Below are 72089 nucleotides of genomic sequence, written 5' to 3'. Positions count from 1 at the left end.
TATACTAAACACATGTTTCGGAGTTCCAAAAGCACTTATGTCAAATAAGGAAAAATAAATGATAGAAACACCCCAAATATTCATCAACAATAGGATGGATAAATTGAAATATATTTACTATACAAGCAATTGCTATGTGCAACAATGCAGATGGATTCATAAGTATATTTCTGAATGAATGACTGCAAATGAAGCTAGACTTAAAAAAGTATATCAAGCATAATTTAGTTTGCATAAAATTGGAAACCTCTAAAGAAAAGTCTGTGGAGATAAAAGTCATGGTATTAGCTTGGAAGGAGTTTACCAACTTGAGGGAAACATTAGAGAAAGCTGGTTCTATTTCTTATTTGGGTGCTGATTACATTAGTGATTTTACTTAAAAATGAACTGAGCTATGAACTTAACAGAGAAACTTCTCTGTGAATAGATTATACTTCATATAAAATTTTACTGAATAAAAAAAAAATTTTTTTTCAGTGATAAAATTTTACTGAAAATGCATGCACAGATGAACAGTTCATGTAATTTGTACATTCCTTAACTGTATGTTCCTTTGGGATTCTGTTAGGTTCATGCCTCTATGATATCAAAATAAAATTATATATTAATTTTCTATGTTTTTAAAACAAGACACAAATAAGAAAACGTTTAAAGAGCCAAGTTTTACATAAGAACTGTTGTAAATATTCACTCAGGAAAATGATTGCCTGTTAACAAGGAGACAGCTCAAGAAAAGCATAAACTAAAGTCACTTAAGGAACCAGTTTCAGAAATATAGTTCAAGAACATACAGGTTAGTGTAGTTTATTACATTGATTTTTGTTTGTTTGTTTTAATGACGTTACTCTTAAACTCCATAAAATAAAAAGTAAGAAATGACAGAATTGTCACCTTAGTGGCATTAGTATTATATTTAACTTCAAAATGGCTTCCATTGTCTCAGGCTGTGAATGTATTTTACCTATTTTAAGCTGTTCAATTGTTTATAATTTGAGGCATTCAACTTAATTTAGACTATTTTGTAAATAAAAACAAAGTCAACTTATTTCCACATATGGGGCATGGTAATGTATACATATTCATTCATTCATTAAACAACAACACAGAGTTATGGATAAGACAAACATGTGCCATATCCTTATGAAGCTCAATCAAATGGGGAATGTTATGGCTGAACTATGTATCCCTAACATTCATATATTGAAGTCCAAGTCCCAATAGCTAAGAAGGAAATCATATTTGGAGATAAATTATTTAAAGAGGTGGCCACATTAAAATGAATTCATCAGGGCAGGGCCTTAACCAAATATAGGTGAAGTACTTATAGGAAGCACAGAAACACCAGGGATGTGTGCGCTAAGGAAAAGCAGTGTAAGGACAAAGGCAGAAAGCAACTGGCTACTGGTCAAGGAGATAAGCCTCAGGTGAAATCAAACATGGCAACGACTTGATTTTGGCTGGACCCTATAACTGTGAGAAAATACGTTTCTGTGGTTTAAGGCACCCAATTTAAGGTATTTTGTTTTGGCAGTCCTCATACACTAATAAGGAAGTTGTATCTTTAGAAAATACTTTGGAAAATATAGATAAGTACAAAATTGCAACTTTCGTAAGTATTGCAAAAGTATTAAGTTCATAATATGGATTATCACTCCTTATCCAGTCAGAAAAAGACCAAAGAAAAAAAAAGGTTTCTATTTTAAACCAGAAGTGTGAATTGGATTTAACAATCCTCATTGAAGTGGGGATTATTCCAGGAACATCAAACAAATGTCTTGAGAAAGACATTGGCCAATTCTAGGATTAGTGGGCCAGGAGAGTAAGAAATAAAGAGCACAACTGTGCAATCTAAGTTTTGTTAGTCAGCTGGAGACAAATAAAATATAATTAACCCATCCTGTAACAATAATTTAATGTTTTAATTATGTATGTTACTGTATATATATCATTATTATCATTATGTAATATATATAATTGAAAAATATATATCAGTGACAATATGTATAAAATATACATATATATCTATTCTTTTTTCAACAAAGCCTTGGGATTTCTATTTTTTTTTAATTTTTTAATTTTTTAATTTTTTTTTCATTTATTTTTATTAGTTGGAGGCTAATTACTTTACAATATTGTAGTGGTTTTTGCCATATATTGACATGAATCAGCCATAGATTTACATGTGTTCCCCATCCCGATCCCCCCTCCTGCCTCCCTCCCCATCCCATCCCTTTGGGTCTTCCCAGTGCACCAGCCCTGAGCCTTTGTCTCATGCATCCAACCTGGGCTGGTGATCTGTTTCACCCTTGATAGTATACTTGTTTCAATGCTGTTCTCTCAGAACATCCCACCCTCGCCTTCTCCCACAGAGTCCAAAAGTCTATTCTTTACATCTGTGCCTCTTTTCCTGTTTTGCATATTGGGTTATCATTAACATCTTTTTAAATTTCATGTATATGTGTTAGTATACTGTATTGGTCTTTATCTTTCCAGCTTACTTCACTCTGTATAATGGGCTCCAGTTTCATCCATCTTATTAGAACTGATTCAAATGAATTCTTTTTAACGGCTGAGTAATATTCCATTGTGTATATGTACCAAGGCTTCCTTATCCATTCATCTGCTGATGGGCATCTAGGTTGCTTCCATGTCCTGGCTATTATAAACAGTGTTGCAATGAACATTGGGGTGCACATGTCTCTTTCAGATCTGGTTTGCTCGGTGTGTATGCCCAGGAGTGGGATTGCTGGGTCATATGGCAGTTCTATTTCCAATTTTTTAAGAAATCTCCACACTCTTCTCCATAGTGGCTGTACTAGTTTGCATTCCCACCAGCAGTGTAAGAGAGATCCCTTTTCTCCACACCTTCTCCAGCATTTATTGCTTGTAGGCTTTTGGATAGCAGCCATCCTGACTGGCGTGTAATGGTACTTCATTGTGGTTTTGATTTGTATTTCTCTGATCATGAGTGATGTTGAACATCTTTACATGTGTTTGTTAGCCATCTGTATGTCTTCTTTGGAGAAATGTCTGTTTAGTTCTTTGGCCCATTTTTTGATTGGGTCATTTATTTTTCTGAAATTGAGCTGCAGGAGCTGCTTGTATATATTTGAGATTAATCCTTTGTCTGTTGCTTCATTTGCTATTATTTTCTCCCATTCTGAAGGCTGTCTTTTCACCTTGCTTATAGTTTCCTTTGTTGTGCAATAAATACATAAATAAATAGCACAACCACACAATCTAAGTATTATTAGTCAGCTGGGGACAAATAAAATAAAATTAACCCATTCTGTAACAATACTTTAATGTTTTAATTATGTATGTTGCTGTATATATATCATTATTATAATTATGTAATATATAAAATTGAAAAATATATATCAGTGTCTTAATATGTATAAAATATCCCTATATATATATATATATATATATATATATATACACATATCTACCTATTCTTTTCTCAACAAAGCCTTGGGATTTCTAATTGCATGTAACTTTATAACCAATTTTTTAAATTCTGCCATAAATCTTGTATATATACACATAGATACATATTAAACATCTTTCACTGATAAGATATTTAGGTAAAAATTTAATCTTTATAATTCTGAGAATATCCACTTGTGGATATGGTATTACTCATCTTTTGTTTGCTATTTTATATTTAAATAATTTTAGATTTTATTGTTTTATTGTTCAATCGCTAAGCCATGTCTGACTCTTTTGTGAAACCATGGACTACAGTCAGGCAGGCTCCTCTGTTCATGTGATTTCCTAGGCAAGAATACTGCAGTGGGTTGCCATTTCCTTCTGTAAGTGATCTTCCTGACCTAGGGATAATATCTACGTCTCCTGTATTGGCAGGAGGATTCTATACTGCTGAACCACCAGGGAATGCCAATTTATACTTATCAAACTATTACAAAGATAGTGTGGAGCGTTCCCTTGTACTTTTCATCTATCTTTCTTTAATGTTATTATCAATGTAAGCATGGTATATTCATCAGAACCAAGCAACTAACATTGGTAAGCTATGCTAACTACAGAACTATTTATATTTCACCAGTATTTCAGTAACATTTTTATTCTATTTTAGGATTCAAGCCAAGCTATCACCTTGCTGTTCATCAGTCTGTTTCTTTAGTCTTCTCAATCCAATCTGTGATGTTTTTCCCTTACATCCCTGATACTTTTGAAGGTCAAGTATTTGTGTCATATATTTTGTAGAATGACTCTGAATTTTTGCTTTAATTTTCTTTTTCATGATTACTTGAAACCATAGAGTTTTGGAAAGAAATACTACAGAGGCAGCATGCATATACTATCGACCTGACCTATGACTGCTGATGTTAACTCGACCACTTGGTTAAGTGTCTGCCAGTTTTCTTCACTTCAACATTGCCACTTTTATCTTTAGATATACTATTATTTGGAAGTGGTTTACTCAGTCTAGTCTTCATTCAAAGGATAGTGAACTAAGGTTCATCTTAAAAATGGAAGTATGTATATATATTTTTAAAAAATGGTGATGATCCTAAGAATTCTCAACACAAAGCAAAAAGTTCTCCATTTATTCAATGAGATTATGGATGTTCATCAAATCTATTATGGTAATCATTTAATGATTAGTATAAGTCAAATCATTATGCTATACATCTTAAACTCATACAGTGCTATATGTCTAGTATATCTCAAAAAGTTAAAAGAAATAATGGTAAGAATATGTACCAACCACTAGTGTAATCAGCAAATAAGAACAGAAATATTTAAGGATTGGGCAAAACTCGGTCCCCACACAAATTAAACAAAATAAATAAATAAAAACAAAAAGGAAGCAATACTGTACTGGAATAAAGTTATTATCAAGTTTTTTGTTGGTGATAAAGGTTAAGTAACACAAATATTTTGCTTAGAGAAGAGTAGTCACAAGAATGAAATAAAATTAAACAATTAAAGAAAGCATTTTCTATGGGCTAAAAGGATATGAAGAAATAAGACTAGAGAAGAGTAGAACTTCATTGAAGGACATAAATATAGGAAGATAGAAAAGATAAACTGGAGAATCTCATTAGCTGCCAGAAACACAGAGGTAAATTAGAAATCAAGATTATATGACAGAAACAACTATCATTAATTATACATCAACAGATTTTATAACCTAGAATAAATAAGACCCCAGAACTACTGTTGTTCAGTTGCTCAGCCATGTCTGACTCTTTGTTACTCTATGGCCTGCAGCATGCCAGACTTCCCTGTCCTTCATCATCACCTGGAGCTTACTCAAACTGATGTCCATTGAGCTAGTGATGCCATCCAACCATCTCATCCTCCATCCTCCCCTTCTCCTCCTGCCTTCAATCTTTTCTAGAATCAAGGTCTTTTCTAATGAGTTGGCTCTTCTTATCATGTGGCCAATGCATTGGAGCATCAGTTTCACCATCAGTCATTCCAATGAATATTCAGGACTGACACCATCAGTCATTCCAGTGAATATTCAGGACTGATTTCCTCTAGGATTGACTGTTTTGATCTCCTTGCAGCCCAAGGGACTCTAAAGAGTCTTCTCCAACATCACAGTTCAAAAGCATCAATTCTTCAGTGCTCAGCTTTCTTTATGGTCCAACTCTCACAATCATACATGACTATTGGCAAAAATATATATTTTACTATACAGATCTTTGTTAGCAAAGTAATATTTCTGCCTTTTAATATGGGTCTACGTTTGTTGTAGTTTTTCTTCCAAGGAGTAAGCATCTTTTAATTTCATGGCTGCAGTCACCATCTGCAGTTATTTTAGAGCCCAGGAAAATAAATTATCTCATTCAATTCTGGGTGGGGAAGATTCCCTGGAGGGGGAAATGGCAATCCACTCCAGTTTTTTTGCCTGGGAAATCTCATGGACAGAGGAGCCTGGTGGATTACAGTCCATAGTGTCACAAGAGTCAGACAACACAGCCACTAAACAACAGTGTAAGAACAAGGCTAAGAAAATTCAGAATTTCTATTCACTGAGAACATTTTTAATATTAATTAATCCCTGTAATTTATTTTTACAGATTTAAAATTAATTTTCAGTTTCATGCTGAAATGTATAGAGTAAAATAAATAGTAATGCAATACCTTTGGAAAGAAATATATGAATCAGAAAACATATTTTACCTGTTGAAACAGAGCAGGTATTTATTTACATGGATTTAATTTGATTTCTTGCCAAGTGTGTAATGGGGCTTCTCAGGTGGAAGTAGTGGTAAAGAATTCACCTGCCAATGTGAGAGACACAAGAGACTCAGGTTTGATCCCTGGGGCAGGAAGATCACCTGGAGAAGGAGATGCAGTATTCTTGCCTGGAAAATTCCATGGATGGAGGAGCCTGGTGGGCACAGTCTATGGGGTTGCAAATCAGACATGACCGAGCACATACACAATGATATGACAAAACATGCTATGGCCCAATTAGGGATAATCTTTTTGCAATACCTTTAAGTACACCTTAACTTCAATTGTTTCCTATTTGAATGACAATATAGAAGCCCATAAGTTTATGAGGAACAAAATCTAATAAAGATTCCATTCACCTAGAAATACCTGTTGAGAACTTATTATACATACATTGAAATGAGTTAGACATCAGTGACTGTTACTGATTTGACTTGTTCATTTATAAGTAGTATCCAGATTTCAAATTTATTCTCCCTTCAGAAAGAAATTCTACCGAAACTTTATAATTTCTATCAAATAATTGTTCCTCCTCTAACTATTCTAAAGATCAACAAATTCAATTTTCATGTACTTATTTCTTCTTATAGGGGCTTCCTGGGGGTAAAGAACCTGCCTGCCAATGCTGGAAACTTAAGAGACACGGGTTCAATCCCTACTTGGGGGAGATCCCCTGGAGAAAAAAATGGCAACACATTCCTGTATTCTTGCCTGGAGAATCCCCCCAAAGGAGCCAGGTGGGCTATAGTCCATAGGGCCATAAGGAGTCAGATATGAATGAAGTGACTTAGCACAGCACAACTCCTTGTATAGTTCACACTATGCTGTACAACAGTGAAAACACTATTTAAATATAGTTAATACTTATATATTTAACATATTAGTTATATGGTTAATGAAGTAACTATAGTTATACAGTTAATATATTAGTTATATAGTTAATATGGTAACTATAGTTATATAGTTAATATATTAAATATTTTAAAAACTATTTAATAGTTAATAAAGAACCCATGTCTGTTTTCTGCCAGCTTCTTAGTAAGGAAGGAGCTCTGTAGTTAAAGTTTTACCACGATAATGAGTCATTCTCTTTTAAGAGGTGATAAATTAATCAACTTGACCAGGCAGAGGTTCTCGTCAGAGATTTTGATTTGCTGATTGAGAATTCAGTCAATCTCTAACAGTATTAAACTTGAGAGAAAATACAATCATGAATTTTATTGGAATAGACATTTCCTGATACGGTTATGGAGAAGAAAAATCCAGTTTGCTGACATAATGAGGTAGATGAGATAAGACACTTCACAGAGAGGTTCTGAGAAATTTGATTCTCTGTCTAAGTGGTTTTTTATCTGTAACATCTCAGGTAGTCCTATGGCATTTCCAATCCATTTGGTTTTAGTTTCTATAACGTAGCAAAGTATCTCCACTTCCCCTTCCACTTTGCCTGTGTGTGTGTGTGTGTGTGTGTGTGTTTATCTTGTCTGATTTCTACTTTGGGGGTAACTTAGATCAACTTTTATTTTCTAAATCTAAAATATTATTGACTAAAACAAAAAAGAATATTTTAACAAAACCAAAATCCAAGCCAAAATTTAAGAAATAAGTGAATCCTTCTAGTTTACACCTATGACATTTGCATTTTAATATCTTTTGTATTTATTTAAAATATTCATTTTTTGGCACAGTCTTAATATTGGAAGTTGATTTTAAGAAACATGTCTCATGAATATGAGATTGGATTTAAATTACAAATTTTAAGTGTGATTACAAAGAAATAAATTGCCTTCCCAGAACTTCTTGAGATTTCATGTAAAATCACAAAAATTTGCAAATATAAAATCTAGGTGCTTTAGAATGCTGCTTAATTACCACTTCAAATCTAAGAGTCTGTGGCACAGTTGATTAAAAAATTTAATTTAAAATCATTCAATCCTTTCAACATTATCATAATGTCTCTTGGTCCCATTCCACATACAGTGATATATCTGTGTAGATGCTTTTAGATTAAGAGTAATGTCACTTTGCTGTTTACTCAAATTGTAGAGTTGAATTTATATCTCAGAAACTCATCAACACCATTTAAATATATGGAGATATGTGTTTATTTATTCTTTCTGGTTGCCAAATTTCATTCACTAGAACATCTTATTTAAGAGCTACTAAAAATAACAACAATTTAGAGTCTAATTTACTGGAGACAAAATTAGTCAAGTCAGTGAAGACAATTAAATAAGACAGTATAATAAAAACTTCATAAATATTGTATTTAGCTCATTAGCAATTTCCCCTTCTTCTACTAAAATAATACCTCCTTTCTGTCTTAAGGTGCATTTAATTAACCTAACACAATGTACAATTTAATTAAAGAATTTCTCTAGTTATTTCTTCCACACTGTCATCTGAGAAGTAATACCATATGATTCAAATGATATCATATATGCAAATATAGGAGACTGAATATTTTGTTTCCTCTAGTTAGGCACTAGTGAAAGGCAAGATACGAGCCAAGATGGTGGAGGATTAGGACTGGAAGACCACTTTCTCCCCTTCAAATTCATAGAAAGAACATTTGAACGCTGAGAAAACTTCACAAAACAACTTCTGACCGCTAGCAGAAGACATCAGGCACCCAGAAAAGTAGACCATCGTCTTTGAAAGGAGGTAGGACAAAATATAAAAGATAAAAAGAGAGACAAAAGAGCTAGGGACGGAGACCCATCCCAGGAAGGGAGTCATAATAGAGGAAGTTTCCAAACACCAGGAAACCCTTTCACGGGTGGGTCTGGGGGAAGTTTTTGAATCTCGAAGGGCAATCTAACTGGGAGGAAAGATAAATAAAACCCACAGATTATGTGCCTAAAAGCAGCTCCCAGCAGAAAAGTACCCCAGATGTCTGCATCCGCCACCAGCAAGTGGGAGTGGAACAGAGAGGAGCAGGCGGCATTGCTTAGGGTAAGGACTGGGCCCGAATGCCCTGAGGGCAATCGTAGGGAGCTAACATGAGATAGCAACTTAAACTGTGGGACAGGAAGAGAGAGAGAGAGAAAATTAACCTGCCGGCCTTTCCAGAACAAAGAGAATGAGCAATTCCAGAGAAGAGCTAGCCGGGGTTGGACTGGCCCATCCCCGCCAGAGGCAGGAGGCAGGGGGGGTGGGGAAAGTGGCCAACTCGGCCCCAGAGACAGCACCCCCTACCAAACTGCAAAAGGCCTCCAGTTTTTAACCAAAGACTTCCTGAGGTTCTGGACGGTCAACATCCACTGGGAGGGTCGTGGCTAGAGGCCAGCTCCCGAGAATAGACACAAGCCGCAGGCACTTGACTGGTGTACATGGAAACTGAGGCTGGGACGGCAGAGGGGAGAAGGAGCACCACACCTGGGGAGAGTGTGCCCGTCAAGCTCCTGGCTGCCTGAGCTGCTCAGGCGGGGAAGGCACAAAACGCAGTCCCAACCGAATCTGCGCTTTTGTGTAGTACCCAAAACTGGAACCGCAGGCAACGCAGGGCCCGCTCCATATAGAGCAGCCAGGAGCCTGAGCAGTGTAAACGGGGAGAGCACACACCCGTGAGCGAGGGCAAACCCAGTGTGGCTGGAACACTGTGAATGCTCCCCACACACAGCGATATCTGTCTGCAGCGCCCCACCCTCCCCACAGCGCGACTGAACCAGCGAACCTAAACAAGAGACCACCTCCGCCCGCCTGTCTCAGGGCAGAAATTGGACACTGAAGAGACTGGCAAACAGAAGCCAAATAAACAAAGGGGACCGCTTCAGAAATGACAGATGCAACAGATTAAAATCCCTGTAGGTGGAAAGGGCCTATAGATATCGAGAAGTGTAAGCTGGAATGAGGAGCTATCTGAAACTGAACCAAACCCACACTGACCGCAACAGCTCCAGAGAAATTCTTAGATACATTTTAATTTTTTAAATTATTTTTTCTTTTCTTTTCTTCTTTTTTCTCTTTTATTTTCTTTTAAAATTCCATATTACTCCCCCACTACTCCTTAACTTTCATTTTCATTTTCATATATTTTTACTATTTTTTTAATTAGAAAAAAAAAATTTTTTCCTGTTATTTTTTCTCTTATTTTCTTTTAAAGTCCTCTATTACTACTCTATTACTCCTTAATTTTCACTTTCATTTCACTATAACCTTGCAAAAAAAAAAAAAAAAGAAACCCTATTTTTAAATTGAACTTCATATATATTTCTAAAATTTTTTGTGTTTTTGTTTTTGTTTTTAATATTGTATTTTTAAGAGTCTAACCTCTACTCTAGATTTTTAATCTTTGTTTTTCAGTATTTGATATCAATTTTGGACATTTAAGAATCCAATATTCAGTACTCATTTTTACTCAGGAGTGTGTTGATTATTCTCTCCCACTTTTGACTCTCCGTTTTCTACCTCAGAACACCTCTATTTCCTCCCTTCCCCTTCTCTTCCCAATCCAATTCTGTGAATCTCTGTGGGTGTCTGGGCTATGGAGAACACTCTGGGAAGAGATAATTGTGTAGATCTGTCTCTCTCCTCTTGAGTCCCGCTTTTTCTCCTCCTGCTCATCTCTATCTACCTCCTCCCTCTCCTCTTCTTCATGTAACCCTGTGAACCTCTCTGGGTGTCCCTCAGGTGGAGAATCTTTTCACAATTAACCTAGAAGTTTTATTATCAGTGCTGTATAGTTGGAGAAGTCTTGAGACTACTGGATGAATAAAACTGAAATCCAGAGGCAGGAGACTTAAGCCCAAAACCTGAGAACACCAGAAAACTCCTGGCCACATGGAACATTAAGTAAAAGAGACCATCCAAAAGCCTCCATACCTACACTGAAACCAACCACCACTCAAGAGCCAATAAGTTCCAGAGCAAGACATACCAAACAAATTCTCCAGCAACGCAGGAACATAGCCCTGAGCGTCAACATACAGGCTGCCCAAAGTCACACCTAACACGTAGACCCATCTCAAAACTCATTACTGGACACTTCACTGCACTCCAGAGAGAAGAAAACCAGTTCCACGCACCAGAACTCTGATGCAAGCTTCCCTAACCAAGAAACCTTGACAAACCAATTGTCAAACCCCACCCACTAGGTGAAACCTCCACATTAAAAAGGAACCACAGACCACCAGAATACAGAAAGCCTACTCCAGACACAGCAATCTAAACAAGATGAAAAGGCAGAGAAATACCCAACAGGTAAAGGAACATGAAAAATGCCCACCAAGTCAAACAAAAGAGGAGGAGATAGAGAATCTACCTGAAAAAAGAATTTAGAATAATGATAATAAAAATGATCCAAAATCTTGAAAACAAAATGGAGTTACAGATAAATAGCCTGGAGACAAAGATTGAGAAGATGCAAGAAATGTTTAATAAGGACCTAGAAGAAATAAAAAAGAGTCAATTGAAAATGAATAATGCAATAAATGAGATCAAAAACACTCTGGAGGGAACCATGAGTAGAATAACGGAGATAGAAGGTAGGATAAGTGAGGTAGAAGATAAAATGGTGGAAATAAATGAAGCAGAGAGGAAAAAAGAAAAAAGAATTAAAAGAAATGAGGACAACCTCAGGGACCTCTGGGACAATGTGAAACGCCCCAACATTCGAATCATAGGAGTCCCAGAAGAAGACAAAAAGAAAACCATGAGAATATACTCGAGGAGATAATAGCTGAAAACTTCCCTAAAATGGGGAAGGAAATAGCCACCCAAGTCCAAGGAACCCAGAGAGTTCCAAACAGGATAAACCTAAGGCGAAACACACCAAGACACATATTAATCAAATTAACAAAGATCAAACACAAAGAACAAATATTAAAAGCAGCAAGGGAGAAACAACAAATAACACACAAAGGAATTCCCATAAGGATAACAGCTGATCTATCAATAGAAACCCTTCAGGCCAGAAGGGAATGGCAGGACATACTTCAAGTAATGAAAGAGAATAACCTACAACCTAGATTACTGTACTCATTCAGCAAGGATCTCATTCAGATATGAAGGAGAATTCAAAAGCTTTACAGACAAGTAAAACCTGAGAGAATTCAGCACCACCAAACCAGCTCTTCAACAAATGCTAAAGGATCGTCTCTAGGCAGGAAGCACAGAAAGGTTGCATAAACGTGAACCTAAAACAACAAAGTAAATGGCAATGGGACTATATCAATAATTACCTTAAATGTAAATGGGTTGAATGCCCCAACCAAAAGACAAAGACTGGCTGAATGGATACAAAAACAAGACCCCTATATATGCTGTCTACAAGAGACCCACCTCAAAACAAGGGACACATATAGACTAAAAGTGAAGGGCTGGAAAAAAATATTTCACACAAACGGAGACCAAAAGAAAGCAGGAGTGGCAATACTCATACCAGATAAAATAGACTTTCAAATAAAGGCTGTGAAAAGAGACAAAGGACACTACATAATGATCAAAGGATCAATCCAAGAAGAAGATATAACAATTATAAATATATACACACCCAACATAGGAGCACTGCAATATGTAAGGCAAATGCTAATGAGTATGAAAGAGGAAATTAATACTAACACAATAATAGTGGGAGACTTTAATACCCCACTCACACCTATGGATAGATCAACTGAACAGAAAATTCACAAGGAAACACAAACTTTAAATGACACAATTGACCAGCTAGACCTAATTGATATCTATAGGACATTTCACCCCAAAACAATCAACTTCACCTTTTTCTCAAGTGTGCACGGAACCTTCTCCAGAATAGATCACATCCTGGGCCATAAATCTACCCTTGGTAAATTCAAAAAAATTGAAATCATTCCAGTCATCTTTTCTCACCACAGTGCAGTAAGATTAGATCTCACTTACAGGGAAAAAGATATTAAAAATTCAAACATATGGAGGCTAAATAACACTCTTCTGAATAACCAACCAATCATTGAAAAAATAAAAAAATGCATAGAAATGAATGAAAATGAAAACACAACAACACAAAACCTACGGGACACTGTAAAAGCAGTGCTAAGGGGAAGGTTCATAGCATTACAGGCTTACCTCAAGAAACAAGAAAAAAGTCAACTAAATAACCTAACTCTACACCTGAAGTAACTAGAGAAGGAAGAAATGAAGAACCCCAGGGCTAGTAGAAGGAAAGAAATCTTAAAAATTAGGGCAGAAATAAATGCAAAAGAAACAAAAGAGATCATAGCAAAAATCAACAAAACTAAAAGCTGGTTTTTTGAAAAAATAAACAAAATCGACAAACCATTAGCAAGACTCATTATGAAACAAAGGGAGAAGAACCAAATTAACAAAATTAAAACTGAAAATGGAGAGATCAGGACAGACAACACTGAAATACAAAGGATCATAAGAGACTACTACCAGCAGGTCTATGCCAATAAAATGGACAATTTGGAAGAAATGGAAAAATTCTTAGAAAAGTATAACTTTCCAAAACTGAACCAGGAAGAAATAGAAGATCTTAACAGACCCATCACAAGCACGGAAATCTAAACTGTAATCAGAAGTCTTCCAGCAAACAAAAGCCCAGGACATTGGCTTCACAGCTGAATTATACCAAAAATTTAGAGAAGAGCTAACACCTATCTTACTCAAACTCTTCCAGAAAAATTGCAGAAGAAGGTAAACTTCCAAACTCATTCTATGAGGCCACCATCACCCTAATTCCAAAATCAGACAAAAATGCCACAGAAAAAGAAAACTACAGGCCAATATCACTGATGAACATAGATGCAAAAATCCTTAACAAAATTCTAGCAAACTGAATCCAACAACATATTAAAAAAATAATACATCATGACCAAGTGGGTTTTATCCCAGGAGTTCAAGGATTCATTAATATCTGCAAATCAATCAGTGTGATACACCACATTAACAAATTGAAAGATAAAAACCATATGATTATCTCAATAGATGCAGAAAAAGCCTTTGACAAAATTCAACATCCATTTATGATTAAAACTCTCCAGAAAGCAGGAATAGAAGCAACATTCCTCAACATAATAAAAGCTATATATGAGAAACCCACAGGAAGCATTACCCTCAAAGGTGAAAAATTGAAAGCATTCCCCCTGAAATCAGGAACAAGACAAGAGTGCCCAATCTCACCACTACTATTCAACATAGTTTGGGAAGTTTTGGCCACAGCAATCAGAGCGGAAAAAGAAGTAAAAGGAATCCAGATAGGAAAAGAAGAAGTGAAACTCTCGCTGTTTGCAGATGACATGATCCTCTACATAGAAAACCCTAAAGACTCTATCAGAAAATTACTAGAGCTAATCAATGAATATAGTAAAGTTGCAGGATATAAAATTAACACACAGAAATCCCTTGCATTCCTATACACTAACAATGAGAAACCAGAAAGAGAAATTAAGGAAACAATACCATTCACCATTGCAACAAAAAGAATAAAATACTTAGGAGTATATCTACCCAAAGAAACAAATGACCTATACACAGAAAACTATGAAACACTGATTAAAGAAATCAGAGGACACAAACAGATGGAGAAATATACCGTGTTCATGGATTGGAAGAATCAATATTGTCAAAATGGCTATACTACCCAAAGCAATCTATAGACTCAATGCAATACTTATCAAGCTACCAATGGTATTTTTCACAGAACTAGAACAAATAATTTCACAATTTGTATGGAAATACAAAAAACCTCGAATAGCCAAAGTAATCTTGAGAAAGAAGAATGGAACTGGAGGAATCAACCTGCCTGACTTCAGACTATACTACAAAGCCACAGTCATCAAGACAGTTTGGTACTGGCACAAACACAGAAATATAGATCAATGGAACAGAATAGAAAGCCCAGAGATAAATCCACGAACCTATGGACACCTTATCTTCCATAAAGGAGGCAAGGATATACAATGGAAAAAAGACAACCTCTTTAACAAGTGGTGCTGGGAAAACTGGTCAACCACCTGTAAAAGAATGAAACTAGAACACTTTCTAACACCATACACAAAAATAAACTCAAAATGGATTAAAGATCTAAATGTAAGACCAGAAACTATCAAACTCCTAGAGGAGAACATAGGCAAAACACTCTCCGACATAAATCACAGCAGGATCCTCTATGACCCACATCCCAGAATATTGGGAATAAAAGCAAAAATAAACAAATGGGACCTAATGAAACTTAAAAGCTTTTGCACAACAAAGGAAACTATAAGCAAGGTGAAAAGACAGCCCTCAGATTGGGAGAAAATAATAGCAAATGAAGCAACAGACAAAGGATTAATCTCAAAAATATACAAGCAACTCCTGCAGCTCAACTCCAGAAAAATAAATGACCCAATCAAAAAATGGGCCAAAGAACTAAACAGACATTTCTCCAAAGATGACATACAGATGGCTAACAAACACATGAAAAGATGTTCAACATCACTCATGATCAGAGAAATATAAATCAAAACCACAATGAGGTACCATTACACGCCAGTCAGGATGGCTGCTATCCAAAAGTCCACAAGCAATAAATGCTGGAGAGGGTGTGGAGAAAAGGGAAACCCTCTTATACTGTTGGTGGGAATGCAAACTAGTACAGCCATTATGGAGAACAGTGTGGAGATTTCTTAAAAACCTGGAAATAGAACTGCCATATGACCCAGCAATCCCACTCCTGGGCATACACACCGAGCAAACCAGATCTGAAAGAGACACGTGCACCCCAATGTTCATCTCAGCACTGTTTATAATAGCCAGGACATGGAAGCAACCTAGATGCCCATCAGCAGATGAATGGATGAGGAAGCTGTGGTACATATACACCATGGAATATTACTCAGCCATTAAAAAGAATTCATTTAAATCAGTTCTAATGAGATGGATGAAACTGGAGCCCATTATACAGAGTGAAGTAAGCCAGAAAGATAAAGGCAATACAGTATACTAACGCATATACATGGAATTTAGGAAGATGGTAATGATAACCCAATATGCAAAACAGAAAAAAGAGACACAGATGTACAGAACAGACTTTTGGACTCTGTGAGAGAAGGGAGTGTGGGATGTTTTGAGAGAACAGCATTGAAACTTGTATATTATCTAGGGTGAAACAGATCACCAGCCCAGTATGGATGCATGAGACAAGTGCTTGGGGTTGGTGCACTGGGAAGACCCAGAGGGATCAAGTAGAGAGGGAGGTGGGAGGGCAGATCGGGATGGGGAATACATGTAAATCCATGGCTGATTCATGTATGTCAATGTATGGCAAAAACCACTACAATATTGTAAATTAATTAGCCTCCAATTAATAAAAATAAATGAAAAAAAAAAAAAGAAAGTAAAGATACAGGGCAGTTAAGACCATAGATGCCTGTACACTACTGATACTCTGTATAAATAGGTAACTAATGAGAACCAACTGCATGGCACAGGGAAATGTACTCAATGCTCTGTTGTGACTTAAATGGGAAGGAAACCAAGAAAGAGGGGATATATGTGTATCTATAGCTGATTCACTTTGCTGTACAACAACAACAAAAAAACTAACACAGCATTAAAGCAACTATAATCCAATAAAAATTAAAAGAAAAAGGAACATAGATGCTGGATACAGATGACCTAAATTTTAATTCCAAATATGCAATTTAAAAGCTGTATGCTGTGGCAGGCTGATTCACCCTTCTGTATTTCAATTTTCCCATCTGAAAAACAGAGATGATAGTAACTGCCTGACTGATAAGTAAAGCAAAGTGAATTGTTAGTCTCTCAGTCATTTCCAACTCTGCGAACCCATATACTATAGCCCACCAGGATTTTCAGTCCATGGGATTCTCCAGGCAAGAAAGCTGAACTGGAGTGGATTGCCATTCCCTTCTCCCGATGATCTTCCTGACCCAGGGATTAACCCCCAGGTCTCCTGCATTGCAGGCAAATTCTCTACTGTTTGAACTACAGGGAAACCTGACTGATACAGTTATTCTAAATATTAAGTGATATGATATTTTTAAAACACTTAGAAGTATGTTCAATTAACAGTGTTTATTATTGTTTGTATGTGCTTTATGTCTCTATGATTATATAGGTATGGAGTAAACCATGGGAAAGTATAAATTAAGTTGGAAGTACAGTTAATTAATGGTGGAAAAGTGACATGGATAGAAAGATTGAATAGAAACAAGAAATGAGGCAGTAAAGGTGACCCTAAAATACATATGATACTTTTTGAAATGTTTTAAGAATTAATAGAATTGTACCTCATTACTGAAACAGTTATAAACATTTTTACCTTTATTTTTATGCTTATCTTCAAAGGTCAAATATATAATTCTTTGTAATTATAGATGGCAAATAAATCGCAGCTATTATTTCATTTAAATCACAAACTGGTTGTTAGAAATTCTGAGATATAAGTAACTACATGTTTCTGTATCTTGCCCTATTTATTCAGAGGTACTTTATGTAATTTTCTCTAGTCACCTAGTAAAACCTAATTCATAGTTTAAAAATAGTTTCAATGTCTGATCATTTGTTTTTAGCTTTAAATATTTTCTGAAGACAAAATAATTGTTACTGCTTTTGATTCAAGCAGTTTTTCAGAGAAATTAAAAAAGAAAGACACAAAGAAGAAAATTTATACTATATTCAAATTTTCTCTTTTGTTTTTTGATGTAAGTTTCTGCATTGTATTATATTTCTCCTAACTAAAGATCTTCCTTTAATATTACTTTTAGAATGGGTCTGCTAGCAGAATCTTCCCTATTTTAGTTGTTCTGAAAACATTCTTTATTTCTCCTTCATTTTATGGAGTATTTACATGGGTATACTTTCCTGAAATTATATTTTATTGTTCTTCTTCTCGGAATTTGAAAAATTCTCTCCTTAATCTTCTTGATTGCAAAGTTTTCATGAGAAGTCTGCTCTAATTCTGACCCTTCTACTATAAGTAATATGCTTTGTTTAATCTGGCTGTCTTCAGGAGTGCATCTTGGTTTTGGTTTTCAGCATTTGAATATGACGTGTCCATGTATAATCTTCTTTGGTTTTACACTGTTCATGGCTTTCTGCACTCCTGTCAACTCTATTTTGGTGTCTATTACTGATTTTAGAAAAAAATATCAGACATAATCTCAAGTAATTCCCATTCTTTTATCACCTCCTTAGATTCCAATTATATGTGTCTTAAAGTGTCTGATACTGACAACCCTTGAACTCTTTTCTTTCTCTTTGTATTTCAATATGGTTAATTTATCTTCATCTTTCTTCAGGTTCACTAATTATTTCTTCACTTGTGTTGAGTCTAATAACAAGCCATTAAAGACATTCTTCACTTTGATCTCTTCCTTTGATTTTTAGTTTTTCTATTTGATTCTTAATAACATTTTTAACATTTCTGCTTATATTACTTATGTGATCTTCATGTTGTTTAACTTTTCCATTAGAGCCTTTAACATTTTAATTACACATATTAAAATTTCCCCTCTGATAATACCAATGTCTGTATCATATCTGAGCCTATTTCCATCTTCAGACTGTGTTTACCTTGAAGACACAAAATGTGTCTTGTGTGGCATATACTTTTTGTTTAAAACCAAATTTGATATTTTGGAGAATAGAAATAGGTTTATTTCTCTTTCTACAAGACCTGTACTATGTGTATTAATAGAGTCAGAAGTTGGATTGGATTTGAAACTTATTGGCAGTGTACCTTAGACATGAAATTCTTAAGAATTAAGATCTTATCTTTTAGAAATGCAGGTTAGTTTGTCAGAGAGTTTCTCAATTTCTATTCTAGTTTGTCTCTGATCCCTCCTACTATGCAGCTTCTCACCACATAGTATTTATCTCTTGTGGTTATCCCTGGTGTCTTTCATGGTTAGTTTGACCTGAGTTTCCTTATTGTGAGAGGGGGGCATTCTCTTATGTTCTGATTAAGTTCATCCTTAGATACTGTGAATCTGGGTCCTGTGGGTGTGACTGTCACCCTCTTGCCACTGTATGCTGTACTCCAAGCATATTCTGCTCTTCCACCTAAAGGTAGATTTTAAGTGCTATTTGAAGTGCTGCTATTATAATATTAGACATCTATTTATGCAAGAAAAATTACACTTGAAAAGAACTAAAATTACCCTGTACTAATATTGTCCAAACATTAGTAAATATGATTTTTCTCTATCAATATTCTTTTAGTTCCTTAGAAACAACTTTTAGATAACTCCTGTCTGATTTTGTAGAATAAGTGAATTTATAGATATTTAATTTATCCTAACTGCTTTCATAAGTTAAGATGAATGTCTATGTACTTTCTATAGAGTAAGAGGGAACATAACTCCTTTTCTGGAACAATGAATGACAGCCTAATACATATTGAAAAAAATTATAATTTTTCTTGAAATACTTTTATGAACTTCTCAGGAGGTATTTAAATAGTCAAGGAAAGTTATATATATTTCCTGGATGAAAAATATTGTGACACTATGCATAAAAATGATTGGCCATTTAAAAACTCATAACATAGATGAATGTCTTTAAAATATAAAATGAGAATATTCACTGAGACTCTGATGTTTTTTACTGCTCTGCTACTGGAGTGCTAAAGTCTGTTCCTTTCCAACATTTGCATTTTATTAACTAGGAAGGATATATTGAAGTTCTAAGACACATTGTTTTAAAAAACCTACAAAAACGGTATTGAAGACTGCATTTAAAGTTGGAAAATTATATACAAAATATCACATTTATAATTCTTCACTCTAGGCTAAATAAAACAAATTAATATACCTGAAAGTGACGTCACAATATTTTACTACTTTTCAAAATTATGTCTGTACTGCACAATTTTACTCATCTCACACACTAGCAAAGTAATGTTCAAAATTCTCTAAGCTAGTCTTCAACAGTACATGAACTGAGAATTCCAGATATTCAGCTGGATTTAGAAAAGGCAGAGGAACCAGAGATCAAATTACCAACAACCATTGGATCATAGAAAAAGCAAGAGAATTCCAGAAAAAACATCTACTTCTGCTTCATTGACTACACCAAAGCCTTTGAGTGTGTGAATCGCAGCAAACTGTGGAAAGTTCTTAAAAAGATGGGAATACCAGATTATCTGACCTGCTTCCTGAAAAGTCTGTATCCAGGTCAAGAAGCAAAAGTTAGAACCAGATATGGAACAATGCACTGGTTCCAAATTAGGAAAGGAGTACATCAAGGTGGTATATTGTCACCCTGCTTATTTAACTTGCATGCAGAGTACATCATGCAAAATGCCAGGCTGCATGAAGCACAACCTGGAATCAAGATTGCTGAGAGAAATATAAATAACCTCAGATATGCAGATGACACCACCCTTGTGACAGAAAGTGAAGAGGAATTAAAGAGCCTCGATGAAAGTGAAAGAGGAGAGTGAAAAAGCTAGCTTAAACCTCAACATTCAAAAAATGAAAATCATGGCAATCCATTCCCAATACTCCATGGCCAATAGATGGAGAAACAATGGAAACAGTGACAGCCAAATGGAAACTGGGCTGCAAAATCACTGCAGATGGTGACTACAGCCATGAAACTAAAAGACGCTCCTTGGAAGAAAAGCTATGACCAACCTAGAGAGCATATTAAAAAGTAGAGACATTACTTTGCTGACAAAGGTCTGTCTAGTCAAAGCTATGGTTTTTCGAGTAGTCATGTATGAATGTGAAGTTGGACCATAAAGAATGTTGAGTGCTGAAGAATTGATGCTTTTGAACTGTGATGTTGGAGAAGACTCTTGAGAGTCTCTTGGACAGCAAGGAGATCTAGCCAGTCAACCCTAAATGAAATCAGTCCTGAATATTCATTCGAAGGACTGAAGCTGAAGCTGAAACTCCAATACTTTGGCCACCTGATGTGTAGAACTGACTCATTTGAAAAGACCCTGATGCTGAAAAAAATTGAAGGCAGGAGGATAGGGGGACAAGAGGATTAGATGGCTTGATGTCATCACTGACTCAATGCACATGAGTTTGAGCAAACTCTGGGAGATGGTGATGGACAGGGAAGCCTGGTGTGCTGCAGTCCATGGGGTCGCAAAGAGTCACTGAGAGAAAGTCGCCTGACCACTTCAATCAAATTCTTACCATTTTGACCTTACATTTTTACACCTACAGAGTCCAAGATACGTATTTTATTATTATTTTATAAGACCTATAATAGTTTTTCTATCAACACTGGAAACACCGACACCATCCTTTTTATTAAGATATTCTTTATATATATATTCTTTATATTTTTATTCTAATGACAAAAATGCAAACTCTTCTCTGATACATGGTGTCTCACAAACATCTCCTGATGTTCTCAAATTTTGGCTAAGTCACATTGATCTGGCTGATGGACTATATGTGTCAATTCAGAACTCTGAGTTAGAATCTTAGATATTATCAATTTTAAGATGATTAAGCTTTATGACCCTCAAATTTCTCATTTTCAAGGTTCATCCCATAGTAGGTCAACCCTACAAGGTGATCTGTGGAAACATACTCCATAGTCGAAAAAGCTTTGGAATTTTTTTTTTTTTTTTTTTAGTTATGTCTTTGACAAGATTCTCAGTTCAGTTCAGTTCAGTTGCTCAGCTGTGTCCAATTCATTGCGACCCCATGAATCGCAGCACGCCAGGCCTCACTGCCCATCACAAACTCCTGGAGTTTACTCAAACTCATGTCCATCGAGTCGGTGATGCCATCCAGCCATCTCATCCTCTGTCATCCCCTTCTCCTCCTGCCCCCAATCCCTCCCAGCATCAGGGTCTTTTCCAATGAGTCAACCCTTCGCATGAGGTGGCCAAGTTCTGGAATTTCAGCTTCAGCCTCAGTCCTTCCAATGAACACACAGGACTGATCTCCTTTAGGATGGACTGGTTGGATCTCCTTGCAGTCCAAGGGACTCTCAAGAGTCTTCTCCAACACCACAGTTCAAAAGCATCAATTTTTCGGCATTCAGCTTTCTTCACAGCCCAACTCTCACATCCACAACTGACACCTTTGATAAGTCTTGCAATAAAGAAATTTGTATATAAAAAAAATCTTCCCTATTGTTTTTTGATCAATAAATCTCTCTTTTACCAGCAAAGCATGTTGATATTCTGTGGAAGTTGTATTCTTGAGAACAACTTTCAGTATATGATGCCGCATTCTAAATGAACCACCTAGTTCCTTGTGGTTGGAAAGTAGAAGCTCTAGAATCATCCCTATATTTTCACACACACACAGCCACACACTACAGATATCTTCTGTCCTACACACATACATTTATAAATAGAAAAATATATATTTTATTGGAATCTAGTTTTTCTCCTAAGTTCAATGTAAATTAAGGTGTTTATTTTTCCCCAAGGTGGTATAATGAAAAATAACAGAAAATATAACTAGTTATAGAAACAAAAAAACAAACAAACATGGCATAAAACAGAAAATGAAGTTGGTTTACATATATTTTCAGAGAAGTTCATATAAATATATAAATGTATTAGATAGAAAACCTTCAGAGTCAAGGAAAATAAAATTTGAGGGCTAAATTAGTGTGTCTCATGTGTTTACATAAAGCACATTAATTATTTTTGAAACACTCCTTTTTTTAATATTTATAACAAGATATTAGGACATATAATAGCAACACACAGGAGAGAAGTGCTGACATTCAGTTTCAAAATTTCTGCTTCTCAAGATATACTGACTTGTATCCCTGCACCCTGATAAAGTGAATGAAATGACACAGGGTTTAAAAACTTTTAATCTAAAACCCCTATACAATGGTAGTTAAAGTGAGATAGCTGAAAAGATGTGTTCAGTCATATAATAGAATGTTTAGTACCTAAATAATCAGCAGAAGATTATAGAATCTACAGGATGGAAAAAGCTGGGGCCTTTCTCCATGTATTTTCAGCTTCTCGTATTATATATGCTACATATGACCCAGGATTTCTTTCTAGAGCAAACATTTTAGGTGTTTCTGATTGTGAGGGATGAATTCCCTTTCATAGATGATTTTTTTATTATTTTTGTAATAACCAATGAGGCAAAATTTTAAGACACCAAGAGACTTAGAGACCAGACAAAAAAAGAGAAAATTGTTTTCTCACTTTTCTCTGTGCAAAATAATATTATACAATATTCAAACCTTGTGAAATCTGTGTCCCATTTTTCATATGACTTTTCAGATACGAATTCCTCTCTATCTTCATGGACGGGTATCTGGTTTGTTTTTCTTATAACAGACAATCTCCCTCAAAGCATGGAGGAGTTCTGTTTCTTTTAGTCAATTTCTTGGGCAGAATAAATTGGTAGTAGTAACAGCCAATCATAATTTCAGTATCTCATTAAAAGAGCCTTCAACATACAGACATTCCATTCCACATTCCATTAAATATAAAGCTCAGGAAAACATTTTGAAGAGAATTGTGAACACTTTTTATTACTTTTGCTGAAGTAAATGTTTATTACAATGTAAAATATATATACAGGGCTGGGTGAACCATATTTAAGACATGATACAAGTAGACTTCATTATTTTCTCATTCCTCTATAAACCAAGAAAAATTTCTGCTTCTGGTAAACATATGTAGAATTATGGAGTGGAGGGAAATTTATATGCTGACTTCAACTAACAAAACATCAAAATTAGAACATGAATTTTTCTTTATTATATTTTATTATTAACTGGACAAATTCAGTACAACTATGGTAATATATTGAAGTTGATCTAAAGATTCTGATATTTGATTGCTTTATAATTGAAGAAATTAGGTATATAATTGCTTTCCTATTAAAGATGAAATATATTTTAAGAAATATATTTTAAGAAAGTAGTGATAAGCAAAGATGCATTTTAGGTTACTCATTTTACATGATCTATCAGTTTAGAACCTGAGGTGATTCATCTGTCTACAAAGAGAACATAGCATGTCCATGATTATCATAAATAATCTATGTGTTATTGTGAATCTGAAAAATACTGCAAATATTGAGTCATTGTATTATCTTTGGGCTTCCCAGGTGGCTCAGTGGTAAAGAATCCACTTGCCAGTGCAAGAGCCACAGAAGACATGGATTTGATCACTGGATCAAGAAGATCTCCTGGAGAAGGAAATGGCAACTCGCTCTAATATTCTTGCCTGGAGAATTCCATGCACAGAGGACCTGGTGGCATGCTACAGCCCACGGGATCACAGAATCAGACCCAACTGAGAACAGTGCAGGCACACACAGAATTGTCTTTCAGCTTATTATGAATAACTGTCAAGATGTGATACTTTGAAAATCAATAGGATACATATTTATACTATCTCTAGCATGTGATTTCTTGACGAGGATACTGTTTATCAAACAAAAAACCTGTAATAGCACAAACATGTAAGTGCTAACTCTGAAGGGGAAAGATTTGAGAAAAGGTCTTTTAAATACATATGCTTGAAATCAGCCAGCTAATTAAATTTGGTTAATGGGCATTATGATAAGGAGGAAATAATTGAGTACTGGTCACCTCTGTAATTTATATGCTAAAAAAACATACACTATTAAAGAACAAATTAAAATGCATAATTTAAAAATGTTAAATTTAATGAGGAAATATTTACAAGTTATATTTTTCTCTTAATCTGTAAATTATGTATTATGAGACCATTTAAATTATCTTAGCATTATACATCAACATAACAATCAAATTTACTATTATTGTAAAGACCAGTTATTTTCCTAGAGGCAAATATTATTGTCCTTGACCTCCTCAAAAAGGAAGACTATTTTGAATCCTTTTTTCCTCAAATACATAATGAGAAATCAGGGCTTTAAAAAAAAAAAAAAAACAGTCCTAGGTATTCTTACTGAATTCTTTCCATAATCTAACATATTTCCATATTCTTTTATGCTTAATTTCCCTCTTTCAAAATAGAAATTATATTTTGAGTGCTACATAGAATGTTATTTCCTTTAATGCTTTCCTCTGAAGAATCATCCTTGATACTTTCAACCTTTATAGTTTATTTCTAATAGTTCACAAAATGATTTAAATTTTCTCTCTCATGTATAATATTTGCAGTATATTGAAATTACTGTTTATAAAGGAAAATTTTTATAATTGCTCTATATAATACAGATCTTGAATTTTATATCATTTATTAGTTATCTCTGTTTCCAATTTATTTCCTAGTCAGCATCATAAGCTGTTTGTGAACAGTGAAACATAATCCCAAGAAAGGCAATTTATTAAGTGGTTTCAACAAATTGGAAAATGAAATCAAGAACTAAGATTTTCATGGGAAAAAGGGGGATGTAGGTTTGGAAAAGACCAGTCAATACTAAAGGAAATGAACCCTGAATATTCATTGGAAGGAGTGATGTTGAAGCTGAAGCTCCAATACTTTGGCCACCTGATGTAAAGAGCTGACTCAATGGAAAAGACCCTGATGCTGGGAAAGATTGAGGGCAGGGAGAGAAGAGGATGACAGAGCATGAGATGGTTGGATGACATCACTGACTCAATGGACATGAGCTTGAGCAAACTCAAGGAGATAGTGAAGGACAGGGAAGCCTGGCGTGCTGCAGTTCATGGGGGTCACAAACAGACAAGATTTAGGGACTAACAACAATTAAGGCAGCCTAGGTAAGCTTCCTTGCCTTGGACTTATGATCAGTTCTCAAACAATAGGTGATTTGAAAAAGAAAAGAGAATGAAAGAGTGAATGCAAGAGAAATTAGTGAGGTGTAGAAATGTTTGCACAATGGAAACTACAGTTTTCATTAAAAGTCTCTTTGGGATACTGTAGTATTGGAATAATTCTATTCTTTCATTGTCCATGTAAACATGGAAAACACAAGTGACTGGAGAAAAGGGAGGCATTCTATATATACTTATGAATAAAACTCATGTGAAAAAACTCCAAGTAATCCACGACCACTTTGAAACTTTGGTGCCTGAATCATATTGAAAACACGACAGCAAATGATGGCATAGAGTAAAGAGGAATGCAGAAAAGAATGGATGGAATATACATGGCATATATTACTTAGCTAAATTTAGTTATGAAAATTGATGAGACATACTCTCACTGTGCACTATAAGTAACTATGGTTCTGGAGGTTGAATTTGCAGTTGAATGAAAAGTTATGCAATGCAAGGGAGAGGCTAGAATAAAGAAATAATAATGATTATTTTATTTTCCTTTCTTGATTTTAAAAATCCCAAGCTCCCATAGCTTTGGAACTCATTCATAACTCAACAATACATTTTCAACAATACTTTCTTCAAATTTGAGACGTTTGAAAAGCTTATCTCCGTATTTCTTACCCTACTTCAAGGGTATTATTGTATGTATTGTATGAATAGTACTGTTTTGTGCTGTTACACAATATCTACTTTCCATGGAATTGCCCTGACATTTAATTGAAAGATAACATTTAGAGCAAATTGACCTGAGTTTGACATTATTTATCCTTCAAACCACAGTATGCCCTTGCCTCACAGCATTGAAAAGCCTTTCTGTTTTCAGAGATCTGACACAGCAAGAACATCCTTCAGTGTCCAGGCTAGAGCCACACTTTCTAAGCATGTATTCTATGTGTGTTCCAATGCTTATCTTCCCAATTAATTGCACAAATAATCAAAATATTATCTTTATCAAATCATGATAGATGTTCTTATTGAGAGTACCTGGACAAAAGTGATTTAACTCAGAAACATGTTGACCCTCTTTACCAATATAAGGATTCTACTTAGGCATTGATATTGAAATATTAGAAATAAAAATAAGCAAAATTTAAAAATCAATTTTTGCCCAATTTATTATGCAATTAAACCCATACAAAAGTTAATTATTTTCTATCTGTCTAAGCTAAAGGTTTAAACTGCTGCCACACCTGTAAGGAAATTATAGAAAATGCCAAATAGGGACAGGCATTCTGAAAACTCAACTACCCTAAGGCATGAGAGAATCTCATATGCTTGGAGATGTATGCATGCTTGCTAAGTTACTTCAGTCCTTCCGAGTCTTTGCAACCTCTGGACTGTAGCCCACCAGGCTCCTCTGTCCATGGGGTTCTCCAGGCAAGAATACTGGAGTGGGTTGCCATGCGCTCCTCCAGGGGATCTTCCAGACCCGTGGATCGAATCGTGTCTCCTTCAACTGCTGCACTGCAGGTAGATTCTTTATCGCTGAGCCACTGGGGAAGCCTCATGTTTAGAGCTAACACATTTGCATTTATGAAATTGCCTGCCCAGTATGAACTATTAATATTAGGCTCTAACTTAATGAGGTCTACTTTTCAAAATTTCATTGTTCTAAAATACTGCTAATTATTAAATTCAATTAATATTGTCACCTCAATATATAGAATTAAAAAAATATTTCAGTTTATAAAATAGTCAAGCATCAAATCACCATTTTATTTAAAGATAACATTTTTCATCAGTTCAGAAGCTAAACGTAGTTCAAATGGAGGAAGAGTTGGCACAGATGTCAAAGAATTCTGTGCTCTGTGCTAGTCACAGATGAAGTTTATATCTAGCTTTCCTTGGGGCCTCAGAGGATCATAATGAGTGATCACCTTGAAAGAAGATGACAAATTTTGCATTTTTTAGGAGTCAATTTATGAAAACATTATACTCCTCCAATATACCAATGGCCACTGTCAACATTTTAAATAGAGAAAAATGTTGAGCCACATCTGTTGTAACTTGTCAATATCCCTGGATGTGACATAGTAGCCCTGCTTGTGACATTACCATAGAGAGTTCATGGAGAGCCTATTTAGATTGTTTCATATATCTCACCACAAAATTTTAAAATATGCATGAAAACAAAGTGCATTAAGACTGGATTTCAGACTGGTCAGTAAAATCCTTTGGTTATGAACAAAGTATTGAATATTGGCCAATTATCCTCAGAATGAGTTTTGAATAGAAAAACTCAAGGAATATTTGTACTTTGAAGAAGATCCCCTGGGGGAGGAAATAGCAACCTGCTCCACTCTTCTTGCTGGAGAATCCTATGGACAGAGGAGCCTAGTGAGCTGCAGTCCATGGGGTAGCAAAAGAGTTGGATAAGACCGAAGTGACTTAGCACACACATAGGCACAGAGGCATCACAAATTTTGTGGGTTTTTTTTTTGTTGTTGTTGTTTGTTTTAATTCAAGAAGATTTTTTTTTGCTTGTTTGTGACTTATTGGAGATGGAGTTCTAGGAAAAGGAGTTCTAGGAAAAATGCTGTGTCTCTCAATCAAGTTTTTGTCCATCTTGCAACTAGAGATATTGTCTAGTCTGTCTTTTTTTCTGAATGGTTTTTTCAATGTTGCCTGTATATCTAAAAGCCTTGGAAGACATAAATAATGTTTACCTCTGAAGTAAGGGTAAGTTTGTTTAGTGTCCAGTTTACTAAAGATAACGTCCCGCTTTGGGGCAAAAGTTCTGTAGGCTTACAGCTTGTTATAAAAGATCGAAATATCCTAACATCAGAGTTCCTCTATAACACACTCTACTGTGTTTGTGACACTCTTGAAAACTGGGATTTAGGGGACAGGCACAGCTGTAGATTTTCCCGCCATTTCTATGAGTAACAAAATCTCCTTTATTTCTAACTACATAGTTTTATGTCATTGGCCATCATCCATGAAATTGGCAGGCTAATTTGCTAGATTGAAAGTAAGGTAATAACTGAAATATAAAAATTTCAATCTTTCCAAAATCCTTAACAAAGATATTGAACTAGCAGATGCAGAAGAAATATTTTCACTTAAACAACCTCAGGGGAAAAAAAATGAAAGGATATTATATTTGGAAGCATTTATCTATCTCACTGCCCTCCTTTCTTCTACTGCCCTCAGTATATTTGTTCATTTTTCTTTTTGGGAGAAAATGATGCTATCAGAGATTTGTGCTAGTTGCACTTCCTTTCTCCCTTCAGATCCAAACTCCATTCAGACCCACTCTGCTCTGTGCCTCAATAACCCCATTCCCATTAATGGAATATCAATGGGTTACTTTGACCCTAGGCTTATGGCTGTAACTGGATAATGGAAATAGTGCCTTACATTTAGGGTGAGGAAGAAAGATAGGTTTTAGAGCTTATTCTCTGTCTCCCTTTGAGAAGGGTTACTATAGGTGCACTGATGTTGCCATTGTGTCTTTTCACATGTACTCTTGCCACATATATAAAAATATGGCACATATACAAAAGGTGTATATGTATCCCTTTTTAAAGGATTTTTCAAGTCTTTTGCTATTATTCATTGTCCTGTTTTATTTTTACTGTTGATGTATAGAAGTCCTTTATATACTTTGTATATTAGTCAATTGTCTGATATATGCTTTTACAGTGTTTCTCCCCTCCACTGATTTTCTCTTTTGATGAGAAGAAATATTTATCTTTATGAAACAATTATCATGTTATCTTTAACATTATTATGTTCTTGTATTCTTTCCAATAAATTCATCTTAATGTAATTCATGAAAATTATCTTTGTTCTTCTAAGGAGCTTTATGGCAATACTATTTATATTTAAATCTATGACTTCTCTTGACTATATTTTGTGATATAAAGGTTGATATAAAAGGGATATAGGGTGCTTAAAATTTTTGACATATATGTCCAGCTGTTCTAGAACCCTTTGTTGAAAATAATTTCCTTCCCCTTTGGATTGATTTGATACACATTCTATTATTTATGAATGCACACATCACTGTTGGACCCTCTCTTTTGTTCTCTTAATATATCTGTCCATGCTTCCACCAATACTGTATTATAATCATATTTTAGTCTCAAAGTCAGGTGATAAAAGGCTACAAAGTTATTTTTCTTTTTCAAGTTTATTTTGGCTAATATATATCTGTTTTCTTTTCATATATGTTCTAGAATCAGCATATCAATTTCTTAAAAAAAAAAACACCTTGGGGAGAAAAGATACCTTAACAATACTGTTTTTCAGTTTCAATGATGAGAGTGTATATCTCCAGGTATTTTATATCTTCTTTAATTTGCCTCAACAGTGTTGTTTAATTTTGAAGAAAATTTTGTAAACATTTGTGATTATATTATATTAGGTAATTTGCACTAGTTCTTGCTACTGTAAATAGTTTTGTTTTTCTTAATTTCATTTTTATTGATTTATTGTTAGAAATTTAATTTTTTATATAATTACCTTGTATCTAGCAACCTTGTATTTATTTATTTTTATAATGTTACTTATTTATCTTTTGGGGGGCTCTGTTGGGTCTTTGTTGCTTTGCAGGCTTTTCTCTAGTTGCAGAGATCAGGGACTAGTCTTTGGTTGCAATGCACAAGATTCCCATTGCTGCAGCTTCTCTTGTGAAACATGGGATCTAGGGCACTCTGGCTTCAGTAGCTGCAGCATGTGGGCTTACTAGTTGTGCCTCCAAGGCTCGAGAACACAGGCTGAATAGTTGTGGTGCGTGGGCTTAGAAGCAGAACATCTACTTCAGCTTCAATGACTACACTAAAGCCTTTGACTGTGGATCACATCAAACTGGAAAACTCTTCAAGAGTTGGAAATACCAAACCACCTTACCCGCCTCCTGAGAAATCTCTATGTGGGTCAAGAAGGGACAGCTAGAACCGGACATGGAACAAAGGACTAATTCAAAATTGGGAAAAAAGAGTACATCAAGCTGTATGTTGTCACCCTGCATATTTAAAATCTATGCAGAATACATCATGCAAAGTGCCAGCTTGGATGAAGCAAGAACTGAAATCAAGTTGCTGGAAGAAATATCAATACCTCAGATATTCTGATGACACCACGCTTATGGAAGAAAGTGAAGAGGAGCGAAAGAGCTTCTTGATGAAGATGAAAGAAGAGAATGAAAAAGCCAGCTTAAAACTCAACATTCAAAAAACAAAGGTCATGGCATCCAGGTTCCATCACTTCATGGCAAATAGATGGGGAAACAATGGAAACAGTGATAGACTTTAATTTCTTGGGATCCAAAATCATTGCGGATAGTGACTGAAGCCATGAAATTAAAAGATACTTGCTCCTTAGAAGAAAAGTTGTACAACCTAGATAGCATATTAAAAAATAGAAATGTTACTTTGCCAAAAATGTCTGTATAGTCAAGGCTACAGTTTTCCCAGCAATCATGTATGGAGGTGAGATTTGGACCATAAAGACACTGAGCTCTGAAGAATTGATGCTTTTGAGTGGTGTTGGAAAAGAATCTTGAGAGTCCCTTGGACTGGAAGGAGATCAAACAAGTCAATTCTGAAAGAAATCAGCCCTGAATATTCATTGGAAGAACTGAGGCTGAAGCTGAAGATCCAATACTTTGGCCACCTGCTGCAAAGATCCAACCCACTGGAAAAAAAAACCTGATGCTGGGAAAGTTGAAGGTGAAAGGAGAAGGGAGTGACAGAGAATGAGAGGGTTGGATGGCATCATCAACTCAATAGACATGAGTTTGAGCGAACTCCAGGAGATAATGAAGGACAGGGAAATCTGGCATGCTACAGTCCATGTGTTTGCAATGAGTTGGACATGGTTGAGTGACTAAGCAACCACAAATGGGCTTAATTCCCCTATGGCATATGGGATCTTCCCAGACCAAGGACTGAACCTGTGTCTCCTGGCAGGTGGATTCTTTGCCACTGAGTCCCTAGTTGTTGCTGTTCACTAAGTTGTGTCTGTCTGGTATTTTTTTTTCTTAAAATATTTTTAAAATATTTTTTGCTTGTAAATACCTTACCTTTTAGTATCAATATTACATATGCAAAATAAAACAGGTTAAGTATTCCATCCTTCACATTTTGAAAGACTTGTGTGATTTTGGTATTATTTCTCCTGACATTTTTAATGGACATAGCCAATGAATCCACATGGACCTGGCATTTTCTTTGTGGTAAGAATTATTTTAAATTCCTAATTCTATATAACCAATAAATATGAGGCTATTTAGACTTTTACTTTTGTTTCTTTTAATACAGCTTTAACAAATTCTTTTACCCACAAAACTTTCTGTTTTTTGAATTATTAGTCATTCATATTGCCACACAAATGTTCTTTATTCTTTGTATGATCAGTACAGTTTTTTAAAGTTAGCGTATATAATTTGGTGTTTTCTCTACCTTTTTATGATCAGTCTTGCTAAAGTTTCAATTTTATTAATCATTTTAAGGAACAGATTTTTACTTTATAATTTTTCTCTATTTTTATTTTATATCTCAATGATTTATGCTATTATTTCTTTTCTTCTAGTTATTTTATGTTTATTTTATTACTCTAGATTTGGAAGCATAAATAATTACTTTTAGACCTTTCTTTTATTATAATGTTAAAAAAAGCTGTTAATTTCACTCAAAAAACTGCTCTAGTTTCATCTCACAGGTTTTGGTAGGCTATGGCTTATCATTGAATTAAAAATATTTTCTATTTTTTCTTGTAATTTTTGTAATTTCTTATAATTTTTCTAATAATAAAATTTTCTAATTTTTTGTAATTTATTCTTTAATACTGTCTATTTATAGCTATTTTGTTTAATTCCCTAATTTTAAAAACTGTGTATACCTTATTGCTTTTTTTTTTTTACTAATTTCTTATGTATTTATATTGTGGTCAGAATATATGCTCTTTGATTCCAGTCTTTTGATATATATTGAGACTAGCTTTATTCTTCAATATGCAGCTAATGTTCCATACATTTCAAATATATGTTGGGTAGAGTGTTCTATAAATATTAACTAGGTCAAGCAAGTTGATGGTATTGAAAATTTCTTATAGATTTTTTTAATTATTTTAAATATTACTGAGAGAAAGAGAGGTGTTTACATCTGCAGTTATAATCATTGATTTGTCTCTTTCTCCTGTCAATTCTATTTTCTTCACATGAACTTTAAAATTCTGCTATTATGACATACACATTTATGATTATTGTATTATCTGGTTAATTTAGCTTCTAAACAATATGAACAATTCCTCCTAATTTCTGAAATTCATGTTTCTGTTATTAGGTTTCTCACTGATACTATAAGAGTCAAGATTCTATCTATGCATATATTTTTGAGAGAAGGCTGTTTTCTTTGTTAGGGTGAGGGTGACAGTCAATAGCAACTTTTCATATCCCAAGTGGAGGTAGAATTCAGCTTCTATTTTTACTATTCAAAAACTGCCCTAATATGTAATTTTCTTAAGAGAATGAAATTTGAGTTGTACTCACACTTCCTAAGAAAATGAAGATGCACTATGTCTACACAGAAGCCTACTCTGTGATTTTTATGAGGAATTTCCATTCCGAAGAGAAAATTGTTTCTAAAATGATTTACTATCTTGGCTATGTTCTGTTATAACTAATGTCTTTTTGAGAAAAATAAACGTAGAAGGCGAAAAATCTCTTATTTAATCTCTTTGTGTCTTCCATCTGATCACCCAGGTTGCAACATTAGGCATTTCTACCTTTCTAAAGAAAACTGAAAATGAGAATGTTGTAAATGAAAACACACTTCAAAATGCCATTTTAAAGTTCCTAAAAACCTGTTCTGCTAATGGAATTTTCTATCTTATTGTTATACTTGTGTTCAACCAGTGCTATTCCAGACCCACTTTCTCCATTTCAGACAATCATGTTGAAACAACAACCAAAATACACTGAGAGAAAGTCTTTATATACTCTCTACCAACATCACATAAACTTTTTGAAATTGAGTCTTTTTTCATATCAAAATGAAATATCTCCTACAAGAAAATTAAGACAATGTCAAAGTTACCATATTTTTTTTTTTCTCCCACAGATCATCAACAGAAACCTTGTTCCTGGGCTGTTGATAATTTGTCAGCAATTATTAATAGGTACTGACACTGACAAAGTTCCCAGTGGGGGTTAGCCTTCAAAATATCTCAGGATTCAAAACTCATCAGTAAGCAGCTGTTGCTATTATCAAGTGTACATTGCAGTTCTATTTTATATGGAAGTGTTAATATTAAATTGAAATGAAGAAAGCTCAATGGGAGATTGCTTTTTATTTTAAATCTAGTTATTTTTAAGAGTATCAATCAGAATTGATGCAGATTGCTAACAGTCTTAAACAAAACCACAACAAAAATCTCAGTTTTTAAAATGAACTAATTTCTATTAATGTTCCAAAAATATACTAAATTTTAAATAACTTTAGGTAAAGTAAAAATATGCAGTATCCAGTTACTATCCTCTCATTAACTGTCTTCGGTCAGTTGATGATTTGTTATTCTTGTTTGGGGTCATTTATTTGTCCAGAGAATCAACTAGCTTATTTGCTTATCTATGCTGCCCACACCTGAGATGACTGGAGCAACTCTGTTATACTTCACAAGTCTCTTCTATATTCCACTAGACAAGTCTGGGCATATTCTTTCAGTATTGATAGAAGTAGGAGAGAAAGAAGGAAAACCCAGTCATGTACATTCATTTCAAGCTTACATCATGTCTACTAAAATCCAGTTGATCAAAGCAAATTACATGACCAAGCCCAGAGTCAAGCAGTGGGCAAATCAAAGTGATATGGCCAAAGACATGTATATAGGGAGGAATTAAATATAAGGCTTAATGATGCACTATATTGGAAATCAGCGGAAGTATAATGTCATCATTAGACATTGGCAACATACTTCCAGCAGGCCTGGTCCACACATCTTAGGAAAACTATCTCATCAGTCCTGGTCTGCTTCATTTCTGGCAAATGTTTACTTTCAAGTTACCAGATGATGTGAGGTCCAGTCAGTGTTTGGTACTTTCCTTAGGTCTGTCACATGAATCCAAAAGTCTGCTCCTGGAGTTTGATGGCACAAGGGCTGGGTAGCAGTATCGGATAAGATTCTCTTCACCAAGGGTTAAGAGAGTTCTTCTGAAGGTATCTTTTCCAGTAGATGAAATTTCCAGGTTGCAAAATATGATTAATTGCGGTTAGACCTGTTTATTAATTTTTTACATTTCCACATTTTGATCAAGATCTCTGAAAGCATTACTGAGCAAGGGTCAGGTTTTCTAGTATCAGCAGCAAATTGTCCCTCAAACCCAGAAAGGGCATTTCCAAGCTGTAGCGAGTAACATCAGATGGAAAGTGTCCTTACTAAGGTCACATATGAGAAAGAAGGAATGGTAGTAGAGAAAACCCTCCAGTACTTTTTATCTGAAATTAAAGTACCTGATCAGTAAAACTGGCTCCTCAGTCAATAAGAAGTTCAAGAGGAGTTCCCTGGGCAGGGATAATCTTTTCCAAAAGGACTTTAGTCACAGAAGAGACAGTAGCCTTTCTGCAAGGAAAGCTTCAGTCCAATATGAAAATTTAGAGACTATGTCTAAAACATATTTATATCCACTTGATGACGGAAGTTGTATAAAACCCATTTGCTAGGTTTCAAACAGTCCATTAGGCAGTTCAAAATGCCCAGGAGCAGTGTGAACAGGCCCCCCGTTCCCTCGTTACTTCAGGCAAGTGGCACAGTTACAGTAGACCTTTCTGAGGCCTTGCTTATGTTTTCCCCACCAATACCGATTTACTGAACCATCATCTTATCAGCAGACCAATGATTCAATGCATGTGCAGTGGTGAGGAGTTAGAATTTTAGAGTCCAGTAGACAGGGTTGTTATTTGTTCCAAACCAGAGCTTGGACACTAACTTTTCTAGTCTGAGCCAGAATGAACAAAGGAACAGACTAAAAGAGAGAGCCCAATGCTGTATCTATGGAATCTGTAATGATCACTTAGGTAACACTGGAATAAAGTAGATTTATAATGTTAGTTATCTTTGGTGTCACAAGATTAGCAAACTGTATTTTTCTCACAAGCTGGTTAAATTAATTTCCCTTGTGTGTATGTGTGTATGCTAAGTTGCTCCAGTTGTGTCCAACTCTTTGTGACCCCATGGACTGTAGTCCGCCAGGTTCCTCTGTCCCTGGGATTCTCCAGGCAAGAATGCTGGAGTGGATAGACGTTCCCTTCTCCGGGGGATAATCCCAAACCAGGGATTGAACCCAGGTTTCCTTCATTGCAGGTAGATTCTTTACTCTCTGAGCCACCAAGGCATATCACTAGCTAAATAACTGTCAAATAAAGCTAAACTTTATAGCTCTCTCAAATATAATTTGTAACCTTATAATGTTGTTTAGGAATTTCCTATCTTGGGTATCTATAAATCATATTTTTCTGAGTTAAAGCATTTGGGGCTTGAATATTTAGTATTTCTATGTAATCTGAATAATACACAGGGTCCCAAACAGTCCACATTCATTTTTTTTTTTGATGTATTAAGTGCACTACAAGCCAAATATTAGAAATTTGTCTTCAATTTATCACATTAATTTATGAACTAAGAGAAAAATGAAATGCTAAGTTTTCTTTTGACAAAGTCTCAAGAAAGTGTACATAATTTTAATTGTTTTACTAATATGCATTTTTCCTCATTTCTTTTGTCAGATGTGATTGCAGTCAGCTACCAGTTTTAAATATAGGACATGTCAAAGGCATCAGTAAATTAAAAGAAATTTTAAGGGCATGAACTCTTGATATCAAATGGATAGTCAAAGAACTCCATTAAATTAGACTTCTAAAATAACCTTCTATTTCGGTAACTCATCTGTAATATTTTAATTAGGATGCTACTTTCCTGAAAATATATATTCATTCTGTCCAGAATTAAAATCATCCATAACATCAAGTAAATAATGGTGTTTTAAAATATTTCAATGCATTTTCTATGACTTGCCTTGTTTATGAACACAAGAAGTCATTCATAAATTATCTTTCAGAAACATGTGAATTTCCATACTTTGTGAATGGGAACACTGAATTAAAATGATGTAGCAGTCTGAGTTGAATCAGGAGATTAAAGACTACAAAAAAACTACACAGAAGGTTAAATGGAATATTTTGCAAAAGTATTATTAACTATGGTAAAAAAGCAACTATTAGGCATCAGGAAATTCTGTATGGTACTTCAGACCTGAGGAAAATTATCTAAAGGAGGATAAACTCGGAAGGAGTTCAGAACACACCACATCAGCTCTAGGTATAGAGGCTGGTTTGGTGGGAGAAGAGCTGATCAGTTAAGTGGCAAGCAACTGGAACTCCAGGGTGCAGTTGGGGAAGGAAGGGGTTAGCAATTGTTGGTGTGTGCAGTGGATTCTAGGAAATTGGTGGGACCAGGATACCTTCAGATTGCACTGCTCACAGGGACTCCGATTTTCTTGTGGAGAGGGCTGTGAAAAGGTTGTCATCATACTAAAGCTGCACGGTCACAAAAGGACCACGTGGTAGAGCATGGTTGGGGCCCTACCAGTTCTCACATCTTGCTGCTATCAAGCCTCTCCCTTCTATAATGTTCCTTCAGCTCCCTCTGCTGAGAGAGTTTATCATATTTGCTTTAACTTTACCACTCCCCTTAGAGAGTAGGTTAGAAATCACTGTGAATTTTTTATGAGCCAGACATGTCTCACACCTGACTTGCCTTGCACATATTGGGAAATTCCACACTGTAAATGGTGTTCCTCTCTGAAATACTGCAATAATATTTCTTCTGCTCTCCTCATGTCATATTTAACCCCTATGTGTTTAGCAAGATCTCATCATTTATATATTTCTGTTAATGCATATTTTCATAGTCTAATTACATCACATTCCTTATGTAACTAACTATATTATATATATATTTTTCTAGCACCTGGTAAAATACCTAAAGTACAGTAAGCACTCAATAAGTTATTACTGAACACGTCTTAATTTATGCAGAGATATTGAAAAGGATGACTATATCATTCATAAAAAATAAAGAATTCATACAATGAATAAAGACACATATAAGGAACTTTAAAATAGTATAAAGTTAAAGTGCACTTGAAAGTGAAGTCGCTCAGTCGTGTCCCACTCTTTGCGACCCCGTAGACTGTAGCCTACCAGGCTCCTCCATCCATGGGCTTCTCCAGGCAAGAATACTGGAGTGGGTTGCCATTTTCAGGTTGCCATTTCCTTCTCCAGGGGATCTTTCCGACCGAGGGATCGAACCTGGGTTTCCCGCATTGCAGGCAGACGCTTTACCCTCTGAGCCACCAGGGAAGCCAGCATAAAGTTAATCATAGAAATAAAAGCAACTGTACTCATAAAATAAGCACATATATAGAGAGAAAAGTGGGGCTTGTCTGGTAACTCAGCTGATAAAGAATCTGCCTGCAATGCAGTAGACCCCAGTTCGATTTCTGGCTTGGGAAGCTCCCCTGGAGACAGGATAGGCTACCCACTCCAGTATTCTTGGGTTTCCCTGGTGGTTCAGACACCAAAGAATCTGCCTGCAATGCGGGAGACATGGGTTCGATCCCTGGCTTGGGAAGATCCCCTGGAGGAGGGCATGGCAACCCACTCCAGTATTCTTGCCTGAAGAATCCCCCTGGCAGGCTATAGTCTATGGAGACACAAGGAGTTAGACACGACTGTGCGACTAAGCACACAGAGAGAAAAGTAATGGCTATTTTCTATCATTGACAGTTTATGATGAAACATGCTTTGTTTAACATTATTTATTTTCAATTTCCACTGACTAGCATGCAGATAAAAAGCAAGAGGTGTGAAGTTGGGTTTAATCTCATTTGGTCTCTTGGATTTTCAGGAAAATACATAATCTAAAATAGAAAAAATCCACCTTGATATTTTATTATTAAAAATTACTAAAAATTTCAGCTAAATGCTTTGCTTTTTGCACATATTAATGCTTCTCGGAGATATGGACATCATTCCATAAATATTTGTTTCCTTAGTAAATATCTATTACTGCCTCCTAGAAGATGTTAGAAATGTAAAAAGATTCAATTTCTGTTTGCAAGTAACTATGCTAATACTAGAAAAAATAAAGCAGTATGTCATTTATGAAACACCTCCCACAGTATTTCCTTACATTCCTTTATCTCAAATCAATTTTAATAGAATACAAAAAAACTCAAACAACATGAATAGTTAACACTTTAATATCTCTAAAAATGACTTTTATAATAGTGTTAATCTATATAGTTTTTAATCTATAAAACTGTATTAAATAAATAAAATAGTTTTTAATCTATAAAACTCTATTAAATAAATAAAATAGTTTTTAATCTATAAAACTGTATTAGTCAATTGATTAAGAGAATCATCTGCACTGAAGACAACAGAAATGAATTCCGGGCATTGGAAATATACTCCTAAAGATCTCAAGTGGACAAATAGGATATAGCTAGCACAGGTTAATATTTACCATACCTTAGAAAGCCTAGTTAGTAACTCATTCAAATTGTCTTTTGATTATCAAATGTGCTTTTATTGTGCCTTCATTCTGTCTCATTACTCCATTTATATACCCTAAAAGCCTTTGTTTAAGAAAGTTGTTTTGTTTGGTTTATAGCCAATGAGACTCTTTTTTCCATTAGTTTCTTGTTTATTTATTTTAGAATATTTATTATTTATAGTTTTCCTTAGAAATTATAGCCTCACTGTTTCAAGGTAATGCTACTATATAATAGAATATAAATAGAACTTCAGCCTCCCTTTCCCCCTCAACCCCTTTACATTCATTTTTAATGACTGAAGAGCACGCAGAGTAACTCAAAGATATATCAGGGTCTTGCAAAGTCCTTATTTTCAGCATTAAAAAGGAGCGCATTACTTATAGTTCACTTATTTGCTGAAAAAACCAATAGCCTCATTATAGCTCAATTTTGTCTTACACATGCAACAAATCTTTCATCATTATGATGTAGCAGTTATCCTGAATAAAAAATAAAATTATTCTTTTAGCAGACTGTCTTCCTCTCTACTTACTAGGCTGCATTAAAACTGCATTTGTTGCATAAAATGTCAATGTCTGATTGGATTTTCAACACACTATATTGAACTGACTGCATATTAAATTAACTGAATTTCCCATGTTATCTTTTCCTCATTACATTTTTCTCTTTAACTTTAGAAAATATTAAAAATATATGCCATGCTATTTTTATTTTCAACGTTCTGCCCTATTATATGTTTAATTAAACTGGAAACTGGAAGCAGTGAATATGGCTTCAAATTACTATAATCAAGAATTATGTTTATTATTTGAATAAATAGAGAAGATGCCTTAAAAATGAAAGCACATAATAAAGCAAAGTCTATGTTCTATGCAGAGTAAAGATAGTAGTAAAATAACTATCATATTTTATTTTTATATAGACTGCTGAAAATTTTGGTTTGTATGGTGAAACAACACTCTGGGGTAAATCATGGTATATGGTAGATGGTACATGGTATATGGTCTGGGTTTTAAAACCCAGACATTTATAAAATTCAAAACAAAATCAGTGAAATGTTGAAAGTAATAATAATTAGATTTCTTAAATTAATCTACTTCCAAAAATCACAGTCTTTTTTATTCTTCATTTTGGTTTTAAAATTGCTATCTTTAACATTTTATTATGGAATACTTCAGACAAAATTAGAGGAAATAGTAAAAGAGAGGAAAAAGCAAAGTAGACAATTGTGGCATGTTCTTGCTTTCTATGATGCCCATAGAAGCAGTTTTTCTCTTTGCAAATGTATTTATAAATAAATCTCAGACATAATATAGAACAGATAATACTTTAACATAATTACAAGACCAATATTGTACTCAGCAAAATTAATTGTAGTTACTTAATATCATCTAAATTCCGTCTGTTGTGTGCATGTTTTTTAAATTATATTAGTGTGTTTTTAGACTATCCTTGTTTTAATTAAGATCAAATTAAATCTTTTTTTAAAAAATTTGGTTGGTATGATTTCTTAAGTTTTATTTTCCCATTATTGTTGTTTAAAACCACTTTTCCGAGGTATAAATGGCATACAATACGTTGCACATACTTAAAACTGTACCACATTATGAGATTTGACAAGCATATACACATATGTACACATGCCTGTGCATCCAGTCACTAAGTCATGTCCAGCTCTTTGTGACCCCAGACGTTGCAGCACGCCAGGTTCCCCTGTCCTTTACTTTGTCCCAGAGTTTGCTCGAATTCGTATCCATTGAGTCAGTGATGCTATCTAACCATGTCGTTCTCTGCTGTCCCCTCTTCCTCCTGCTCTCAATCCCTCCCAGCATCAGGGTATTTTCCACTTAGTCACCTCTTCGCATCAGCTGGCCAAAGTATTGGAGCTTCAGCTTCAATGTGTGTGTATGTGTGTGTGTGTGTTTGTGTGTATGTGTCTCCCTAAAACTATCTCCAAAATTAATATAAAAAATATGTATAGTAGTTCTCAGTAATATATGAAGTTTCTCTGAATCTATAGCCATTTCCTCCTCTAACTCCCAGGCCATATATTTGTTGAATATATTATCTCTGGTAGAAACTAGTGAAGTCAGTGCCCTTTGCCTTTTAATATAGCCAGTATCTGATGTTTGGCCTGGGGACTTTCCTTAAAGCTGTGGAAAACCACTCTTATTCTGGATGGAAAATTAGAATTAATACCCTCGAGATAAAATTATAACAATAAAAAAAAAAAAAATGAGGGCTATCGGTGCAGAAACACGCCATCTCCCTAGACCCTTGGGTGGAACGCCTCTGAAGGGTATCATAGCTTTTCCTAGCAGTTAATAGCATGATGGGATTAGGCTTTGGCTCCCCCCAGTGGTAGCTAGTTTACAATGCAGGCTCTATGGTTTTATTCACTCCCCTGCTCCCATGTGCCACTCCCCATTCATGGTCTCTGGGTTAGAATTATTGTCCAAAGACCAGTTTCTGGGGAATCTAAAGTCAGACATATGCCTTACATATATTCTCACTTGCAAGGTTTGACAGATTGCTAAATTCATTTAACACGTTCCTCTACCCACCTTATATCCGTAAACTGGTAATTAATTTTATGTTTTGTTAAAACGCTTTTATTTTAGCCATGATTTTACCTCATAATTGTGGCTTCATATTTCTTATTTTATTACTAAAGCACTGTCAGATTGTTTCACTTTCTGTCAAGATTCATCACTGGTTTCCAATATCAGCATGATTCATAAATTTCTAACCAGAATTTACCTAATATCTATTGATATTTGCTTACTATACATTACTTCATAAGAGGCTTAAAAGGGTGACAATCTACTTCAATCATGTCCATATTCATTATTTTGAGTCCCTGAACTATATAAAAGAAAGGCAGGATAAATTCTAAATTATTTTCCTTTTCTTTTTTGTAATTTGAATAATTATCAATAATACTCTAGCATCCAAAGGTAACCAATTTATTTTTAATGAAATGATGGATGTAAATGTATTTTAGATATTGCAATCCATTGCAGTGATTATTTTTTATAATAACCCCCTTTGCCATCTTAGAGCAGTGACATGTCCTTTAACTTCACTCCTGTATCCATTTAATGTTATCGGCAGGTTTGGATAACTTCCCTGCTTCATCTTTCATGTTTTCTGTTCCAGAATTGGAATCAGCCTTTTACTTTGTTCATTTTAGTGGGAAATGTTAGAGGCCACAATTTCAGCATTTAAGCATTAATACATTACTAATGTATTATGAGCACTTCTAAGTCTTTTTAGTGACTAGTGAAAACATATTTAAGGGAAAAAAGTTTTCCTCAAAAACTTTCTCTATGCCACTTCCTTTTTCATTGTTATCTGTTTGCATATTTTTATCTTGGGTGTGCTCTTCATTTAACGGGAGGTATTATCTTCATTATTCTTTTGTCAATCAATGCCCTACTGAATTTAGATCAAGGATTTCACATCAGCCTAGACAATCTTCTTTTAAGAATTATTAAGAATAATTTATAGTCATTTAATACTGAACATGCAATTCACATGTTCACTACAAAAACGGTATGAGTTATGCTGGGAAAATGTTGAGGTTAAGTCAAGCAACTGGCATGAAGGAACTTTAAAAAAACTAGAACTAGTTTTTGTGAGTCTTAACCTCCTGATAATGTTAAAAGTTTGTTCCCACTCGAAACATTTCACCCCTGCGTTATATTTATTTCTATTCAAAAAACACCAAGCATAGCAATTGTTGCCTTCTGCTTTTAACTCCATTGGTCTGTAATAGTCTGCTAGCCCCTCTTTTCTCCATTCTCCTCCATCGTTCATCACTGCCAAGATTAGATTTTATTCATCTCACTTTCTTCCCATTATAATGCCCTACATATTGCACACATTTAATAAAAGTATGTTCAATTTTTTTCTTTCACTTAATGCTGTCAGCCTATAGGAGATAAATATGATTTTACATTTCTAATATTAAGACTCCCTGAATTAAGAAATCCTAAATCATGCAATATAATAGAATCAATACCAGCTTGGAAGCCTGAAGATCTGAGATTAAATACTGACTCACTTGCTGATTAACTGTAGGACTTATACAAAGAACCTAAGTTTCACCAAGTGTCATTTTGTTGTTTTTGTCTTGTTTTGTTTTAATCTTTAAAAATTAAATTTGAATATTAAATTTGAACATCTAGCAGTCTGGTTCTTAGATATCAAATTTCATTGATCCTAAAGACATATTTTTTTCTTGCATTTTAACATCTCTGCAATCCGGATATACCTAATGCCAATGTCTTTTTACAGTTTCTGTCAGCCTGAGGAAGACATGACAGGGATTTTATTACTTGGACAACTCATGAGCATGGCTGAAATTACCAATAACACAACTGAACAACTGCAATCCTTGGATGCTTTACTCAGGAAATAATCAGGGGCAATTTGAGAAAGGTATATTGTTTCTGGCCATTTTCTTAAAATGTTTTACTTATTTTATAATAAAAAAAAACATAACGTGTTGTTAATGGCTTGGAGAAAGAGGTAAAGAAAAGAATGTAAAATTCTTTACAGACATATTGTCTTCCTATCACTCTTGTTGATAGGAAAAAAATCACACAAACAAGGATGACTCTAAGAATACCTTAACTGGTTAATTTCATTAAATTTTCCTTTGATTTATGCATGACATTGGCATCAAGAAGAGTGTATAGGGTGTATTATGTCTAAAAGAGCTCTATAAATATGTAACATATAGTGTGTGGTAAGAATATATTTTTGTATGGTTTATAGCTTTATTAAGTTTAGTAGATAATACAATCGTTCATTTTACAATCAGTAGTATCTTAGAATCCCTGAAGTAAGGTAGTTAACATGTCAGTGATCCCCTTTATTTTGCTGTATAGATATTAAATACTATAGATGTTTGTATGATTTGGTAATGTTATATTACCTATTTTATATGTCTCAGAATATGTATAGGATCAATTATTTTCTTATAATTTTAAGATATATTCTATATTATAAAATTACTCAACTATAAAATGAAATAATCTAATATTTAACTAATAAAAAGCCCACAACTATACAAGTTCTATTTTAGGAATTTATGTTCACTTTTTCACAAAGTTACGCATAAAACAATTCTCAACTATATCTCATGTGTTAATTATAATGGTAAAGATTATCATAAGAAACAACATACATAAAGTATTTGTAGGATTGATTTAATTCACTAAGATTTAGTCTATTAATTATTTTTCCTTTGACAGTAGTCCTTATTTCCTTGCTTAGCAATACTATAAAATACTTATCATAGGCCAGTCTATTTCTAACCACTTTATAATTATCAATACTTTTAATACTAATATCACCTCTATAAGATAGATACTATGATCATCTTCAATCAACAAAGGAAAAAATATGAAGCACAATTAAATTAGGTAATTTATCTAAGACGATAAACAATTAACCAAAGTAGAGGTGACAGTCACTCAGTCATGTCCGACTCTTTGCAACCCCCAGCAAAGACTCTTAAGTATATAAAATGCACAATAATTTCAGTGGGATTTAGAATGCCAATCGCTATCACATAAACTGATCAGATTTGCCACTAATTGAAATGAAAGAAAGTGTTCCCACCATTACCTTTATATTCTGTTTTTATGACATTGGCTTTTTTTTTCAGATTCCACAAAGTGACACAATGCTGTATATACCTTTCTCTGTCTGCTGATTTCACTTAGCATAATGTCCTCCAGGTTCAAATGTTTTTACAAATGACAATAATTCCTCCCATTTTATTTCTGATTAATAATTAACAGTGTTTATGTGGATGTATACATATGTACATATCTTGCCACATTTTCTATATTCATCCATTTGCTGATGGACACTTATGTTGTTTCCATGTCTTGTCTACTGTGAATACTGTTGCAATAAACATTGAAGTGCAGGTATCTCTTTGAGATACTTACTTCATTTCCTTCAGTTATATACCCAGAAGTAGGAATGCTGGATTGTACCATACTTCTATTTTTAAATTTTTTAGAAGATTCCATACTGTTTTCCAAAATGGTTGTATCAATTTAGATTATAACCAATAGTGTATAAGGTTCCCTTTCCTCCATATCCTTGTCAACTTTTATTAATTTTGTCCTTTTTATAATAGCAATACAAACAGGTGAGGTGATATCTCATTGTGGTTTTGATTTGAATTTCACTGATGATTAGTGATGCTGAACATTTTTTTTAAGTTCCTGCTGGCCATCTGTATGTCTCCTTTGGAAAAATGCCTATTCAGGTTCTCTGCAATCTTTAATTGGAATATTATTTTTTTTCTCTTGGGTTCTTTGAGTTCCTTATTTACTTTAGATACTAACATCTTATGGAATATATGGTGGTTTGCAAATATGTTCTCCCATTCCATAAGTTGCATTTTCATTTTTTTTCATTGTTTTTTTCTTCTGAAGAGAGGTTTTTTCAGTCTGATGTAATCACATTTGTTTGCCTTTGTTGCTGTGCCTTGGGTTTAATATAAAAAAAAAATACTAAGACAAATATCAAGTATATGTTTCCTTATGTTTTCATGTAGCAGTTATAGAGTTTCAAATCTTAATGTGCTTAATCCATTCTGAGTTATTTTTTGTGAGTGACAGCATAGGGGTCCATTTTGCATATAACTATTGAGGTTTTCCAAAACTATTTATTGAAGAGACTATTCTTTTCCCCATTATGTGTTCTTGCAACCTGTCAAGCATTAGTTGTCTGTATACACAGGGGGTTATTATTGGGCTTTCATGGGGTCACAAAGAGTCAGACACGACTAAGCGACTGACTGAACTGAACTGAATTCTGTTTCACTGGTCTGTCTGTTTTCAAGCCAGTGAAATAGGGTATTGATTATCATTGCTTGTAATATAATTTGAAAACAAGACATGTAATGCCTCCAGGTTTGTTTTCCTTTATCATGATTTCTTTGGATATTTAGGGTCATTTGTGGTTCCCTACAAACAAGGTTGCCAGGGCAAATACCAATAACCTCAGATATGCAGATAACACCACTTTAATGGAAGAAAGTGAAGAAGAACTAAGGAGCCTCTTGATGAGGGTGAAGGAGGAGAGTTAAAAGTCTGGCTTAAAACTCAACAATAAAAATCCAAGATCATGGCATATGGTCCCACCACTTCATGGTGAATAGAAGGGGAAAGTTGAAGGAGTGACAGTTTCTCTCTTCTTGGACTCTAAAATCACTGCAGATGGTGACTGCAGGCATGAAATTAGAAGACACAAGCTTCTTGGAAGGAAGGCTGTGACAAACCTAGGTAGTGTATTGAAAAGCAGAGACATCACTTTGCTGACAAAGGTCTGTATAGTCAAAGCTATGGTGTTTCCAATAGTCATGTATGGATGTGAGAGTTGGACTATAAAGAAGGCTGAGTGCTGAAGAATTGATTTTGTCTAATTGTGTTGGGGAAGACTCTTGAGAATCACTTGGACAGCGAGGAGATCAAATCAGTCAATTCTAAGGGAAATCAATGCTGAATGCTCAGTGGAAGGACTGATGCTGAAGCTGAAGCTCCAATACTTTGACTGATGCAAGCAGCCAACTCATTGGAAAAGACCCTGATGATGGGAAAGATTGAAGGCAAAAGAAGAAGAGGGCAGGAGAGGATGAGATGGTTGGATGGCATCAGCGATTCAATGGACTTGAACTTGGGTGAGCTCCAGGAGATGGTGAGGGATAGGGAGGCCAGGCGTGCTGCAGTCCATGGGGTCACAAATAGTTGGTCATGACTTAGTGACTCAACAACAATAACAATGACAAATATTTATGATAGTTTATTTCCTACTTCTTTGAAAATTGTCATTGGAATCTTTATAGGGATTGAGTTGAATCTGTAGATTGCTTTGGGTAGAATAGACAATTAATCATATTAATTATTCCATATGTTTTCTTCAGTTTATTTCATCAAGGTCTTATACTTTTTAGCATACTAGATATTTCACCACCTTGGTTAAATTATTCATAAGTATTTTATTCTTTTTGATGTTATTGCATTTAAAATTGCTCTCTTATTCTCTTACAGATAGTTCATATTTAGTGTATGAAATGCAACTGATTTCTGTATGTTGATTTTTTATCTCATCTTAGTAAACTCATTTCTTAGCTCTAATAGTTTTTGGGGAAGTCTGTAGGATTTTCTATATTTAAGTCTATGTCATCTACAAGTAGAGAAGGTTTTGCTTCTTCTGCTCTGATGTGGATGTCAGTTATTTTTTTGTCTTGCCTAATTGCTCTAAGAACTCCAGTACAATAGCAAATAAAAGTAGCTAAAATGATCATCTTTATCGGTTTCTGGCATCCCCTTCTCCTCCTGCCTTCAACGTTTCCCAGCATCAGGGTCTTTTCCAATGAGTCAGTTCTTCACATCAGGTGGCCAAAAATTGAAACTTCAGGTTGAGCATCAGTCCTTCCAATGAATCGTCAAGATTAATTTGCTTTAGGATGGACTGGTTGGATCTCCTTGCAGTCCAAGTGACTCTCAAGAGTCTTCTCCAACACTACAGCTCAAAAGCATCAATTCTTCATCACTCAGCTTTCTTTATAGTCCAAATCTCACATCCACACATGAACACTGGAAAAACCACAGCTTTGACTAAATGGACCTTTGTCCTCAAAGTAATGTCTCTGCATTTTAATATGCTGTGTAGGTTTGTCATAGCTTTTCTTCCAAGGAGCAAAAGTCTTTCAATTTCTTGGCTGCAGCCACTGTTCACAATGATGTTGGAGCCCAAGGAATGAAAATCTGCAGCTATTTCCATCGTTTCCCCATCTATTTGCCATGAAGTGATGGGACTGGATCCCATGATCTTCATTTTTTGAATATTGAGTTTTAAGCCAGCTTTTTCACTCTCCTCTTTCACTTTCATCAAGAGACTTTTTAGTTCCTCTTCACTTTCTGCCATAAGGGTGGTGTTATCTGCGTATCTGAGGTTATTGATATTTCTCCTGGCAATCTTGATCCAGTTTGTGCTTCATCCAGCCCAGCGTTTTCATGATGTACTCTGCACAGAATTTAAATAAGCAGGGTGACAATCTACAGCCCTGACAAGCTCCTTCCCATCTGGAACCAGCCAGTTGCCCCATGTCAGGTTCAAACTGCTGCTTCATGATGTGTGTACAGAGGCAGGTCAGGTGGCCTGGTATTTCAGTCCATTTCAGAATTTTCCAGTTTATTTTGATCCACAGGGTCAAAGGCTATTGCATAGTCAATAAAGCAAAAGCAGATGCTTTCCTGAAACTCTCTTGCTTTTTTGATGATCCAACAGATGTTGGCAATTTGATCTCTGCTTCCTATACCTTTTCTAAATCCAGCTTGAGCATATGGAAGCTCATGGTTCAAGTACTGTTGAAGCCTGGCTTGGAGAATTTTGAGCTTTACTTGACTAGCATATGAGATGAGTGCAATTGTGCTGTAGCTTGAACATTCTTTGGCAATGCCTTTCTTTGGGATTGGAATGAAAACTGATCTTTTCCAGTCCTGTGGCCACTGCTGAGTTTTCCAGATTTGCTGGCATCTTGAGTGAAGCACTTTCACAGCATTATCTTTTAGGATTTGAAATAGCACAACTGGAGTTCCATCACCTCCACTAGTTTTGTTCATAGTGATGCTTCCTAAGGTCCACATGACTTCACAATCCAGCCTATCTGCCTCTAGGTTAGTGATCACAGCATTGTGGTTATCTGGGTCATTAAGATCTTTTTTGTACCATGTATCCTTGCCACCTCTTCTTAATATCTTCTGTTTTCGTTAGGTCCATACCATTTCTGTCCTTTTTTGTGCCCCTTTTTGCATGAAATATTCCCTTGGTATCTCTAATTTTCTTGAAGAGATCTCTAGCCTTTTCCATTCTATTGTTTTCCTATATTTCCTTACATTGGTCACTGAGGAAGTCTTTCTTATCTCTCGTCATTCTTTGGAACTCTGCATTCAGATAGGTATATATTTCCTTTTCTCTTTTGCCTTTCACTTCTCTTCTTTCTTCAGCTTTTGTTAAGACCTATTCATATAACCATTTTGACTTTTTGCATTTCTTTTTCTTGCAGATGATCTTGACCCCTGCCTCCTATACAATGTCACAAACCTCCATCCATAGTTCTTCAGGCATTCAGTCTATCAGATCTAATCCCTTCAATCTGTCACTTTCACTGTATAATTGTAAGAGATTTGATTTATGTCATAACTGAATGGTCTTTCCTACTTTATTCAATTTAAGTCTGAATTTTGCACCAGGAGTTCATGATCTGAGCCACAGTCAGCTTCCTGTCTTGTTTTTGCTGACTGTATAGAGCTTCTCCATCTCAGCTGGAAAGAATATAATCAATGTGATTTCAGTATTAACCATCTGGTGATGTCCATCTTCTCTTGTGTTCTTGGAAGAGGGTGTTTGCTATGATCAGTGTATTCTCCTGGCAAAACTCTGTTAGCCTTGCCCTCCTTCATTTTTACTCCAAGGCCAATCTTGCCTGTAACTTCACATATCTCTTAACTTCCTACATTTGCATTCCAGTCCCCTATAACGAAAAGGATATTTTGTTGTTGTTGTTAGTTCTAGAAGGTCTTGTAAGTCTTCAGAGAACCATTCAACTTCGGCTTCTTCATCTTTAGTTGTTGGGGCATAGAATTGGATTCCTGTGATATTGAAGGGTTTACCTTGAAAACAAACAGAGATCATTTTGTCATTTTTGAGACTGTATCCAAGTACTGTATTTTATGTTCTTTTGTTGACTATGAGGGCTACTCCATTTCTTCCAAGTGATTTTTTCCCACAGTAGTAGATATAATGGTCATCTGAATTAAATTCACCCATTCCAATCCATTTTAGTTCACTGATTCCTAAAATGCCAATGTTCACTTATATATTCAGTGTTCAATCCTATATAGTGTATCACAAAGTCACTTTTGATACAAAAGACTAATGATGTATACATTTTAATAATTATCAACACAAAAATGAGTATATGTATTTTTAGGTGATGAACTAGAAAAACAATCACTGGATGAGTAAAAACACAGCCCAGGTGTGCAGTTGATCATTTATTATTACAGGATCTTTTCTTTAAGGCATTTGAAAAGGAATCAAAGTAATCTTGCAGAGAACATGATGAACAAACACTACAAAAATATTCTTTTTTAAAAATTATATTTTTTGTTGTATAAATGATCTTTACTTTTAATTAACTTTTAGATAAATATTTAAATAACTTGTATACATTTCCAGTTAACAGAGTTACTACACTTTAGGACATTCCTGGTTTCTCTTTATGGAACCTTTGATTTCCTTAAGTTTATATAGAATAGCATATTGAACTTTATATTTTGCCTTTGAAATAAAAAGAACACATTATATATAAAAGTGAATGTAAAATAAACTGCACATACTTATGTTGACTCTAATATTGGATGTTCATTTGATACTTAACTTTGAGCATGTACTACAAAACATAAAGCATGCTTATGACCATCAGAAATGTAGACACTAATTAAGAAGTGTTACAGGCATACCTTGTTTTATTGCACTTGACTGTATTTCACTTGACAGATGTTCCACTTTTTATAAATTGAATATCTGTGTCAACCCCACTTCTAGCCAACCTATTGGTGTCATTTTTTCCAAAAGTAGTTACTCACTTCATGTCTCTGTGTCACATTTTGGTAACTCTTGTAACATTTCAAACTTATTCATTATTGTTATTATTTGTTATGCTGATTTGAGATCAGTAATCTTTAATGTTACTATTGCAAAAAGATTAGATTTGTTGAAGGCTCAGATTATGGTTTGACTTTTTAAGCAATAAAGTATTTTTTAAAGTATGTCCACTCTTTTCTAGGCATAATAGTATTCACATGTAGCAGACTACAGTATAGTATAAACATAAATTTTCTATGCACTGGGAAGCCAAAATGTTCATGTGATTTGCTTTATTATGATGCTTAATTTTTTGCAGTGGTCTGAGACTGAACCCACAATGTTTCCAAGGTATGCTTGTAATTAAAAATGGAATATGCTTGGAATTCATTTTTTCTCCTCTTCCCTCCATAATGAGGAGGAATATGAAGAGGATAAAAACAGATCAGCGATTTCACTAAAAGTTCAGAAAAAAAAAATTAATTAGTTAAATAGATCGCTATACTAGGAAACATGGAAGAAACTGCTAAGAAACTTAATTTCAGAAGTAAGTATCAGTAAATAGACTATTTTGATATATTGATTTGTTGTTAATTCTGGTTAGTATTTAGGAAGCAGAGAGATAGCTGTATAAAAAATGGACAAATACATTAGTCAATTCCTCTATGAACATTTATTTTTATTAGGTAAGATATGAAACCCATTGGGTTTGGACTTCCCTGATCGCTCAGTTGGTAAAGAATCCACCTGCAATGCAGAACACCCTGGTTTGATTCCTGGGTTGGGAAGATCAGCTGGAGAAAGGATAGGCTACTCACTCCAGTATTCTTGGGGTTCCCTTGTGGCTCAGCTAGTAAAGGAACCGCATGCAATGTGGGAGACCTGGGTTCCATGCCTGGGTTAGGAAGAATCCCTGGAGAAGGGAAAGGCTTCCCACTCCAGTATTCTGGACTGGAGAATTCCATGGACTGTATAGTCCATGGGGTTGCAAAGAGTCAGACATGACTGAAAAACTTTCACTCACTTATGAAACCCAACTTCTGATTTTATAATTAGGGTTTCTCTAGAGTTGTATATAAATTTGTGTGGAATTATATATAAACATATAAAGTAAATATACTGACCTTTATATTTTACTAAATAAAGTTATTTAAATTCCTCTCTCTTATCATGTAAAATATTTTTAGGAAAGACATAAAAAACAAACAGGAAGTAACATCAAGGTAAATGGGGGATTAAGGGACAAAGAAGAAGAATAAATAAAAACACATTTTATTTTTTAAGAGCTCTTTGAAAGTCTTTCGTTACATTTAGAAAGGAGAATTTACATATAGCTCCAGAGTGATGTTACAAAACTGACCAAAATCGAAGGAAGAAAATTGTTTGCTTTTGCTCTCATTATTTTGAAACTGAAAATGGTCTCTTCTCTGTAATTATATTTAATATATTGTTAGTATAACATAAGAAACTATTGGCATAGTTGATGGCTACAGAGGCAAATGTTTATTGTGGCTCTGATTTGGCAGGTTCCCAAAAGAAGTTTTGAGAACTGCGTGCAAATATCCGAATTGGTTAAAATCCTTTTTAAATTTTTTTTCCCAAAATTGTTTGTGACAGCTTAGGGAAAAATTAGGACACAATTGTCTATATTAAGTATCCATGTACTCCCATTACTATATTACAGTTTCCTATTACACAGTTACTGTTTCCATATTACACAGTTTCCTATAGAACCTGTCTAGGTTCAGATATGGAGGGATCAAATCAATGCTGGAAGCAGCAAGCAGATTTTTGAAGTGGGCAATATTTCTGTATGGAAGATAAGGCAATATTTGCCCTTTAGAAATTTCAGTGAGCTAAATGAAAATGATGACCTGTTCACATAAGATGTATAACCTGTATAACCAGAATCAACATAGTTAAATCCAGACTAAGTTTTATTCTAACCTTCTGACCATAAGAAGCACAACAGTTCAGTCCAGATTTTGTCTCTTTGGAGCATGGAGACTGGTAAAATGATTTGTTTTACAATAGAGTTTTCTATTTAGACTGTTAGACTGTATACCAACAATGCCCAAGGTTCTCTTTCTTTTCTTTTTTTTTAACTCTTAGTCATTAAAACATGACTAAGTTTTAAATATCAATATTATCTTAGCAAAGCAATTTGCTCTAAAATCTTGATACAAAGAACTTTTATATTTTACCCTCAAAAGACTGCTTCAATTAATTCTAATTAAATTTTCACAATTTCATTTGGGTGTATATGAATGTATATATGTGTGTGTATGCATATATGTATATATATGTATATATGCATATGTATATATGCATATATGAATGTATATATGTATGTAGTATACACACATATCTTATTATAAATGGAGCAAAACAAACTATAACACTTGAATATGAATATTTAATATTTTGCAATTTGAATTGATAAAATATATTGTTATATGCTTTTATTTTTAATCTTTTTTAAGTTTCAGATAAAGAAGAGAAAAACATTTAGCTCTTGAACATAAAGATTCAAATAAATCTTTAAATATCTAGTCACATGTTCTAAAAGTACCTTCCTTCCTCTTGTAAGTTAATCAATACCCTCACTTGAAACCTTGTCTTTGTATTAATTCCCAGTGACAGACACCTCTCATCTTTGCTGCCTCTAGATGAAATCTTCCTTACTATTAGAAATATCCACATGCATATACTGGAAAATCTACTAGGAGACATGATATTATAAATTTAAATTTCAGTACATTTAAGAGAACAATTATTAACATATTTTGTCAGTATATTTTCCTTGTAATGGTGACTTTAAAATACTATTGGACATAATCATGGAAATACACACACACACACACACACACACACACACACATGTCTATGTATGGACAAGGAAATGGCAACCCACTCCAGTATTCTTGCCTGGAGAATCCCAGAGAAAGAGGAGCCTGGTAGGCTGCCGTCTATGAGGTCACACAGAGCCGGACATGACTGAAGCGACTTAGCAGCAGAAGCAGCATATATGTATGTATACATATATACAATGAAACTAAGCCATGCTGTGTGGGGCCACCCAGGATGGACGGGTCATGGTGGAGAGGTCTGACAGAATGTGGTCCACTGGAGAAGGGAATGGCAAAACACTTCAATATTCTTGCCTCGAGAACCCCATGAACAGTATGAAAAGGCAAAATGATAGGATACTGAAAGAGGAACTCCCCAGGTCAGTAGGTGCCCAATATGCTACTGGAGTTCAGTGGAGAAATAACTCCAAAAATAATGAAGGGATGGAACCAAAACAAAAACAATACCCAGTTGTGAATGTGACTGGTGATAGAAGCAAGGTCCGATGCTGTAAAGAGCAATATTGCATAGGAACCTGGAATATTATGTCCATGAATCAAGGCAAATTGGAAGTGGTCAAACAGGAGATGGCAAGAGTGAATGATGACATTCTAGGAATCAGCAAACTAAAATGGACTGGAATGGGTGAATTTAACTCAGATGACCATTATATCTACTACTGTGGGCAGGAATCCCTTAGAAGAAATGGAGTAGCCATCAGGGTCAACAAAAGAGTCCGAAACGCAGTACTTGGATGCAATCTCAAAAATGATAGAATGGTCTCTGCTTGTATCCAAGGCAAACCGTTCAATCTCATGGTAATCCAAGCCTATGCCCCAACCAGTAATGCTGAAGAAGCTAAAGTTGAACAGTTCTATCAAGACCTACAAGACTTTTTAGAACTAATACCCAAAAAAGACGTCCTTTTCATTATAGGGGACTGGAATGACAAAGTAGGAAGTCAAGAAACACCTGGAGTAACAGGCAAATTCTATACCTGGAGTATGGAATGAAGCAGGGCAAAGGATAATAGAGTTTTGCCAAGAGAATGCACTGGTCATAGCAAACACCCTCTTCCAACAACACAAGAGAAGACTACACATGAACATCACCAGATGGTCAACACTGAAATCGGATTGATTATATTCTTTGCAGCCAAAAATGGAGAAGCTCTATACAGTCAGCAAAAACAAGACCAGGAACTGACTGTGGCTCAGAACATGAACTTCTTATTGCTAAATTCAGACTTAAACTGAAGAAAGTGAGGAAAACCACTAGACCATTCAGATATGACCCAAATCAAATCCCTTACAATTATACAATGGAAGTGAGAAATAAATTTAAGGGACTAGATCTGAAAGACAGAATGCCTGACGAACTATGGACGGAGGTTCATGACATTGTACAGGAGACAGGGATCAAGACCATCCCCAAGAAAAGAGATGCAAAAAAGCAAAATAGCTGCCTGAGAATGCCTTACAAATAGCTGTGAAAAGAAGAGAAGTGAAAAGCAAAGGAGAAAAGGAAACATATTCCCATTTGAATGCAGAGTTCCAAAGAATAGCAAGGAGAGATAAGAAAGCCATCCTCAGAGATCAATGCAAAGAAATAGAGGAAAGCAATAGAATGGGAAAGACTAGAGATCTCTTCAAGAAAATTAAAGATACCAACGGAACATTTCATGCAAAGATGGGTTCAATAAAGGACAGAAATAGTAGGGACCTAACAGAAGCAGAAGATATTTAGAATAGGTGGCAAGAAAACACAGAAGAACTGTACAAAAAAGATCTTCATGATTCAGATAATCATGATCGTGTGATCACTCACCTAGAGCCAGACATCCTGGAATGTGAAGTCAAGTGGACCTTAGAAAGCATCACTATGAACAAAGCTAGTGGAGGTGATGGAATTCCAGTTGAGCTATTTTAAATCCTGAAAGATGATGTTGTGAAAGTGCTGCACACAACATGCCAGCAAATTTGGAAAACTCAGCAGTGGCCACAGGACTGGAAAAGGTCCGTTTTCATTCCAATCCCAAAGGATGGCAATCCCAAAGGATGCTCAAACTACTGCACAATTGCACTCATCTCACATGCTAGTAAAGTAATGCTCAAAATTCTCCAAGCCAAGCCTCAGCAATACATGAACCATGAACTTCCAGATGTTCAAGCTGGTTTTAGAAAAGGCAGAGGAACCATAGATTAAATTGCCAACATCCGTGGATCATCAAAAAATGAAGAGTTCCAGAAAAATGCATATTTCTGCTTTATTGACTATGCCAAAGCCTTTGACTGTGTGGATCACAAAAAACTGGAAAATTCTGAAAGAGATGGCCATACCAGACCATCTGACTTGCCTCTTGAGAAACCTGTATGCAGGTCAGGAAGCAACAGTTAGAACTGGACATGGAACAACAGACTGGTTGCAAATAGGAAAATGAGTATGTCAAGGCTGTAAATCGTCACCCTGCTTATTTAACTTACATGCAGAGTACATCATGAGAAACGCTGGGTTAGATGAAGCACAAGCTGGAATCAAGATTGGCAGGAGAAATATCAATAATCTCAGATATGCATATGACCCCACCCTTATGGCAGAAAGTGAAGAACTAAAAAGCCTCTTGATGAAAGTGAAAGAGGAAAGTGAAAAAATTGGCTTAAAGCTCAACATTCAGAAAACTAAGATCATGGCAGTTGGTCCCATCACTTCATGGGAAATAGATGGGGAAACAGTGGAAACAGTGGCTGACTTTATTTTTTTGGGCTCCAAAATCACTGCAGACGGTGACTGCAGCCATGAAATTAAAAGACTCTTACTCCTTGGAAGGAAAGTTATGACCAACCTAGATAGTATATTAAAAAGCAGATACTTTACTTTGCCAACAAAGGTCCATCTAATCAGCGATGGTTTTCCCAGTGGTCATGTATGGATGTGAGAGTTGGACTGTGAGGAAAGCTGAGCACCAAAGAATTGATGCTTTTGAACTGTGGTGTTGGCGAAGACTCTTGAGAGTCCCTTGGACTGCAAGGAGATCCAACCAGTCCATCCTATAGCAGATCAGTCCTGGGTGTTCATTGGAAGGACTGATGCTGAAGCTGAAACTCTAATACTTTGGCCACCTCATGAGAAGAGTTGACTCATTGGAAAAGACCCTGATTCTGGGAGGGACTGGGGGCAGGAGGAGAAGGGGATGACAGAGGATGAGATGGCTGGATAGCATCACCGACTCGATGGACATGTGTTTGAGTAAACTCCGGGAATTTGTAATGGACAGGGAGGCCTGGCGTGCTGTGATTCACGGGGTCGCAAAGAGACGGACACGACTGACCTGAACTGAACATACTTATATAGATGCATACTTCCGTGTAGATCAAATGGTAAAGAATCTGCCTGGGATGCAGGAGACCAGGATTTGTTCCCTGGGTTGGGAAGTTTCTCTGGAGAAGAGAGTGGCAATACACGCCAGAATTATTGCCTGGAGAATTCCATGGGCAGAGAAGCCTAGCGGGCTCTAATCTGAGGGGTTGCAAGCAAAGAGTTGGACATGAGTGAGCAACTAACATACACACACACACACACACACACACACACACACACACAAAGATACACACACACACACACACATAAATATTTTAAGGGTATACATAAAATTAACTTTTCACTGGACAAAATCTCAACTAATACATTTTTGTACTCATTTCTATGTCAGGGTTTCCCTGATACCTCAGATGGTAAAGAATCTGCCTGCAATGCAGTAGAGTCGAGTCTGATCCCTGAAAAATGGAATGGCTAACCACTCCAGGATTCTTTCCTGGAGAATTCCATGAGCAGAGGAGTTTGGTGGGCTACAGCCCACGGGATTGCAAAGAGTTGTACCTGACTAACTAGCTATCAGTTTCACTTAAAATTCGATGTCAACAGATTCACAAATAAAATAGAATCAAATTCCATAAAAAATAATTGTTTTAGCTCTCAATTTATAATACATTTTTGAATAATTAAAATCTAGCCGAATCACAAAATTTAATCAGAAAACTAGGAGATCATTCAGCCTTAACACATTTTTCTTTTTCTTTTCCCAGTATAATGTAACAGTCAGATCAGCTCTCAGTGTCTGAGATGCACTTTTCCTATGGGATCAGATGTCTTAGCAAGTATGTCCAATCTGTCAGCATCTTGAACCTGTTGATATTAAAATCTATATTCCCCAGTTCATTGGTACTTCTTCAAGCATCCTGTTATGTGTAGCCTTGCCCTGACTTGTGTTATGTTACAAATACTATATTTTCCTAAAACAATCCTGAGGGCAAGATACTTAAGTGTGGGGAATCTTAAGGAAAAAAAATCAAGATCATGGCTAACATTCTAATGCATGTCAGCTAATCATTGTAAACGCTTTCTTCTTACACTAGTTTCCTTTTCTCCAGGAAAAAAAAAAAAAAAAATCAGTGATTTCTGTCAGTATCTGTCATAAAACATTTAGTGCATTTCAAGTTTGTCATATTGTCCTAAATAAAGGCAAGTAGCACTCAAAAACTCAGCACAGGATGCACCTGGTGTTAGTTCTTTAGCTCCCTACGGGCTAGCAAGACAAGAAGACAGAGCAATAGCTTCACGCTTATTTTGCATAAAACAAGTAAATCCCTGAAGTGTCATACATTCTTGAGAAGAACTTGACATAGTATAAAGACAGTATTCCAAAAAATAGCATTAACTAGATTACTTGTGTTAACACTGAAATAGGTGTAAGTCAGAGAACATGGCAAGTTGTTTTCAAGGCTCTGTCTACTTGATAATAGAAAAATTTGAACATACAAAGATATTATTTTACTCTTTGTACACAAAGAAAGCATGCATATATTGAGAAACTGGATGCAGAATTTAGAAAATTTTACTCACTAATTCTAAGAATTTTAAATAAAGCTGTCTCCCATTACATATATTTCAATTTCCATCAGCAAACAGTAATTTTTAGTTGAAAAAATTTAGGAAATGTAAGCATATATCATAGTGACATTAGTGTTCGATATACGTATTTTTTATAAATCCCAAAATAAAAACTGGATTAACCTTATACTATTAATTCATAATCTTAGGAAGGCAGGACTATTTTTCAACACTATGTTTTCCTGGAGGATGAAAACTTCCAATTGAAGAACTGGGAATTGAATTCACATTTGTGTCTGTGTGTGTGACCATGTGTGTGTATATGTGTGTGAATGTGTGTTTAATGAAAGTGAACTGCACATAAAACACCAATGACTACTTTAAAGTACATGATTCAGTGGAATTTAGTTTATTTGCAATTGTGTGTAACTGCTACCTCTCTCATTTCAACTTTTCATTACTCCAGAAGAATATTCCATATCCATGAAATAATCACTGTGTGTTCCTCTTTTCCTTCATATCCTGATAACCACTAATCTGCCCCCTGGCTCTATATATTTGCTTATTTTGAATATTTCATTTGAAAGGAATTGTACAACATGTGATGTTTTAAGTCTGGCTTATTTCACTTAGCATGTTTAAAAGGTTCATCCAGGTGGTTACATTTGTCAATACTTCATTCTGCTTTGTGCTTGAATAATCATGTATGCATATAGAAAAATTTGTTTATACATTGACCTATGATAGATATTTGGGTTGTTTCAACCTTTTGATACTAAGAATAATGCTGCTATAAGCATTCTCGCACAATTTCTATGTGGATTTATATTTTCATTTCTCTTGCTATATACCTAGGAGTAGAATTACCAGATAATATGATAATTGTATCTTTAACTCTTTCAAGAACTGTCAAACTGTTTTCTTCAGTGGCTGTATCCTTTTGCATTCTTATTAGCAATGAATAAAAGCTAATTCTTTACATCTATACCAACACTTGTTATTTCCATCCTTCTTAGTATAGTCACTTGAGTGGGTGTGAAGTGGTATCTCATTGTGGTTTTAAAATGCATTGCCTTAAATATCAATGATGTTAAATACCTTTTTAAGTGCTTCCTGTGAATTTTAAACCATCTTTGGAAAAATTCCTCTTCAAATATTTTGCATATCTTAAAATTGCGTTGTTTGTCCTTTTGTTGTTGAGTTGTAAATGTTCTTGGCATTCTGGATATTAACCCTTATAAGATAAATTATTTGCAAATATTTTTCCTATTTTATAGGTTGTTGTCAATTATTTGATAATTTTGTTTGATGTAAAATAGTGTTCTTTTTATTTTTATCAAATATATCTATTTTTTTTAAATTATGGTAAGACCACTTAACATGGATCCGACCTCTTAAAAGTTTAAGCAGATGATAAAGTACTGTTAAATATACTTACTATGTTTTACAGACAATCTCTAGAAACATCTATCTTGAATTATTGAAATCCTATACCTGACAAAAAACAACTCCCTACCCCCCCACTGTAGTCATTGCCCCTGGAAACCATTCCTCTACTCTGCTTCCTGGATTTCAACTACTCTACATAGCTCATACAGGTGAAATTTCTTGTGTATCATCTGTCCTTCTGTAACTGGGATTTGGGACCAATTCTATTAATATGTAAATATTACTGAGCAGGAAGACCTAATTAAAAATATAGTCAAATATGTTTTGGACAGAGAATTGTTGAACATATCATTCAAACTAAGTTAAAAACTATACTAGCCTTGATTGTGACCAAAGTTTTAGCCTAATTTTCTTTCACATGAATCAACATTTTTTTTTTTTTTTGCTTAGTCTGAATGTCAGTGCACTAATATTTTGATTTGTTTATGGTTGTTCTTTTCTCTGAAGTTACAAATTACTTTTTTTTTTTGGATTGTCTTTTAGAATCCTCCAAAGCCACATTCAAAAGCTCTTAAGATACAGTTAACAGTATATGCGTTTTCTAGTTTCTGTGTTCTTCCTTATCCCAGGAATAGGAATTGCCTTCTGTTCAGGGAGTCTGGGCCTTATTAAAGAGAAATATTGTAAATATCTAAATTCCTGGCACAGATAAGTCTCTAGAAATTCATTTCTTTCAATTCCCATGTGTAAAATCAAAATTAGACAAAACCAAACCAGCTGTTTTGTTTTAATTGTTGATTTTTACAGCCAAATATTTTAGGTAAAACTAGTGAAAAAATGCTTTCCTAATATTGAGTTTTTCTGGATTATTTTCTCTCTTGTCTATCTTTTCATTAACAGATCTTGGGTAATGAAATATATCTTATTTGGTTTGATATCATCAAACCTTTAAAATAATCTTGATCAGATCATAACACACCAAATTTAAAAAATAGGAAAATGATTTCAAAAATAACAACTGGAATTATATTTACCCACTGAGTTCAATGCTTTTGATATAGATCTGTGAATGCTTTATATCAGTGCCAGGTCCTGTAACAAATAAAGTACAAATGCCAATTCAAAGCAAAACCAAAAGAAGGCGAGGGTGGGATGTTTCGAGAGAACAGCATCAAAACATGTGTATTATCTAGGGTGAAACAGATCACCAGCCCAGGCTGGATGCATGAGACAAGTGCTCGGGCCTGGTGCACTGGGAAGACCCAGAGGGATCGGGTGGAGAGGGAGGTGGGAGGGGGGATCGAGATGGGGAATACATGTAAATCCATGGCTGATTCATGTCAATGTGTGACAAAAACTACTACAATATTGTAAACTAATTAGCCTCCAACTAATAAAAATAAATGGAAAAAAAAAAAAAAAACAACAACCTGTAATTTGAGGACTGTTAAATAGCACATTCTGATTCTAATATATTCTATATGTAATTCCATATTCACAAAATTTAAAGTATAAATGAATAATATTGTAGCTAATTTTTAGCTACTATTGGAAAGAATATATCATCCTACCTCACCCACTCCCTGTTAAAAAAATAAATTATGGCAAAACATTGAACAAAAAATATCTAGATAAATGACATTATGTATTAGGTACAAAATACTAAAAGTTTTTCAAAGATAAATATACAAGCATATGTCCTTTATTTTTGAGTGTGTATGGTACCACACCCTCATAAAAGAAAATAGTTAAAATTATAGGTATTTGGTATGAATTATTCCCCTCAAAAAGATATACTGGAGTTCTAACCTCTAGTATTTCAGAATGTGAACTTATTTGTAAATATGGTCTTTGTAGTGATTATAAATTTAAAATAGAGACATTAGGGTGAGTTAATTGTCAGTGTGATCTAATTATTACAGTATTTATCCAATACCAGTCTAGGTAATTTGAGGAGATTAAAAAAAAAAGTTTCCTCTACCCAATACCTGCAATGGGATGATAGCTGTCTATAGAAATATTTTAGTCTTAAAAATCAACATTTATGTTGCTTTTAAAGTGATAATAAAAGAAATAAATAGGAAAATTTAACCTATGTACTCTGGCAGTGTATAATGTTCTCAAATTTTATTTGAAAGAGAGTTAAGAAAAGGTTAAAAAGCTATGGCAGATTTGAAAATATTAAAATATTATTAAATCAGGAGAGAATAAAGTGAGGAAGCATAGACACAAAGTATATTAAAGTCACAAATGAAGGGCTTTTTAATTATTTGTCCTTAATTAGGATATTGATGCCTTGGGGAAAACTGTGGCTAATAAATTTTGAGTTGTCATATCTACCTAACTGAAGAACTTAAAATAGTCATGGGCCAATTAAAAAAAAAATGTTGCATTGATTTTTAATAGTCTGTTTTTACACATGAGTGATAAATATTTATAAAATCCACATCTATGTATATTTTGACAGTGCTCCAAATAAGTGTTTAGATGATAAATAACATAAAATTAAAGTTGACAGTTCTGATTCCTAAAACTACTTATAATTTTATTATCTCACAGCTTTAAGGGCAAGAACTTCCAACAAAGTTCTATGTCTGTGTAAAGGTAAATATTATATAATTTTCACACAGAATCTGAATTCCAAATTAGTAAAGAAAAAATTATTCCATGATAATTGTTAAAGATGATAAGGCAGATTTTATTCAAGACTATGATACTAATTAAAGAGACTACTACAATTGGATTTTACAGTGAGGGAGATGGGCTCAACTCCAAAAATAGCCAAGGAGGGGAAGTGGATGAAAAATTATTGAGGAATCATCAAGAGTAAGGGTGACTCTGGCTGAACCAACCTAACATGATTCCCAGCTAAAGACAGGCCAGTGTAAGCAGATATCACCTGGAGAATGGAGGAGGATGAGGATCAGATTTTGAGAATGAGCAGACATTCAGGATTTAGGGATTTCAGTTAAACTGAATTAGTATGCTTCTTGCTAACACTGGATTTTATAAGGAACTGCACAGGTGGGCCTAGGAGAAGGTTCAGTAGTCTGATTAAAGTTAGGTCAAAGATTTTCTGCCAAAATGAATAACTCTTTTAGTTTGATGTACAACTTTTTGATCTTTGATCTGTTGAACACATAAAGCATTTATATGACCTATACAATAATGATTAAAAATGCTTTGAAATAGAATTAGATGCAAAGATACATTAAGAATCACTAAAAGGATAATTATTGTGTGCTAAAAAATGACCTGAAAGAATTTTAACAAAAATAAAAAGAAACAAAATGATAGAATCAGTGAAATCAAAGTGTATTCAGGGTGATTAGAATATGGTTAGTGAAAAAGTTGGCTTAAAGCTTAACATTCAGAAAAATAAGATTATGGCATCCGGTCCTATCACTTCATAGCAAATAGATGGGGAAACAGTGGAAACCAATGAGAGACTTTATTTTTGGGGGCTCCAAAATCACTTCAGATGGTAATTGCAGCCATGAAATTAAAAGATGCTTACTCATTGACAGGAAGTTATGACCAACTTAGACAGCATATTCAAAAACAGAGACATTCTTTTGCCAACAAAGGTCCATCTAGTCAAGGCTATGGTTTTTCCAGTAGTCATTTATGGATGTGAGAGTTGGACTATAAAGAAAGCTGAGCACCAAGAATTGATGCTTTTTAAGTGTGGTGTTGGAGAAGACTCTCGAGAGTCCCTTGGGCTGTAAGGAGATCCAACCAGTCCATCCTAAAGGAGATCAATCCTGAGTGTTCACTGGAAGGATTGAAGTTGAAGCTGAAACTCCAATACTTTGGCCACCTGATGCAAAGAACTGACTCATTTGAAATGACCCTGATGTTGGGAAAGATTGAAGACGTGAGGAGAAGGGGACAACAGAGGATGAGATGGTTGGATGGCATCACTGATTCAATGGGCATTAATCTGAGTAAATTCTGGGAGTTGTTGATAGACAGGGAGGCCTGGCGTGCTGCAGTCCATGGGGTCACAAAGAGTCAGACACGACTGAGCAACTGAACTGAATGGATGATGTTTAACAGAGCTCATTTATATTCTGTGGTGATTGCTATGTATATGGAGAGTAAAATTCATATTTCAAGGGTATATGGAAATTAGAAAGAAATTATAATCAATTAATGCAAAGTCTACAGTAAAATAAAGCAGAAAATAAAGTCTCTGGAGAATGGAGAGAAAAAAGCATACACTGAGGAGGCAGATGAGAAAATAAAATAAAGATGGAAAAAGTCCATTACTATTATAGCACAATTGATAGAGAAGGAAATAGGCACATGAACACAGAGTTTAAAAACCATGTTAGGAATGGTGACATATAATAACAAATCTGACAAGCAAATTGGAAGCTAAGGAATATATGGATTTATTTCTGTTATATTTACAAAAAATAAAACTTTTTCTAAGTATAAAAATCATCCAGTGGCCAGAGATCTGGAAAAGGTCAGTTTTCATTCCAATCTCAAAGAAAGGCAATGACAAAGAATACTCAAACTAACGCACAATTGCACACATCTCACATGCAAGTAAAGTAATGCTAAAAATTCTCCAAGCCAGGCTTCAACAGTATGTGAACTGTGAGCTTCCAGATATTCAAACTGGATTAAGAAAAGGCAAAGGAACCAGAGATCAAATTGCCAACATTGGCTGGATCATCAAAAAAGCAAGAGAGTTCCAGAAAAACATCTACTTCTGCTTTATTGACTACACCAAAGCCTTTGACTGTGTGGGTCACAACAAACTCTAGAAAATTCTTCAAGAGATGGGAATATTAGACCATCTGTCCTGCCTCTTGAGAAATCTGTATGCAGGTCACAAAGCAACAGCTAGGTCTAGACATGGAATAACAGACTAGTTCCAAATCAGGAAAGGAGTACGTCAAGGCTGTATATTGTCACCCTGCTTATTTAACTTATATGCAGAGTACATCATGAGAACTGCTGGGCTAGATGAAGCTTAAGCTGGAATCAAGATTGCTAGGAGAAATATCAATAACCTCAGATATGTAGATGACACCACCCTTATGGCAGAAAGCGAAGGAGAACTAAAGCGCCTCTTGATGAAAGTGAAAGAGGAGAGTGAAAAAGTTGGCTTAAAACTCAACATTCAGGAAACTAAGATCATGGTATCTGGTCCCATCACTTCATGGCAAATAGATGGGGAAACATTGGAAACAGTGAGAGACTTTATTTTTGAGGGCTCCAAAATCACTGCAGATGGTGACTGCATCCATGAAATTAAAACACGCTTGCTCCTTGGAAGAAAAGTTATGACCAACATTGAAAACATATTAAAAAGCAGAGGTATTACTTTGCCAACAAGGCTCCATCTAGTCAAAGCTATGGTTTTTCCAGTAGTCATGAATGGATGTGAGAATTGTTGACTATAAAGAAAGCTGAGCACCAAGGAATTGATGCTTTTGAGCTGTGATGTTGGAGAACACTCTTGAGAGTCTCTTGGATGGCAAGGAGAGCCAACCAGTCCATCCTAAAGGAGATCAATCCTGGGTGTTCATTGGAAGGACTGATGCTGAAGGTGAAACTCCAATATTTTGGCCACCTGATGCAAAGAACTGACTCATTTGAAAAGATCCTGATGCTGGGAAAGTTTGAAGGCAGAAGGAGAAAGGGATGACAGGATGAGATGTTTGGTTGGCATCACTGACTCATTGGACATGAATTTGTGTAAGCTCCAGGAGGTGGAGATGGACAGGAAGGCCTGGTGTGCTGCAGTCATGGGGTCACAAAGAATCAGACACGACTGAGCAACTGAACTGAACTGATCCTATAAAAATATATTGTATAAATAAATAAATATATATATATATAGTATGAATATTTACAAAGTAATTTACATGGCTATCTGAAAGCAATAGCTCACAGGACTGGATAAGGTTAGTTTACATTCCACTCCCTAAGAAAGGCAACTTTAGAGAATATTCAAACTGCCATACAATTGCACTCATTTCACATGCTAGCAAGTTAATGCTCAAAATCCTTCAAGCTAGGCTTCAACAGTACATGAACCAAGAAGTTCCAGAAGTAAAAGCTGGATATAGGAAAGGCAGAAGAACCAGAGATCAAATTACCAGTGTTCATTAGATCATAGAAAATGCAAGGGAATTTTTTTTTAAAAAACATACTTCTGCTTCACTGACTATGCTAAAGCCTTTGACTGTGTGGATCACAAAAAGCTATGGAAAATTCTTAAAGTGAAGGGAATACCAGACCACTTTACCTGTACCCTGAGAAACCTGTATGCAGGACAGAAAGCAACAGTTAGAACCAGACATGGAATAGTGCCCTGGCTCAAAATAGAGAAAGGAGTACATTAAGGCTGTATATTGTCATTCTGCTCATTTAACTTCTATGCAGAGTACATTCTGTAAAATGCCAGGCTGCATGAAGCACAAGCTAAAATTAAGATTGCCAGAGAAATATCAGCAACCTAAGATATGCAGATGATACCACTCTAACGGCAGAAAGTGAAGAGGAGTTAAAGAGCCTCTTGATGAGAGTGAAAGAGGAGAGTGAAAAGGCTGGCTTAAAATCAACACTCAAAAAAGTAAGATAATGGCAACCGGTCTCAGCACTTCATGGCAAATAGATGGGGAAAGTGGAAACACTGACAGATTTTATTTTCTTGGGCTTTAAAATAACTGCAGATAGTGACTGCAGCCATGAAATTAAAAGATGCTTGCTCCTTGGAAGAAAATCTATGACAAACCTAGACGACACATTAAAAAGTAGAGACATCACTTTGCTAACAAAGATCCTTATAGTCAAAGCTATGGTTTATTCAATGGTCATGTATAGTTGTGAGAGCTGAACAATAAAGAAGACTGAGTGCCAAAGAATTGATGATTTTGAACTGTGGTGCTGGAGAAGACTTTAGAGAGTCCCTTGGACTGCAAGGAGATCAAACCAGTCCATCCTGAAGGAAATCAACCCTGAATATCCTTTGGAAGGACTGATGCTGAAGCTGAAGCTCCAATACTTTGGCCACCTGATGCAAAGAGTCAACCCATTGGAAAAGACTTTGATGCTGGGAAAGATTGAGGGCAGGCAGGAAAAGGAGGTGACAGAGGATGAGATGGTTGGATGGCATTATTTATTCAATGGATATGAGTTTGAACAAACTCTGGGATGTAGTGAAGGACAGGGAAGCCTGGTGTGTTGTAGTCCATGGGGTCACATGAACTGCAAAGGTCGGACATGATGAACGACTGAACAACTACAAGACAGGTAAAGGAGATAACTAGTATTTCATTTGACGTATACTGATGCAGAGTACTAATAATTGTGTAAGTTACTCAGACAGAAAAAGAGATATATTTCTTGTGATAGAGTAATTACAATTTATTTTGAAGCCATACATGTTCAGAAAAGTGAAATAAGTACATTTAGAATTTATATTTATTTATTGAATTGACTGGTTTGATCTCCTTAACCTAGGTTCTAAATATGTAGAAATAACATAAGACACATGGCTACTTGGTTAAATACTCTAAATAAATTATTTTTATTTTTTATATCAGCACATTGTAACTTTCTACAATGTTTCTGCAGACATATTTCTTTGGCTTCAACATAGCATGGCCATAATTTTCCATGATATAGAAGAGTTAATTGTAATTTATAGAAAAATATTGTTTGTACTGCCTAGAGAATAACTTGATTTAAATAATAAACAATGCCTTTCAAAGTGAATATACTTTTCTAAAGTACAAAAGACTTTCTAAACTCTGCTAGAATTTTATTAAATATGTTTAGTAAAACACAAACACACGAGTATCAAAACACTATATTCATTCATATATATCAAAACACATCATTCATACATAATTCAAAATATTCAATTTAATTGCTGTTGTTTCATTTTACACATATAATTCTATGTTACCACCAGAACCAGAAGTGCTTAAATGTACTATGTGATAAAATATATTTTAATAAATGAGAGCCAATTTACAGAATAATTTTTATTTAGCTTAGAGTGAAAGATGGCAATAAAAATAACAGTGAAATATAGTAAGCCTACTACTACAAGGTTTACTGAAGTAGGAAAATGTTTTACTAAAGTATTTTTTCATCCCATTTTCCTGCCAAATATAAATATATGTGTAAATGCTTCATTTTCTTCATTATATAATTTATTTTCTTTATAAACACGTGGGACATCTGTATTTATATTCTTACGTCTAAATAAAATAAGTTTGGTAAGATGGAATCAGAAAATAGAACAAGCTAAAATGCAGTATAAAAAGCAATACATAAAAACGGTAACTTCTGAAAGACTTGCAAAAAATTAGATTTCAAGCTAATCAAAATGTATTTTTAAAACTATCTGCTTGTAAAGAATCAGTTCAATCAAGTCGCGCATTCGTGTCTGACTCTTCCCGACCCGGTGGACTGCAAAACGCCAGGCTTCCCTGTCCATCACAAACTCCCGGAGCTTACACAAACTCATGTCCGTTGAGACGGTGATGCCAACCAAACATCTCATCCTGTCGTCCTTTTCTGCTACCGCCTTCAATCTTTCCTAGCATAAGGGTCCTTTCAAATTAGTCAGTTCTTCGCACCAAGTGGCCAAAATATTGGAGTTTCAGCTTCAACATCAGTCTTTCAAATGAATATTCAGGACTGATTTCCTTTAGGATGGGCTGGATGGATCACCTTGCTATCCAAGGGACTCTCAAGAGTATTCTCCAACATCACAGTTTAAAAGCATCAATTCTTCAGCACTCAGCTTTCTTTATAGTCCAACTGTCACATCCATACATGACTACTGAAAAAAACCAAGCTTTGACAAGACAGATGTTTGTTGGAAAGTAATGTCTCTGCTTTATAATATGCTGTCTAGGTTAGTCATAACTTTTCTTCCAAGGAGCAAGCGTGTTTTAATTTCATGGCTACAGCTACTGCCTGCAGTGTTTTGGGAGACCCCCAAAATAGAGTCTGCCACTGTTTCCATTGTTTCCCCATCTATTTGCCATGAAGTGATGAGACCAGATGCCATGATCTTAGTTTTCTGAATGTTGAGCTTTCAGCCAGCTTTCTCACTCTCTTCTTTCACTTTCATCAGGAGGGTCTTTAGTTCTCCTTCACTTTCTGCCATAAGTGTGGTGTCATCTGCAGATCTGAGGTTGTTGATGTTTCTCCCAGCAATCTTGATTCCAGCTTGTGCTTCATGAAGTCCAGGGTTTCTCATGATGTACTCTGCATATGAGTTAAAGAAGCAGGCGACGATATATAGCCTTGTTGTACTCCTTTCCCAATTTGGAACCAGTCTGTTGTTCCATGTCCAGTTCTAACTGTTGCTTCCTGACCTGCATACAGATTTCTCAAGAGGCAGGACAGGTGGTCTGGTATTCTCATCTCTTGAAGAATTTTCCAGAGTTTGTTGTGACCCACCTAGTCAAAGGCTTTGGTGTAGTCAATAAAGCAGAAGTAGATGTTTTTCTGGAACTCTCTTGCTTTTTTGATGATCCAGCCAATGTTGGCAATTTGACCTCTGGTTTCTCTGCCTTTTCTTAATCCAGTTTGAATATCTGGAAGCTCACAGTTCACATACTGTTGAATCCTGGCTTGGAGAATTTTTAGCATTACTTTACTTGCATGTGAGATGAGTGCAATTGTGTGGTAGTTTGAGCATTCTTTGTCATTGCCTTTCTTTGAGATTGGAATGAAAACTGACCTTTTCCAGTCCTGTGGCCACTGCTGAGTTTTGCAGATTTGCTGGCATATTGAGTGCAGCACTTTCACATCATCATCTTTTAGGATTTGAAATAGCTTAACTGGAGTTACATCATCTCTACTAGCTTTGTTCATAGTGATGCTTTCTAAGGTCCACTTGGCTTTACATTCCAGGATGTCTAGCTCTAGGTGAGTGATCACAGCATCATGATTATCTGGGTCATGAAGATGTCTTTTGTGTAGTTCTTTCATGTATTCTTGCCACCTATTCTTAATATCTTCTGCTTCTGTTAGGTCCATACCATTTCTGTCTTTTATTGTGCCCATCTTTGTATGAAATGTTTCCTTGGTATCTCTAATTTTCTTGAAGAGATCTCTAATCTTTCCCATTCTATTGTTTTCCTGTATTTCTTTGCACTGATCACTGAGGAAGGTTTTTTATCTCTCCTTGCTATTGTTTGGAACTCTGCATTCAATTGAGTGTATTTTCCTTCTCCCCTTTGCCTTTAGTTTGTCTTCTTTTCTCAGTTATTTGTAAGGCCTCCTTAGACAACCATTTTGCCTTTCTTCATTTCTTTTTCTTGGAGGTGGTTCTGATCACTGCCCCCTGTACAATGTCAGGAACCTCAACCTATAGTTCTTCAGGCACTCTGTCTATCAGATCTAATCCCTAGAAACTATTTGTCACTTCCACTGTATAATTGTAAGGGATTTGATTTAGGTCATACCTGAATGGTCTAGTGGTTTTTCCCACTTTCTTCAATTTGAGTCTGAATTTTGCAATAAGGAGTTCATGATCTGAGCCACAGTCAGCTCCTGGTCTTTTTTTTTTTTTTTTTCTGACTGTATAGAGATTCTCCATCTTTGGCTGTAAAGAATATAATCAATCTGATTTCCATATTGACCATCTACTGATGTCCATGAGTAGAGTCTTCTCTTATGTGTTGGAAGAACATGTTTGCTATGACAGTGCATTCTATTTCAAAGAAGTTATACAAATTACAAAGAAACACATGAAAAATTACTTAACAGCTTTAATCATCAGGGAAATGAAAATCTAAAATCATAATGATTTTTCACCTCATACTTGTAAGAACTGAAGAAACTTTTGATGAGCTTGCTTAAAACTCCATATTCAAAAAACTAAGATCATAGTACTGGGCCCATCACTTCATTGCAAATACCTGTGGAAGTAACAGAAACAATAACAGACTTTTTTGGGGGGCTCCAAAATCACTGCAAATGGTGAATGCAGCCATGAAATTAAGATACTCGCTCCTTGGGGGGAAAAAAAAAAAACAAAAAACTATGACCAACCTAGACAGTATGTTAAAAAATAGAGTCATTACTGTCCCAACAAAGTTTCATCTAGTCAAAACTATGGTTTTTTCAGTAGTCATGTATGGATGTGATAGTTGGACCATAAAGAAAGCTGAGCAATGAAGAATTGATGCTTTTGCACTGTGGTGTTGGAGAAGACTCTTGAGAGTCCCTTGGACTGCAAGGACATCCAACCAGTCCATCCTAAAGGAAATCAGTCTGAATATTCATTAGAAGGACTGATGTTGAAGCTGAAATTCCAATACTTTGGCCACTTGAAGCGAAGAACTGACTCATTGGAAGAGACCTTTATGTTAGGGAAGATTGAAGGCAGGAGGAGAAGGGGACAGCAGAGAATGAAATGATTGTATGGCATCACTGACCTGATGGACATGAGTTTGAGCAAGCTCCAGGAGTTGGTGATGGACAGGAAAGCCTGGTGTGCTGCAGTTCAAGGGCTCACAATGAGTTGGACATGACTGAGCGACTGAACTGACTGAACTGAACATGTAAGAATGCCTATTATCAGAAAAATAAGAGAGAACAGATGGTGGCAATATGTGGGAAAAAGGGACCTTTGTACACTGTAGGGAATGTAAAGTGGTATAGTGACTGTGGAAAACAGTTTGGAAATTCCTCATGAAATTAGATCAAATTACTATGTGACCCACCAATCCAATTTCTGGGTATATATCCAAATGAGATAAAATTACTCTCTTGAAGAGACATTTGTACACCCATGTTCATTGCTACAATAGCTAAAATATGGAAAGAA

This window comes from Odocoileus virginianus, chromosome 30 (assembly GCF_023699985.2).
Source record: "Odocoileus virginianus isolate 20LAN1187 ecotype Illinois chromosome 30, Ovbor_1.2, whole genome shotgun sequence".
Taxonomy (NCBI): Eukaryota; Metazoa; Chordata; class Mammalia; order Artiodactyla; family Cervidae; genus Odocoileus; species Odocoileus virginianus.
Note: the sequence above shows the minus strand (reverse complement) of the source record.